The sequence below is a fragment of the Tauraco erythrolophus genome, chromosome W (assembly GCF_009769465.1).
Source record: "Tauraco erythrolophus isolate bTauEry1 chromosome W, bTauEry1.pri, whole genome shotgun sequence".
Classification (NCBI taxonomy): domain Eukaryota; kingdom Metazoa; phylum Chordata; class Aves; order Musophagiformes; family Musophagidae; genus Tauraco; species Tauraco erythrolophus.
Window position 1 is genome coordinate 18369646 of NC_141497.1, and position 71321 is coordinate 18440966.

Here is a 71321-nt window from a genome sequence, read left to right on the forward strand (position 1 = left end):
TATTGAAGGTCCTGAATTATTGTCCTGGTTTTGCTAGGATGGAATCATAGAATCAGTTTTCTGCTCAGAAAAGCTACATTTCTAAAATAAGCTGCATTTTTAAGAAGAGTGCAGCACCCGATTAGGTGAGAACAAAGTTGATAAGACACTTTGGTTTAGTCTGTAGCCAGCCATGGTATGCAGGTATCCATAGTGATCAAGGACTTTGCAACTCGCTTTTGCTAACGACCCAGATGCCCAAGAACCTGGGGGGAGTGTGGCCAGGGCGACTGACACCTGAATTGGCAAATGGATATTCCGTTCCATGTAACGTCATGCTCACTATAAATTGGAAAGTGTGTTGGTGACGGCCTCTCTTCCTCAATGGTTGCCATCCCTGGAGTCTTGCCTGTCAGTCTGCTCCTGAGGCCTATGCTCTCTCTTTCAGGATTGCGGTTTCAGGATTTTCCTGCTCCGGGATTGGACTGGACATTGGTCAAGGGGTGGTGAGCAATTGCACCGTACATCACTTGTCTGTATATATTATTATCATTATTATTTTATATTTTATTTCAGTTATTAAATAGTTCTTATCTCAACCCATGGGCCTTCCTTCCTTTTCCTGATTCCCCTTCTTGAGTAGGGAGGGGACACTGAGTAACAGAACAGCTGGCTAGTGTTTAGCCCTGGATACGGGCTAAATGTAGACAATTATCAATCCCTAAAGTTTGTGGAAGCAACACAAAACCATAAGCTTATACAATTAAAAAGGAGGAGGATGAGTAAAGTGATGCCTTCTGTGGCATTATAGCACTTTTGCCACCAGCACCAGCCAAACCAGCTCTGGCTGCCAGTGTGATTGAATTAGATGAAGTGTTCTGCTGAATTGGTCCAGAAACTTGACTCCTATTCTGTTAGAGATTTTTGTCTCTAGGATAAGTACTGGGCACTGCAAAACACCATGTAAACAATGGAGATGGAGATGGATCTCTTCCATGTGTTTTTGATGATTTTTCATCATTAAGATTTTTCTATCCATCAACATAAACTATACAGTAAGTCTCTCAGCTGATCAGTATATTCTCTATACTGATCAGTATACTCTTAAAGTATTCTGAAAATTGAAGTTCGATTCATTAAAAAGAAACTAACATTTATTCATTCACATATACCTGAGATTTCCTTGGTTTTCCCTTGAAGTTTCAGATACCTTTGTTTCAGCTTACCCTTGACTTATGCAGAGTGTCTGATCTTAGTAGAAGCAACTTCTTCCGTGACTCCTTTGTTCCACAGTGCACTCACAGGGAAAAAAAAATAGTATCGAACTTGCAGGACAGATCCAACTAGTGATACAAGAAACGTGCAATCACTTTCAGTTTTGTTTCTGAGACTAAAGCCACAAGCTTGCAAAAGCTAAGTTTAAAAACTACATGTTTTCTCTCGCCCTATCCTTAGAATTAAGGTTTTGCCTAAAAGGTTTAAAGTCACCCAATTGCAATGGTGATCTAAAGTATCACTGCCACTTTTGAATCACATTGTACAGAAAACTGAAGTCATTAAGTAGCAATACTACCGTGGTACTGCAACCTAACACCATCCTGCACATGGCCTTGAATAAATCGGTCCAACTCTGCTATGCTGCTACCACATGTACCATGTCAGCCCCATTCCCTTCCCCATGGCTAGCACAGTGCTACACACATAGCTCTGTTCTGCATGGAAAAAAGGGGAGGAGGCCAAAACAGTTTTTCCCCTTTTCCCTGAAAAATGCTGTTGCAGAGCAGAGATGCCAGGTATGCAGGGTCGGCCCTAGGAAGCCAGCAGTTGCAGAAGTGCCTGCACAGGGGCAGAAAGGCCCATGTTCTGAGGATGATAAGGTAAGGAAGGTGAAGAGGAGGTGTCCTGGTTTTAGCTGTGACAGAGTCAGCTCTTCTTTTTAACAGCTAGAAGAGCTCCGTGTTTTGGTTTCACTCAGAGGCTCGCTCTGAGAAGAATGCTGATAGCAAGTTGATGTTTGTGGTTGGACGTGAGACTCCAAGGACTTTTCAGTGTGCCGGAGTGCAGAAGCACGGTGGGATAAGGGGGGAGCATAGCTGGGACAAGGGGGCCATGATTCCCCTTGTGATTTGTGGTGGAACTTAAGACTGAGGCCAAACTGGCCAATTAGTATTCCATATCATGCAGCGTCATGCCCAGTATAAAAGTGAGGGTCAGCCAGACAGAAGGGCTTTTGCGCTTTGGCTCTTTCGCGCTTCTGCGCTTTTGCTCTATTGCCTTTTTTTCTCTCTCTCCCAGTACTCCCACTCTCGGAGTACTCTCTCTCTTTCTCTGCCCCTCTCTATTTCGGGGCCTCACGTTCATCCGGGATTGCAGCTTCGGGACGAGACGGGCTTCGCATACGAGGGGGTGGTGAGCATCTACACTGTGTATTAAATCATCTGTATTAAATTGTTCTTATCTCAACCCACGTGTTTCCCGTTTCTCCTTTAATTCTCTCCCTCATCCCTGGGGCTGGGGGAGGGTGAGTGAGCGACTGTGTAGGGTTTGGTTGCTGGAGCAGCCTAACTCACGACAGGAGGTCTGGCTAATTGCAGTACCGCCTCTTCCTCTTTTTCCTTAACACCCTAGATCACAGTTGGAGTAAGATTCCTCCTACCAAGCTCCCACAAAATCCTCTTAACCCCATAACAGGCTGTGAGATGCAGTACGCCTTCTATCAGTAGCACAACCACTAAAGTTACATCACCAGTCACAACTCAGTTCCTTAATTTGGCAATGCTCACTTGTCTTTTAGGACTATCCACCTTAAAATGCTTAAATTCGACATGAATACATTTTTACTGAGTCCAGGATGGCAGCTATATTAGTTGCACAGCCAAGTTCCAGAGTCCACCTGCTTATCTCTATTCTAATGAGACAGTATCAAGATCATAAGATTTCTGTAAGACTACTTTTTTTTTTTGCTTGTTTGGAATTTTTCAGTGATGCGGGGAATAAAAACACTTGATAAGGTGATTACTCTTTTTCATCTATTGTAATTTCTTTTACTAACTAAAAAAACAAAGCTGTCCTGGTTTCAGCTGGGACAGAATTAGCTCTTCTTTCTAACAGCCAGAAGAGCTCCGTGTTTTGGTTTTAGTCTGAGACTTGCTCTGAGAAGAACGCTGACTGTGCACTGATGTTTGTAGTTGGCACTGAGGCCTCAAGGGCTTTTCAGCTGCCGTGTTCTTGCCAGTGTGCAGGAGCACAACAGGATAGGGGGGAGCATGGCCGGGACAGAGGGTCCACGACTCTCCTTATGATTTGTACTTAGACTTAGGATTGAGGGCTAAATTGGCCAATTAGTATTCCATATCATGCAGCATCATGCCCAGCATATAGATGAGGGTTGACCGGAAAGAAGGGCCTTTGCTCATCCAGGGGCTCTCACTCTTGAAGTGCTCTCTCTCTCACTCTCTTTTCGCACGCCTCGCTCATCTGGGATTGCGGTGTTGGGATTTATCTGTTTTGGGATTGTTAGTCCAGGACAAGCCTTAGTCGCCAGGTGGTGAGCAATTACACTGTACATTGCTTGTTTGTATGTATTATCATTATACATATATATATTCATATATTATTATTAAACTGTTTTTATCTCAACCCACAGGTCTCTCCCTTTTCTCCTTTAATTCTCTTCCCCATCCCCTGGGAGTGGGGGAGGGTGAGTAAGCGCTGTGTGGCATTTAGTTGCCAGCTGGGCTAAACCATGACAAAAGCAATGCTAACTTTCCCTTTAAAATCATAGATTTTGAGCTATCAAAACTCAGGAAGACAGTTCTTGAATTATACTAAAGAGCTTCATAAAAGTGTTAAATGTTTTACTTTCAGTAAGCACTGAGCTAAACAGAACACAAGGCATTATCAGGAAGTTAGAAACTACAAAACTGAAGTATTCTTACACCAGTGTATACATCCATGGTATGTCTGCATTTCAAATACAGAGAAAGATATGATCCTCTTAGCCGTTCTGCTTTTGAATGGGGAACTGGAAAAGATCCAGATATAGGCAATAGTAATAAGCATAAACAGAGATGTGGATGGCTACAATCCATGAAGTAAACAAGATTTGGGCTCTTCAGTCTAGAAGATGCAACCAAAGAGCGAATATAGTAGAAAACTAAAGTCACAAGTGGCATAGGGAAGATGAATACTATGGTTTTCACAACACAAGAGCCAAAAATTAACAAATTACCTGAAGGCAGGCTTGACAAAAACCACACACACCCCCCCTAAACGAAAGCAGATGTTTCAGTTCTTCACAGAAGATTTAATTACCATGGGGAGGAACTTACTTCCAGATATTGTGGACACTAACTGTTTACTCAGGTTTCAACAGCAATCAGCTCTTAGAAGGCAAATTCATCAAGGGTTATTAAGCAGAAAGATATTCCCTTAACTCAGGCAGTCCCCGGAATTGCCAGAAAGCAGAAGACTGTAGGGAAAGAAGTGTCACCCTTCTTGCCTGACCTCCCTCTGTTCCCCAGGTCCAGCCCAAGACAGAGTGCCAGGACTTCGTCCCTCTGAGCTGACCGTACAGGTTCTCAGTTCAATTAAACGGTACCTTCAAAAACAGTATCGAGACGCCATGAAGGCAGAGCAAGGTTACACGCTAACGCAGCACTCGCAGGCTCGCTCCCCTCCACGGCCAGGAAAGCGGCCTTCCAACCCGCGAGCTCCATCCAGGAGGCCAGTGGCCCCGCAGCCGCCCCACCGGCACTTCTCATCTGCTGAATCACGACAGGGGCGCGGAGAGTCCCTCGCCCCGGACGAGAAGTGGCAGCGAAGTGTGGCCCGGCAGCGGGGCAGAGAGCCCGGGGAGCGGCCGGCTGCGCCCCTCTACCCAGGCCCTACTACGAGGGAGACCAGCACCCCCATCCCCTACCTCTCCCGGCCCACTCGTTACCTGCGCGACGCCTGACGGCTCCAGCTGTCCCCACGGTCACTGCCCACTGCTCGCCCCTATGAAACCCGCGCCGCGTCACCACCTCCAGTCCCACAATCAGACGACGCCATCTTGTCTACCTGCCCCCCACCTCACCTCCCCAGCGACACGCTAGCGTCACACCGCAGTCACCCCCGCCGGCCCAATTGGGAGGTACTCACGGCGACGTCACCTCAGCGGGGTGAGGGGTGGGGCGAGGGGCGGAGCGGAGGTGGTAGGTGGTGGCGCCCGGGTCTGTCCCTGGCTCCGGCCCTGCCCAGGGGCTCCTCCAGCACCTGCTGCCCCTCTCCCACCTGGGTACAGCGACAGGCTCCCCCGGGGGCTAGATGAAGGTGGTGAGCCGGGCCCAGAGGGGGCATTTCGCCCCATACACCTCAGCCCCTTCCCTCAGTGGCCATGGCTGCCTCGATGCCTGCCCTTGTCCCCTCACAAGGGGCTGTGCACTCGCCCAGCACGGCTGAGGGGGCACTCCCACCGGGATGCACCAGAGCACGGCTCTTACCCCCAAGAGCAGCTTTGGCAACGAGTTTTCAGCCTTTTGAGAGGGCCTTGATCTAAAATGGAGGGGTTTTGTCCAAAACGCAGGTGGCAGCTGTGCATGTGTGAGGGAGGATATGGAGAGGGGGATTCTAGCCAAACTAGAATTATCCCTTTGGCTTTTTATCCTCAGGGGAAGCTGGAAAGCCTGTGAGGTCCTTTTATTTATTTTTTTTTTAATTTGACTTTTCACAACACCCTTTGAGGTTTGTTAGATGAAAACACACAAAAAATGGCATAAAAGAAATGCTACCTTTATCAGGAAAACAGTATGTGTACTGATTTCATGTGACTTGAGGCATTGGAGTATTTCAAGTGGTCAGCTGGCTTTTTTGCAGTCTGCCTGCACATCACATGTTTCTCTCTTCCTCTACTTTTTCTTTTCTCTGCAATGTTGCTTTCAAAACAGTGATCATTGGGTTTGGGTTACTCTAATTTTTACCTCTATAAGCATAGGAAAAAGTGCATATGAGCTATGTTGGCACAAGGAAAAGCACACATCCATTCACATCGGTTTTAAAGTAGCATAATTAAATACAAACATTCTATATGCTCTTTAATTTCTCTGCAATAAGGGAGTTTCCTGATGGAACAGAGCACCTCAGAGTGACTAAGTGCCTTATTGTGCACCCAAGCAACGTGCACCGGACCCTTATATTCACTTGGAGAAGCCAAGTGATAAAGCCAAGTTGTTTGCTAGTTAAAAGAGTCTCTCTAAGGGAAACTTGGGATGAAGTTTTGCAAAGCAAAGCAGGTGTCAGGTGTTAGCCCCTCTGGGATGGTGGTGGAAGGGGAGGAGGAGGTGTTTTACACTTGTGGTCAGATTTTCCCACAGGAGAGATGGAGAACTTAAGTATAAACTGTGCATATTACAATCAACAGGAATACTCTCATGGGCTGGCTCTCAGTGGATACATTCTGCTGCTTCGAGCTGCCAGAGTACCCTTCCCATGTTTCCCCAGTGCTGTGGCATCAGCCCACTCCTCCTCACTCTCAGAACTGTGATATAGCTGCTTTTTGTCTCACAGGAGCAGTACAGGCACCGGGCTGCCAAAATAACACCCGTCCCTGCCCTCCAGGCATTGCCCAGCAAGTTTCGGTTGCTCAAAAATAAATGAATAAAGAAAACAGCTAGCTTACGCCTCTTCTATGCTTAAATTGACGGGGCCCGGGGAGGCCGCCAGCCAGCCCCACCGACCCGTGCAGGGCAGTGGGGAACAGACGCAGGGCGAGGCCGAGAAGCTTCACCCCAAGCCCCGCCGGCCTGCCGCCGCCAGGGGGCGCGGTCCCGCCTCTGACGGGCCCACGATGCCTGGCAACTGCAAAGGGGGCGGGCTAGCTCACTCCCCTGCCTCCTCTGGTTGCTGGGAAGCGAGGCTCTCGGAGGGGAGGTGGAGGAGCCGCCGCAAAAGGTGCGACGCGACTGTCGTAAAAAAATCCCGGAGAAAATGTCGTGAAGTGCGGTCAGTGGGGCCTGTGGTGGAGATAGCGACTGGGTCCGGCTCCCCGCACTTATATGTTCTGTCCCCTGGCAGCTGCCTCTCCCTCCTACTCCATGCGGGACCTGGGCTGGGCTCTTAGCTCCTGTTGCTCCTGCTGCTGCTCCTCCTCCTATTATGGCCTGGAAAACAGTTAGCAGGAAGCGGAAAGCGGCGGCGGCTGCCGCTGGGGGGCTCCAGGGGGAGCAGGTAGGCTGGGGGGACGGGAACGGGTGTATGGTAGGGGGGGAGCACGTGCGGTGCCCGAGGGGAGGGGTGACCCTGCCCGGGAGTTGCCGTGTCCCAGTGCTCGGTTGGGGCGGGGAAGGAGGGAGGGGGGGTTCCGGTGCTTGGAGAAGGTGTCCTAAGGAGGTGGGGAGGAGTAGCCTCGGCTGTGGTGGCTGAGGGTGTCTCAGTGCGATATAGTAGGCAGCCCCCATTCCCTGCCCTAGTGGCGCCGGAGGCTCCCCCAGATTCCTGCCCCTCCCCCTGCCTCGCTCGGCGCTGCCTCTGTTGGGTTCAGCCATTCGGCCCGTAACTGACAGATGCCCGTTGCCCCCGGGCCGAGCGATGCTGCGGGGCGACTCCAGGCCGGGTCGGAGGAGGCCGGTGAACGGCGCGGTCGGTATCGGGTGGCCCCCGCAGTGTCACCTCCAAACCTGCCGAGCTCATGACGGGAGGCTGCCCTACTCTATTTGAAGTGCTTCTTGGTTTCCTCTTGTTTCTATAAGCATCTGGCATCTCAACGGTGCCAAACTGGTGTGGACTGTTTTTAATGTCATCGCAGTGTTACTTCTTTAGCAAATATTTATGTTTAATTTTATGTTGCTGAAGGCTGTATCAGCATTTCCGAATTAATCTTCGTGTATGGCATTCCATGGGTAGTTTGGAAGACTTCAGTATTTTGCTGAGAATATCTTTGAATTTAGAAGGGTTGTGTCTTAAGTTTGTTCTAGTTGCTTTATCTAATTTCTATGCTGCTTTTCCACAGTATGGGTGGGATCACTCAGTTCACAAAAGGAAAAGACTCCCCCTGGTGAAAAGGTCTCTGGTGTACTACCTGAAAGGTAGAGAGGTCAGGATGCAGAACGAGTCCAGCTATCACCACTTGTTGCACGAATATGCAGCCCAGCAGCTTCCCAGCCTCCTGAAGGAGAGAGAATTTCACCTTGGAACCCTTAATAAAGTGTTTGCCTCCCAGTGGTTGAGCCACCGACAAGTGGTATGTGGGACAAAATGCAACACAGTAAGTACTACCTCTCTTTTTCTTCCCTCTGTTAATTATTCCACCTCCAAATGATGCTTACCACAATTGAAGTATGTAGACTGCCAAGGAAAATATTAGGAAGTAAGTAGGAGCAGAGTCAAAATTAGGCACAATTAATTTTCAATTAGGGTAATGCTTAACGATTGCCCGTTCTCATCTGAAACTATAGCACTGTGCAGATGGCCAGAAACCTGAACGCAAGGCCTGTACCTCCATGTAGCATGTATCTAATCAGCACAGAGCGATTTACATCTGTTTGTGGTATGGAGAGCAACAATGGGGTTGAATCTTCTTGTTCTGCAAATGCAGTTGATGAATGGCACTAGCTTTGCTAAATGGCAGCTAACCATTCTGCCTGGCAGAAGTTGCTAGTAAGACTCTTTTTGTTATTCTTGGTCATGTACGATTTGGTTTTATGTATGGTTCTGTGCTGCTGACTTTGAAAAGTTGCTACAAAACTAAAAACTACAGTTAAGCTCCAGATATTCTTCAGAGTAGCTAGAAATGTTCCAAACTTAAACAATGAATTTCAGGATTAACTTTTGCTTTTTCACTTTGATTTATTTTTTTTTTCTCCACTCTAAATCTGTTATCAGTGTTCAAATAACTTCCCTTGCTTATATATCTCTTTATGCTTTAGTAAAAATCAAAACCTCTTCAGACTCAACGTTTCAGATCAAAAGCATTGCTTCATTGGGGAATATTAAAATAATGTCCTATGTGATTAATTACCTAAGGAGTATTATTGTGAAGGAATCTTTTGGCTGCTGCAGCATCCTGTGAAAGTTCTTTCCCTATGCAGGCTAACTAAGAAACACCTGTAGCTCGTTACACTGGGAAAGTTACCTTGAAACAGGTGCTGTAGCATTCAGCCAATCACTCTGGGAGATGGATGGTCAAGTGACCAATAGCCTTGACCCATCTAGCAAACCATGTGACTCCTGACTATTTAAGGCAGGGCATTTATGCCTATGGTGGAGACATTTTCTCCTGAGCCTTGGAGGAGTGTGGGCTTGTCTTAGAGTAGAGCCTGAAGCCTTTGTATTAGAACATTGGTCTGCTTGGAGCCGCCTGAAGCCTTCCTGTTGTGACATATTATCTCCTCCATTTATGTTCTCTCTGATGGAGTTAATAGCCTAACTTCATTGGCTCAGGCTGCAATTTCATGTATGAAGTTCTGATTGAATTAGTGTAAAATTTCAAATTTCTTCTTTGCAAGTTGGTTAGTGCCACAGAAATGAATCGAGTGTTGTAAGGAATGTATCGATCAAGCAGCTCTTAAAACTCAAATTATATCAGTGGGTGTGATTGCCCACTGTAGGAGAAGATCAGGTTCAAGACCATGTAAAGAACCTGAAGGTGCACAAGTCCACGGGACCTGATGAGGTGCATCCGCAGGTCCTGAGGGAACTGGCAGATGAAGTTGCTAAGCCACTATCCATCATATTTCAGAAGTCGTGGCAATGTGGTGAAGTTCCCAATGACTGGAAAAGGGGAAACATAGCCCCCATCTTTAAAAAGGGAAAAAAAAAAAAAAGACCCAGGAAACTACAGGCCAGTCTCACCTCTGTGCCCAGCAAGATCATGGAGCAGATCCTCCTGGTGACTATGCTAAGGCACATGGGAAATAAGGAGGTGATTGGTGACAGCCAACATGGCTTCACTAAGGGCAAATCCTGCCTGACTAATTTCGTGGCCTTCTGTGATGAGATCACAGCATTGATGGATAAGGGAAGAGCAACTGATATCATCTACCTGGACTTATCCAAAGCATTTGATACTGTCCCACACGACATCCTTGTCTCTAAACTGGAAAGACGTGGTTTTGATGGATGGACCACTCCGTGGATAAGGAATTGGCTGGATGGTGGCACTCAAAGAGTTGTGGTCAACGGTTTAATGTTCAGTGACGAATGGTGTTCCTCAGGGGTCAGTACTGGGGCCAGTGCTATTTAACATCTTTGTTGGTGACATGGACAGTGGGATCGAGTGCACCCTCAGCAAGTATGCAGATGACACCAAGCTGTGTGGTGTTGTGGACACGCTGGAGGGAAGGGATGCCATCCAGAGGGACCTTGACAGGCTGGAGAGGTGGGCCTGTGAGAACCTCATGAAGTTCAACAAGGCCAAGTGCAAGGTCCTGCACGTGGGTCAGGGCAATCCCATGCACAAGTACAGGCTGGGTGGAGAATGGATTGAGAGCAGCCCTGAGTAGAAGGACTTGGGAGTGCTGGTGGATGAGAAGCTCACCAGGAGCCGGCAATGTGCGCTGGCAGCCCAGAAAGCCAACCGTGTCCTGGGCTGCATCCAAAGCAGCGTGGCCAGCAGGTTGAGGGAGGTGATTCTGCCCTTCTGCTCTGCTCTCCTAAGACCCCACCTGGAATACCGTGTTCAGCTCTGAAGTCCCCAGCACAAGAAGGACATGGAGCTGCTGGAACGAGTCCAGAGGAGGCCACGAAGATGATCCGAGGGCTGGAGCACCTCTCCTATGAAGACAGGCTGAGAGAGTTGGGGCTGTTCAGCCTGGAGAAGAGAAGGCTCCGGGGTGATCTTATAGCAGCTTTCCAGTACCTAAAGGGGGCCTACAGGAAAGCTGGGGAGGGACTTTTTCCAAGGGCATGTAGTGATAGGACAAGGGGCAATGGCTTTAAACTGAAAGAGGGCAGATTTAGATTAGATCTAAGGAAGAAATTTTTCACTCAGAGGGTGGTGAGGCACTGGAACAGGTTGCCCAGTGAAGTTCTGGCTGCCCCATCCCTGGAGGTGTTCAAGGCCAGGTTGGATGATGCTTTGGGCAACCTGGTGTAGTGGAGGGTTTCCCTGCCCATGGCAGGGGGGTTGGAACTGGATGATCTTTAAGGTCCCTTCCAACCCTAACCATTCTATGATTCTATGATTGTTTCTTTGCCTTAAGATTTTATTTTGTGCAGAAGCTACGCTAAGTGATCTGACATGCATGGGACAGTGGTACTTTTTTTTCATTTCAGATGTGCTGTTATTATTCATAGTTACACAGTAGGAGGCTTTCATGCAGTAGCTCTTAAGAAACAAGGCCAACCTGTATAAACAAAACAGTCTTTTAACAGGAATAATCCTGAAATAGAGTCTCTCTGCCTTCTTTCTCCTTGTGTATTCATCACCTCAGCCAGTCAGCAGCAAGCACTGTTTGTGGAAAAGCTTACAGGAGACAAACTCCTGCTGAAACACAAGCTCTTGAAAATCTTGCTTATTTATAGAATCATAGGATGGTTTGGGTTGGAAGGGACCTTCAAGATCATCTAGTTCCAACCCCCCTGCCATGGGCAGGGACACCCTCCACTACACCAGCTTGCTCAAAGCCTCATCTAACCTGGCTTTGAACACCTCGTACAGGCCCACCTCTCCAACCTGTCAAGGTCCCTCTTGATGGCATCCCTTCCCTCCAGCATGTCGACCACACCACGCAGCTTGGTCATAGAGGAGCAAGTTTGGTTTTAGTCACTTCACAATACCAGTCACTATAAACACTGAAAATATGGAGCTCTGTCAATTGCTTGGTTTTAATGAGATTTATAACTTGTGTAATTATTTGGGGCAACTTTTTATCTTTAAAAATATTTCTGGGTATGATTGTGTATATGAAATAACTTTATTGTTCTCCAGTGGATCCTGATGCTCACAGTTGGCCAGCTGCAAATCTAATATTTGGGGTTTTTAAAGGTGCATGCTTTTTCTGATAGATTTAGAATTATGGAACCCATACAAGCATTCAGGTGTCTAAAAATTCAAACACAATCACCTGGGCTTTTCTGAGGCAAGATTCATGTTTGCAAGAATCTCTTTGATCTTGTATGCAATGGGCTTCTTAATGTTTTTCAAATTCAAATGACTTTTAGGGTGTGTCACCATGGCATCTAAATTACTAGTGGCTGATCCAATCAAGTCTCAGAAGAAGAGACTGTCTGTAATCAGTGTCTTCTGTTCAAGCTTCCTAGAGAAACAGATTTATGTAGGAGACAAGCTTATGGCAAACAAAACCACTGAATACAAGATTGCTGAAGTTTGTGGGGTTTTTTTGGTGTTATTGTGTTTTTTTGTTTTTTTTTTTACTATTTCAGGAAACAGTGAAGAATAAAGCAGCTTCTAACAAGATGTTCCAATAATCATTTTGTAGCTTCTTTTGTTCCCTTACTTCTGTGTATGTGTTCAGGACATAATTATTTTGCTAATTGTGAAGTTAAGGATGAAAAAATACAGAAGCTGTAAATCATTTCCTAAATACAAGAAGCTTATTAGATTTTAGTTGCTTGAGCATATAATTGCCTGGAATCTAATATTTTTGTTTGCTTTTTTTTTTTTCCAGGCAGGCCTGATAGATATATTTGTGTTTAAAAACTTCCTTACCAAATGCTCTCTTCTGATTTCTCAGGTGGCTTTTCCAAAGCATGAATGGGTTGCTTTCTGAATGCTAGCTGATACCTCTTCTATCTTTGGTAGATTATATGTTGCCTTGGATGTCCTGCTGTACATCACCAGCTCTTGTTTCTTCTTTAAGACTTTTAATTTGTTCAGGAGATCCCATGTCTGTTCTGTGCATCTCATACAGTTATAACCTAGTCTTGTAGTCCTAGGATTGTAGTGGTGAGAATACAATGTACAGTTACTCTTCCATCTGTGAATATGTACTCTATGGGGAAAATGATTTCCTCTTGGTTTGCAAGTTAACAAATCTTCTGGCTTTGAACATCTTGATATGGAAAATAACAGTCAGGCATTGCAACACAGCAAATAGTTTAGCAAAATACTGATATAGATAAGAGGCCCCTGAATGATGACATTAGGGCAGCTTGACCTGAGAAGGAGCAGACAAGTATCCATCTAGAGCCAGAAAGGTAAGGAGAACTGTTAACCAGAACCCTATTGTTCGTGAAGAATGACCTGAGAAAGAGCGGGAACTGTTAACGACCATCTGGTCATCATAAATAGGCGCTTGTTTTGCGACAAGGTGTGCAAGTTTGTGGAGGAGAGATCCCCCTTGTACCCAATGCTGCAATAAACATACCTGCTTTATAACTCCGGGAGTTGTGGAGTTTGCTTCCGCGCGTCAACGTAATGAAGAATCGAGAAGACTGCTTGTTTCTGATCCCAGGGAGGGAATGAGAAGTTACGCTCCTGCAGTTTGTAACTCTACTCAAAGTCCACTGAAGAGTGACCAAAACTCAGTGTGAATAAACCTCTGATGCCTGTAATTGACACCTCCATTCACCTTTCTTTCAGTGGCTTGTGAGTAAATAACTGGGTGTTGTTTTTTTGTTTCAAGAGTATTTGGTTTTCTGTCAACTGCATGTGATACCCGTGCCTGTCTTCAGAGTCTGGTAGTTTCTATGCCAGGTATGATGTGGGTGGTAGAGGTGCCCTTTAGCAGCTGAAGTCTCTCACTTCTCCATCCTTTGCCATCTGTTGACATGTGTTAACTGTCTGCCAGCCTCATGAAATTAAACATGGAGGGCAAGACACAAATAAAAACTGACAAATGTAATTTTGGTAGTGAACAAATTCAGTCATATCAAAGTGTGTACCCATTAGCTAGTAGTGCTTCAGAGTTTCACAGCAAGGTGGAGTGCCTGATTGCATGGTCTTGTCTCTGGAAATGTGAGTTCACAGTCAACTCACTGGTGTCTTTTACCACTGCTCACTTCTAAGATGTTTCTTTATATCCTGTATTGTTTCTCTTTGGACCCTTTCAAGGAGGACATGTGAGGCTGTTACCCATTTGTGTTGCCTGTACTGCACAACCTGTGAGTAGGTTTTATGCTAAGATTAATGCATGTTCTGATCTCCACTGGAAAGGAGACATACCAGTTTGATAGCTTAGTCTTTAAAGAGTCTATGTTTCTTTGAGGCTTGGCATATATTAGTAAGTCTTCATTGCTGTAGAACGGAAGAACCTTATGACAAGTGTTCTATGAACATAGAGAAGCAAAAAAAATGTTTACAATCTGAATAAAAGGCAAGACTGAGAACTGGAAAAAATAAACCAGTGTGACCAGCAACAGTATTGGTGTAATGATGTTGTAAGCATTGTCTGTCTTTTGTTGTTAGCAAAAAACAAATTTGAAGGAGAACAATGATGTCACTTTTCAGCTTGGCTGAAGGTGAAATTTTTGTGACCAGCTTCAGCTGGTCTGGAGTTGTGCTGTTGCAGAATGAGATGTTCCCACCTGCTCATTCTTGCTGGCACTGATATGTGTGTGACTGGGGAGTCAGCTGGATCAGCTTGCTGCTTTGTATTCAGATGAGTTTTCTTGTAGGGTTGGTTTTCACCAAAGGCAGATATATGATCCAGCTGACCTTGCAGCCTAGCTGAGCACTAGTTGCTGTCACAAGGGTGGTAAGATTGAGTGGGTGAGGAAGAAGCATGTGGATTCTCAAAGATTGGCTTAAGCCAATTGTGAAACTTAATTGCAATTAATTATCTTAGTGACTGTTTTTAGCAAGGCAGTGTGTCTTGGGTTTCTTTCAAATGTTAGTATGAATTACAAGATGTGCTTGTGATTTCTGAGAGCAGCATGTGAAGAGCTGGGGCACAGAGTGTATTATGAACACTTTTTGCATGAAGAATAAGTAGTCTCTTTCATCCATGTTCTTTGTGCCTTGTAAATCTATGTCCATCCTGCTTATGTAATAAAAATATGCTGTAGCTCAGGGTGGCACCCTTTGTTCTGATTTGTACAATCAACTAAAAGATAGGGCTGCCTGTTCATCTGCTGTTCTTTGTTCAGGGGCAGCAGTGGAGGAGGAGATCTACATGCTGCTTTGAAATGGCATTTCATAGGCCTGTTTTTAATCTCACTGTATAAAGTCAATGCTTTCAGTTAAAGATGTGTGGGAAGGGTGCTTATATTTAATGAATTAGTAACTTTGTTGTGGGTTTTGCTTTTTTTTTTTTTCCCTAAACTGTTATCTCTGAAAGGCAGGTCAAAAAAATGGAAGTAGACTTGATGGAAGAGCCTGGCAAGCCATTCTGCTCTCAGTATTGTATATAAGAGAAGGATGGATTTTGCAGTTCAGACTCTGGTCCTCAGATACTCAATTCCCTACCACAGTCTTTACTTTTGGCAAGTAGATTAATGAAGTTCCTTAGTTAATGAAGTGGGGCAGTTTTTTGGTTAACTTGATGGTAAGCAGTTTGAAAAGGAGACAGCCACATAATAATTGTATGGGAGTGTCTAAGTTTAGCCTGTATCCAGGGCTAAACACTAGCCAGCTGTTCTGTTACCCAATGACCCCTCCCCACTCAAGAAGGGGAATCAGGAAAAGGAAGAAAGACCCATGGGTTGAGATAAGAACTATTTAATAACTGAAATAAAATTAAATGACTAATAATAATGATAAAAATAATACATACAGACAAGTGATGTACGGTGCAATTGCTCACCACCCCATGAACACTGGCTAGTGATCCTGGACCAGGAAAATACTGAAACCGCAATCCCAGAAGAGAGAGAGTAGGCCTCGGGAGCAGAACAATGAGCAAGACCCTCCAGGGACAGCAACCATCAAGGAAGAGAGAGGCTGTCTCCAGCAAACTTTCCAATTTATAGTGAGCATGACGTTACATGGAACGGAATATCCATTTGCCAATTCAGGTGTCAGTCGCCCTGGCCACACTCCCCCCAGGTTCTTGGGCATCTGGGTCGTTAGCAAAAGCGAGTTGCAAAGTCCTTGATCACTATGGATACCTGCATACCATGGCTGGCTACAGACTAAACCAAAGTGTCTTATCAACTTTGTTCTCACCTAATCGGGTGCTGCACTCTTCTTAAAAATGCAGCTTATTTTAGAAATGTAGCTTTTCTGAACAGAAAACTGATTCTATGATTCTATCCAAGGAAAACCAGGACAGGGAGCCATTTGCCAAAATGACTTCTCACTGCTTCTGCAAACCAAAAGAAAAATACGCATACAGCTAGTAATCTCATGGGGTGTGAAAAGTAGGGTCAGTGCACTCGATCCCACTGTCCATGTCACCAACAAAGATGTTAAATAGCACTGGCCCCAGTACTGACCCCTGAGGAACACCACTCGTCACTGGCCTCCACTTGGACATTGAACCATTGACCACAACTCTTTGAGAGCGACCATCCAGCCAATTCCTTCTCCACCGAGTGGTCCATCCATCAAAACCATGTCTTTCCAGTTTAGAGACAAGGATGTCGTGGGACAGTATCAAATGCTTTGGACAAGTCCAGGTAGATGATGTCAGTTGCTCTTCCCTTATCCATCAATGCTGTAACCTCATCATAGAAGGTCACCAAATTAGTCAGGCAGGATTTGCCTTTAGTGAAACCATGTTGGCTGTCACCAATCACCTCCTTATTTTCCATGTGCCTTAGCATAGTCGCCAGGAGGATCTGCTTCATGATCTTGCCGGGCACAGAGGTGAGACTGGCCTGTAGTTCCCTGGGTCTTCTTTTTTCCCCTTTTTAAAGATGGGGGCTATGTTTCTCCTTTTCCAGTCAGTGGGAACTTCACCAGATTGCCACGACTTCTGAAATATGATGGATAGTGGCTTAGCAACTTCATCTGCCAGTTCCCTCAGGACCCACGGATGCACCTCATCAGGTCCCATGGACTTGTGCACCTTCAGGTTCTTTAGATGGTCTGGAACCTGGTCTTCTCCTACAGTGGGTGGTTCTTCATTCTCCCAGTCCCTGCCTTTGCCTTCTGTGGCTTGGGCTGTGCAGCTGGAGCTCTTGCCAGTGAAGACTGAGGCAAAGAAATCATTGAGAACCTCAGCCTTCTCCATATCCCAGGTAGCCAGGTCCCCCGTTTCCTTCTGGAGAGGGCCTACGTTTTCCCTAGACCTCTTTTTATCACTGACATATCTATAGAAGTTTTTCTTGTTGCCCTTGATGTCCCTGGCCAGATTTAACTCTATCAGGGCTTTAGCTTTCCTAACCTGAACTCTGGTTGCTTGGACAATTTCTCTGTATTCTTCCCAGGCTACCTGTCCTTGCTTCCACCCTCTATAGGCCTTCTTTTTGTGTCCGAGTTGGTCCAGGAGCTCCTTGTTCATCCATGCAGGCCTCCTGGTGTTTCTACCTGACTTCCTCTTTGTTGAGATGAACTGCTCCTGAGCTTGGAGGAGGTGATCCTTGAATATTATCCAGCTTTCTTGGGCCCCTCTTCCCTTCAGGTCTTCATTCCATTGTACTCTACCGAGGAGATCCCTGAAGAGGCCAAAGTCTGCTCTCCTGAAATCCAGGGTAGTGAGCTTGCTGAGCACTCTCCTTGCTTCCCTAAGAATCTTGAACTCCACTGTTTCATGGTCACTGCAGCCAAGGCTGTCCTTGAGCGTCACGTTTCCCACCAGCCCCTGTTTGTTGGTGAGAACAAGGTCCAGCAAAGCACCTCTCCTCATTGGTTCTTCTACCACTTGGAGAAGGAAGTTATCATCCATGCATTCCAGGAACCTCCTGGATTGCCTATGGCCTGCTGTGTTGTCCCTCCTACAGATATCAGGGTGGTTGAAGGCCCCCATGAGGACCAGGTCTCATGAACGTGAGGCTGCTCCTATCTGTCTGTACAGGGCCTCATCCACTCTGTCCTCCTGGTCAGGTGACCTGTAGCAGAACCCCACTACTGTGTCCCCTGTCCCTGCCCTCCCTTTAATCCTGACCCATAAGCTCTCAGTTGGCTCCTCATCCATCCCCAGGTGCAGCTCCATGCACTCTAGCTGGTCTTTGACATGGAGAGCAACCCCTCCTCCTCTTCTCCCCTGCCTGTCCTTCCTAAAGAGCCTGTACCCTTCTATTCTGACTCTCCAGTCATAGGATTCATCCCACCACGTCTCCGTGATGCCAATAAGATCATATCCCAACAGGTGCGCATACACTTCTAACTCCTCTTGCTTCTTCCCCATGCTGCGCGCATTAGCGTAGAGGCATTTAAGTTGGGCCCCAGATGAATCTGACTTCCTGGCTGGAGTGGCTGGAATTCCTTTCTGCTGTTCTTCAGGTGCTTCCAGCATATCTTGATCAAGCTTGGTATTACCCCCCTCCCCCTTCGAATCTAGTTTAAAGCCCTGTCAATGAGCCCCACTAGCTGTTGTGCAAAGACCCTCATTCCCCTCTGAGAAAGGCAAGTCCCGTCTGGTGCCGTGTGGCCCATCCCATTGTCCAAAAAGCCAAAATTGTGGTGATGACACCAGCCACAGAGCCACATATTAAGCGATTGGATGCATTTGCTTCTTCCAGTGTGTCATGTTAAGAGGTTAAAAGACCAGTCTACCAGCATCCCAAGTCAGACAGGATCCTTAATGTGGGACTCAACACCAGTAGACGAGGAGATAACTTTGGCTAGTATATCGGTTTCCCTAAATGCAACGAGACCCTTGGGTCCGCCTCCCCCTGCCCTCCCTTAGCAGCCACAGTTAGTCATAGGTCAACAGCAGTAGTACTATGGCCCAAACTCCTTACAATAATTCAAAAGTTTCCAGAAACTTGTATATATAATTTTATTCATGACAGGATATAGATTCGTAGATAGCTGGTGATAGTGACTGACTACAAAACCAACTTTGATTTATAAAGTGAGAACTGATCAGTGATAACACTAAATAGCTGCAAGATGTTAGTAAGTAAATGCACAGAACACAGAGCTCTTACCCAATAGGCGTCCCTATGGGGGGGAGAAGAGAGGTCCAGCCCGTCGACTGATCCCGGACATTTCGATGGAGGGGCTTCTCCCTAACATCCCCTTTGTCTTTTGCCATTTTATACCTTTTCTTTACTTTCAGGTGGAGCTTGAGTGACTCTGGTCATACATACCTTTATCAGGATTGGTGTAAACTTTTCTCGCTTCGATTTAAAGGTACAGCTAAAAAGAAATTCAGAGCACCTGCTCAGTGAGGGGTGGTCGCAGCCCGGAGGCTCCGCAGTGGGTCGGGCTGGCTCCGGAGCAGCTCCTTCAGCTACTGACCAAAGCAGTATTTCAGTTTTACTTTTGAGAATTTGCTGTGCAGCCTATGGGAAGGAAAGTCTTGTTCCTGCCAGCGAGCAGCAACCTGCTCATTGCTTTTTTTTAAAAAAAAGAGGGAAGATGGATTTCTCTCTGTCGTGCCATCCAGCCTGTTTCCTTGTTAGAACAAGGTTGTCCTGCAGAGAACATAATAGCTGAGTCTGCTGCATTTCTCACAGATGAAGTGTGGTCCTTGGACTTCTGACAGATGGCCAAAGCAATCCTGGCTTGGTAAATCCTGGATGTCAAGTTATTTGGCACACTGACGACTGACATGCATAGGTTTTACTAGCAGGAAGAACTGAATTATGTGCAAAGCTTAAAATCAAGGGGAAAATGTGCACAGTTCACTGTTTGGAGGTTGGTAGGAGTTTACTGCATCTAGGAAAAGTTTTTGTGGCTGGTTTTTAGTTTCTATATAAAGGCAAAGGTACCAGTTTGCTTGGAAGTAGGCCAGTTTCTGTTTTTTCTTCAGATTTAAGTCATTGTATGCTGAGGTTTTGGCTGCATTGTTTAAAAGCAATCAGATATTTTGTACTTAATTTACTTTAGTGTCTTTAAAAAAACTCTGTTGTGGTTTAGGCCGATCCGGCAACTAAACCCCACACAGTCGCTCGTTCCCCCTCCCCCCAGTGAAGTGGAGAGGAGAAAAATGTAACAAAAGGACTGAGAGTTGAGACAAGAACAGAGGGAGCACCCACCAACCATGGTCCCGGGCAAAACAGACTCGGCTTGGGAATAAAGCAAAACAATTTATTAACAGTTACTTGAGAGGATAAAGAGAAAACAAAAGCCAGATCTTAAAAACAACACCTCCCCCCTCCGTTCCCTTCTCTTCCCAGCTCTACCTTCTCCCCCAGCAGCGCAGGGGGCAGGGAATGGGGGAGTGCAGGTCAGTTCATCCCATGTTGTTCCTGCTGTTCCTCTCTTAAAGGAGGAGGAGTCCTTACACCCTTTTCCCTTGCTCCAGTGGATCCCCTACTCACAAGGAAAAATCCACAAACTTCTCCAGTGTGAGTCCCATCCGCAGGACGCAATCCTCCCCCATTGGATTGCTCCAGTGTGGGCTTTACCACAGTCTCGGATTCTTAGGGAGCTGCTGCCACTCGCTGCGGCGTGGGTCGTCATACGGACTCTAGATGCGTCTCTGCCTTGTTGTGCGTCCCATGCTCCACCACCTCTCTCAGGCTCAGGCATCTCTTCTCCAACGTGGGCTTCTCCATGGGCTGCGAGTGGGTCTCTGCTCCACTGAGTCCGTCCTGGCTGCAGGGGGGCTGCCTGCTGTCTCGCCACCGGTTGCAGGGGAAACTCAGCTCCGGCACCTCATCTCGTTCCATCTTCACTGACCTGGTGTCTGTGTGGCCGTTTCTCTCAGATCTCAGTCCTCTCTGGGTGAACTCGGCCCAGCAGCACTCTGGGAGCGGGGTGCTCCCCGAGTTCCCCCGGCAGTTCCGCCATCGCCATCCTCAGCGGGTGGCGCTGGTCTGGTGCAGGCAGCCCCTGGCTGGGAGCCGGGGAGCGGGGGCAGTGCCCTCCTCCTGTCTCTCCTCACTGCCGGGCAAAGCACCTTTTCTGGTTCCTTTGTCCCGACTTAAATAGGGCAATTCGCAGAGGTGCCGATTGGCTCAACCCCGAGGGGGATGGGAGTCCGATCTGGTGGCCAGAACCAAGTCTGACCCAGTTCCAAAACCAGGGAAGTCACAGGGAGCAAAGCCCCTCTCCTGCCACCAGAACCCCTTTGCACAAACCCAACACAAACTCTTAAAACGATTTTCAAATTTTCTGTGTTCTTAGCTGGGTGCCTATTTTGTTTCTTAACATTTCTCCCTTTTTGGCTTTAGAAGTGTCTAACAGCTGTTAGGCTTCTGTTTTCTGGATTTACAGGGACGACTTCTTGACAATCAGTGGTGCAGCTTGCAAGTATGAGCTTCTGGCTTCCTGTCCTACTTCAGGTGATGCAAGAGTCCTAGCATATGCAGACAGTGCTTGCTTATTTTATTCTACGGAGGTGGTAGTTGTTTTTAAACTACCCACAGTGTGCCACGTTCCTTACCAAGCAAGAGGAGAAGTTACTGCTTAAAACTTTACAGCTGAAATGACAAAGTCAGTCCCTTAACTGTGTGAAATTTCTTGCCCTAAGAGCAGTTGCTGTTCTGGTTATAGTAACACTGTGCAACTGGAGGAGAAAAGTGAGGAAATGACAAAGCAATTCAAGGGCTGACGATGGATTAGAGTAGGGTACGAGCAGATGAAAGCACTGCAAGAAATATGTCCTGTTGCTGCTTCTGAGAATATCTTAGTTTGGAAACTTGTTATAGGAAAATGATGTTGAGGTTGAAGATCCAGGACAGAAGTGTGAGGGTCTGATGCTTCAGCATTTTATGTTTACAAGTTCTTTACCTTTTCAGCCTAATTAGTTTAATTATAATCCTGGGCTGTGTTTCTACATCACTTTCCTTAGTGCCAAGTCAGCTTCAGATCCTCCATTTCCTTGCTTCACTCATGTTCCCTCACAGGGCTTTGTCCTCTCTGTTATACTTATTTGACTTGTGGTGCAACTGTGCTCTGAACAACATCTGTGAAATGAGCCAGCACAACAGCCTTTCAAATGAAAGTGCGCTTTGGCAAGCGATGTAAATCTTTGTTCTGGTTTAGATTGTAACTGTATGGTTGTATATGTTTGAACTGACATAACTCTGGGTATAATGATGTCTGTTTGAAGAATTGTAAGGCTTTATAACTGAGTTTTCTGCCAAGGGGGCAGTGACACAGAGCTCCAACTTGTCTTTTTGCAGGATGAGATATGTAGCTAGATATCTCTTCTAGATATTTGCACTGGCAGTACTGTATTTAGTTACTATTCTCTGTGTATCACCAGAAAATAAATTCCAATTATATAAATTTATAAAGTGTCAGTTTGTCAAAGCCAAAACTTCATGGTAAGTATCTTATCTGGGAGGCAGGATTTGTGCTAAGCCTCCTGGGGCTTACTGGCTGTTTTGAGGTGAGTCTCTTTCTCTGTCGTACAGGGAAACTGGAAAATAATACTGTTTTGTCATGGTATTGAACAGGGAAAAGAGTTTTAGATTGAAAGGTTTTGTTAAATGGGAAACCTCCCATGACAAATTTCTCTCTTCTCTCTTCCATTGCTGTGAAAACCAAATGCGATGATTAAAGTAAAACCTACTGTAATTTAGTTTAGTTATTTTAAGAAGGAATTTATGCGTTTTTCAGCCATACTTGCAGTATTTGTGGATTTCAACTTTAAAAGAATGTCACTTCAAAATAGGGAGGATATTTGACCATCTTGTTTTTCTTATCTGTTTAATAATGACTTACATCTGCTTTTTTTCCCCCAGTTATTTATAGTGGATGTTCAGACTGGTCAAATTACCAAGATTCCTATTTTGAAAGATCGTGAACCTGGCATGGTGAACCAGCAAGGATGTGGTATTCATGCCATTGAGCTGAACCCCTCGAGGACCCTTCTAGCCACAGGTGGAGACAACCCCAACAGTCTTGCAATTTACCATCTGCCTACCCTTGATCCTGTCTGTGTGGGAGATGTAAGTGGGAGTATTAAGGGAAAGATTATTCTGTCACTTACAAGAATTATTACTTTGAAGTGCATAGGGTCAGAGCAAGGTTAAGATTTGGGAGTCTTGTAGTGGAAAGCGACATTCTGAAAGATTGAAAACATTCCTGATTAAGTTGTCTTTTTTGACAAGATAAATATCAGTGAGTACACAAAGCGTGAGATGATTCTCAGGGTTCTGAGTCATATTTCTTCTTCTTCACCCTCATTCAGGTCTAATTCAGATTGCTTTTAAGCATTAAAAATGTAACACTCTTAACTGTTAAAATCTAATTGTGGTCATGAGGAATACAGAGAAATTCTCCAAGCAGTCAGGGATCAGGTTAGGAAAGCTAAAGCCCAGACAGAATTAAATCTGTCCAGGGACATCAAGGGCAACAAGAAAAACTTCTACAGCTATATCAGTGATAAAAGGAGGACTAGGGAAAATGTAGACCCTCTCCGTAAGGAAACGGGAGACCTGGCTACCCAGGATATGGAGAAGGCTGAGATAATGAATTGGCCGGATGGTCCCACTCACAAGAGTTGCAGTCAACGGTTCAATGTCCAAGTGGAGACCAGTGACGAGTGGTGTTCCTCAGGGATCGGTATTTGAGCCAGTGCTGTTTAACATCTTTGTCAGTGACATGGACAGTGGGATCGAGTGCAACCTCAGCAAGTTTGAAGATGACGCCAAGCTGTGTGGTGTTGTGGACACGCTGGAGGGAAGGGATGCCATCCAGAGGGACCTTGACAGGCTGGAGAGGTGGGCCTGTGAGAACCTCATGAAGTTCAACAAGGCCAAGTGCAAGGTCCTGCACATGGGTCGGGGCAATCCCGAGCACAAGTACAGGCTGGGCAGAGAATGGATTGAGAGCAGCCCTGAGGAGAAGGACTTGGGGGTGTTGGTTGAGGAGAAGCTCACCATGAGCCAGCAGTGTGTGCTGGCAGCCCAGAAAGCCAACCGTGTCCTGGGCTACATCCAAAGCAGTGTGGGCAGCAGGTTGAGGGAGGGGATTCTGCCCCTCTGCTCTGCTCTCCTGAGACCTCCCCCGCAGCACTGCCTTCAGCTCTGGGGCCCCCAGCACAAGAAGGACATGGAGCTGCTGGAGCAGGTCCAGAGGAGGCCACAAAGATGATCCAAGGGCTGGAGCACCTCTCCTATGAAGACAGGCTGAGAGAGTTGGGGCTGTTCAGCCTGGAGGAGAGAAGGCTCCGGAGTGATCTTATTGCAGCCTTCCAGTACCTAAAGGGGGCCTACAGGAAAGCTGGAGAGGGACTTTTTCTAAGGGCATATAGTGATAGGACAAGGAGCAATGGCTTTAAACTGAAAGAGGGGAGATTTAGACAAGAACTAAGGAAGGATTTCTTCCCTCTAAGGGTGGTGAGGCAGTGGAACAGGTTGCCCAGAGAAGTTGTGGCTGCCCCATCCCTGGAAGTGTTCAAGGCCAGGTTGGATGAGGCTTTGGGCAACCTGGTGTAGTGGAGGGTGTCCCTGCCCATGGCAGGGGGGTTGGAACTGGATGATCTTTGAGGTCCCTTCCAACCCAAACCATTCTGTAATTCTGTGATGACCTTTGAAACTAGTTATGGTGAAAAAGCTCTTTAGAGAAATTGAGAAGATGATACAAGTTGTTCAGATTTTCCCCTTCTCCAGTGCAGCTTATGTATGTATTATTACTGAGGTGGAACTTGGCTTTGAGTATTATTTCTAACCCAGTGGTTTATGGCAGTTTGATAGACTCTGGTACTGCATGTATTTTTGGAACATCATGATGCCTTTTTAAAATAGCCTGTCTTAAAAAGAAAAAGACTGAAATTAGTGTAGTGATGTCCTGTAAGCATGGTTCTCTAATTTCTTTTTTTTTTTTTTGATTCAGGACTTCATGTAGATGTTAACTACAACAGAAGAGGTCAGGTCAGAGTTTCTGCAGTAGTAGATAACCAACTGCTGAAATGCTTGATTCTGAAGATTTGTATGACTTGTTATTCATTTGTGTGCTGCTGTGACTCTGCAGCTTTTCAAACAGAACTAGAGCCTTATGGTCTTTTTTCCCCCCTCACAAGTTTCTCACCTGCTAAAGAAAAGATTCTTGAAGTAATAGTCTTGAAAAATTAATCTGTAGGTCATACATTGTAAACATAATGCTTTGGTTACTTTTTTATATTAGAGATGTGCATTTGAGGAAATAAAAGTATGTAGCTACTTTACAGAAGTTAAGAACACTACTTTCAAAATGGGAAATCCAAGACCTTAGAGTTGAGATCAGTTTGTCCTTGGTCAGAGACCTGTTTTTCCATCACCTAATTGTTCTCATAATTATACACTTCAAAAACAAAAAAAGAAGTCAAAATTACTGTTAGATACTTAAACTGCTCCATCTTGATACTGGAATCTTATCTGTATGTTTTTAATATAGGTCTGTCCTGAGTTTGTACTAAAAAAAAAAAAAAAAGAAAAGTCAAAGTGAAGAATACTTCTCTGCTTTGAGACCACTCTAGAATATAATGGCACAGAAAATCTGTCTTTTTTTTTTTTTTCTTTTAGGATGGACATAAGGACTGGATATTTTCAATTGCATGGATCAGTGATACTATGGCTGTTTCTGGTAAAGTCAAATTTTATTTTATTCTCCCCCAGAATTTTATACTGATGTACAGCACTTAATAGGTCTTAGGGAAGCACCTTTATCAAGGCATTTGAAACCACTTGGAACTACTTTGCCTATTTAAACCATTCTTGGTCTTAGTACAGTGCTTTGCTTTGTTTTATTTGTAGGGTCCTGGTCTAGATTTTTTTTTCTAGTGTTAGAGGGAATACTACTGTCTTTACAGTAGGTATTGCCATGAGAGAGTGTCTAAACACAGTGAGTTAAAGGGAAGGATTCCACACAAGAAGAAGAAAACCTTTCATCATCTAGTGTTGAGCTTTTTGTATACAATCTGGGTTTAGATATAATGGTGACTCTTCAGAAAGCAAAAGAGAATATTCAAAGAAAACATTTTTTCTGAAGTTGGAAGAAACAGCCTGGCTATTGTTTATCTTCTGACCACACAAATACCTTGTGGCAATTAAGTCTTTTAAAACTGTAGTTCTATCTGCTTCTTACATCTGAACAGCTCTGTAATAACAAACAACAGAAACTCACAACAGAATGTTAGCTTTCATTTGGAGTTGAGAGGAATTATAACATTGAGAAATAAAGTGAGTGACAAAATCAGTGAAATGGGAACTCTCCTGTTGTGTGTGTCAGTGCAAGCTGCTTGCACCACAGCCCTGTATGTCTGGTAAGGACCTTTCACAGCACTGCAGCAAATGCTCCGTAGCACGTCCCTGCCCATGGCAGGGGGATTGGACTAGATGATCTTGAAGATCCCATCCAACCTAAACCAGTCTATGACTAATTTCAAGAAAGGTGTTGGTTATTAGTTAATAACTTTGGAATACAGCACAGCAGTATTGATTTCTTGAAATCCTATGAAAGACTGATTAATGAAAACTCAGTTTGTCTTATCAAGTTATCAGTGAAGTTGTATGTGTGTGTATATATGCACACATATTATGGCAGTTAATACAGAAGACTGTAATAAAGAAGATCAGTTACTGACTTTTTAGTAACTAGTTGGATAATCAGTGTAACTTCATAAAGTATTACTTAATTTGGGTAAAGGCATCAATACTAATGCTGTTGCATTAATGTAGTAGTTTTTCTGTCTTTCTGTGTTAACAGGATGTAGTATTCTGTACCAGGAGGGGTCAAACTGCAGGTGACAAAATCGTAACAGTCTCATATAAAAATCAAATATTTGAATTGTTAGTTCAGTAATATTTTTTTTTCAAAAAACAAAAATTAATCTTGGAGCTTGATTTTGAATTTAATATAAAAGTTGATCCTTGCAACTTTCCAACCCAAATATCTGCATTAAAAAAACTCGAAACATTAAGTCGCATTGTGTAGGGAAGAAATTGAGGTACGTGTCAAATCTGTCAGAGCTGACTTAGATGGAAGTGAGTTGCCTAAGCACCAGAAGGAATGGGTATAGGACCTTGGATTAAGCCTGTGTTCATCTATGAACCAAAGACATTCAGCTTTCTTCATCTGGTGTTGTTATTGATTCATATTTTGGATTAATATCTTCAAATTCAGTAGAAAAATAAAATGAGTTCTTGCTTGTTCAGCCTCAGTTCCTGTGTTACATTCTTTAAACAAGAGGTTGCATGGGTTTAAAAAAAAATCATTTTAAAAATAAATTTGATACAAATTGGTACAAATTGTGGTTTGAAATAGTTGTTTCTGTTCAGTTCTCAAATGTGTGTATACATATCCATAAGCATACTGGCAGAAATCAAATGATCCAAAATTGATGTAAACTCAACTGAGTTTTCTTGGAGGTTTTTATATTGACTTAACAGACTGTCAATCTCAGCCTTGGTAAGCCAGGCTGAACATGTAGGCTATTCGGTCGCATCTGAGTTTATTCTATGTGTGAATCTCTAATGGTGATTGTTGTACAGGATTGTGATTTTTTTTTTTTTTTAATGCATCCTAATAAGTTTGAAAACAGATGAGGTGATCTAGCTGCTTGGAAACCATGTAGACTAACCAATTGACAGTGAGTTCACAATGTTATGAACTTTACAGCTCAGTAAAATCATGGTTTTGTTAATAATAACTAATATATAGGCACTAACAGTGCCTTCAGATAGATTAAATTAATAGTAATAGTATCCTTTCTTTCAGACCCTATTGTTTATTGCAGTTCCTTTTTTAAAAAGGGGAATTATGTATATATGAAATGCTGTTATGGACTATTTATTCAGGTTCCCGGGATGGTTCAATGGGTCTCTGGGAGGTCACAGAGGATGTGTTGTCCAAAAGCGATGCCAGGCATAATCTCTCTCAAGTTCCTGTCTATGCCCACATAACACACAGGGCTCTAAAGGATATTCCCAAGGAGAACACCAATCCTGACAACTGCAAAGTCCGAGCATTGGCTTTCAACAATAAGAACAAGGTCAGTAAGATAAGCAAGACAGTTGAGAAGTCCTAAAACTGTCCATATGTATTAGAAAAAGAAAAGAGTAATCTAAATCTAATATACTGGAGATGCAACCTAATTATCTTTTTTCCTCTGATCCTTTTGCATCTTTCTCATGAGATGGTCTTTATCTGCTATGTCTGCTTCTGCCCCAAGTGCTTGGAGAAGTCTAGTAGAAGAAAAAAAATCATATGTTTTCAGAAGGAACAGTCTTCCTGTGGGTTTGACTTTAGACTTGCACCCCAAAGGAGGCAGATAAAGCACCAAAACACCTCTTGCAGCTTGAATCCCACTCTCGAGTGCTCTTGCTGCTTTCCTTCACCTTTCATGAAGACCAGCTAACATTCAGTCAGTTGTTGTTTTGATGACTGAATTGTTACTGGATTGCTCAGCAAGTGGAGTGTCTGACACATAGGGCAGGCACCAGTGCTTGCTTTGGTGTTATTTTGTTGGCGTTTGACAAACAGTAAATGTTAACCTCCTGGGCTAAATCATGATTCTCCCTCATGCTGATCTCTTGTTATTACTAGAGATGAATTGTACTGAGGCAAGTGGGAGTAGCAATTCATCCCCCACTACTTTTCTTTCTGCCCTCAAAGAACAGAGAAGGTCTGAAGCAAAGGTGGGTTTGCTATCAGAAGCACGGTGCTCCTGCAGGCTTTATTTTTCTCTATAGCTGTTAATTACTCCTCTATGATGGAGATTTTGTATAGCTTTTTCAGTAGAGTAGTGCCTGGAAAGAAATGTTTACTTAAGGGTCAGAATCGGTGTGGGAACTACTGTAGAGAATTGCCAACCCCAGCTTGTGCTGTCTAATAACTCATTATTTGATTGTCTAACAAGATCTATACTTTTGAAAGTTATTTTTGGTTATTTACTGTTTTATTAATTCTTATTCTGACACCTTTGTACTATATTGCGTTCTATCAAGATTGATATAAAATGAAAATTTTATCTTGATAAGCACATACAGGATTATGGATGAGTTCAATCTGGAGTATGTGCATGTCTAGTAGAGAGTGTGAATTTGTAAGGACATTGTCGTGGTTTTAGGCTGATCCAGCAACTAAAACTCACACAGTCTCTCCTTCTCCAGTAAAGTAGAGAGGAGAGAAAAAAAAACAAAGGGACTGAGGGTTGAGACAAGAACAGAGGGAGCACCCACCAACCATGGTCCTGGGCAAAACAGACAGGGCTTTCTCAAAGCAAAACAGTTTATTAATGATTACTTAGAAGGACAAAGGGAAACAAAACCGGTTACTCGAGAGGACAGAAAGAAACAAAACCAGATCTTAAAACCGACACCTTCCCCCCCCCACTTCCTTTTCCTCCCGGCTCTACCTCCTCCCCCCAGCAGCACAGGGGGCAGGGACTGGGGGAGTGCAGGTCAGTTCATTCCGTGCTGTTACTGCTGCTTCTTTCTTAAAGGAGGAGGAGTCCTTACACCCTTTTCCCCTGCTCCAGTGGATCCCCTACCCACGAGGAAAAATCCACAAACTTCTCCAGCGTGAGTCCAGCCCACTGGAAACCCCACAGATTGCTCCGGTGTGGGCTTTACCACAGTCTCGGGTACTTAGGGAGCTGTAGCCACTCGCTCCGGCGTGGGTCGTCACGCAGACTCCAGATGCCTCTCTGCCTTGTCGTGCACCCCAACACGACCATCCTCAGGCTCAGGCATCTTCTCCCCACGGGCTGCGAGTGGGTCTCTGCTCCACCGAGGCCGTCCTGGTTGCAGGGGGGCCGCCTGCTATCTCACCATCAGCCGCAGGGGAAACTCGGCTCCGGCACCTCCTCCTGCTCCATCCTCACTGACCTGGTGTCGATGCAGCTGTTTCTCTCAGATCTCAGTCCTCTCCAGGTGAACTCAGCCCAGTGGGCACCCCGGGAGTGGGGTGCCCCCGAGTTCCCCAGCTGGCTCCGCCGCCGCCATTCTCCGTGGGCGGCGCCGGCCCGACGCAGGCAGCTGCCCGGCCGGGAGCCAGGGAGCGGGGGCAGTGCCCTCCTCCCTTCTCTCCTCGCTCCTGGGCAAAGCACCTTTTCCGGTTCCCTTGTCCTGACTTAAATAGGGCAATTCACAGAGGCGCTGATTGGCTCAACCCCGAGGGGGATGGCAGTTTGATCTGGTGGCCAGAACTAAGCCTAATCCCGTTCCAAAACCAGGGAGGTCGCAAAACCCCTCTCCTGCCACCAGAACCCCCACCCCCTCCACATCAAACCATGACAGACATCTATAATACAGAAACTAACTCTTACCTTTTTTTTTTAATAGGAACTGGGAGCTGTGTCCCTAGATGGGTATTTTCATCTTTGGAAAGCAGAGCACACACTATCAAAGGTGCTTTTTTGTTTGTTAGTGTAAAATTTCAAAAATTGCCTAGCGATTAAGGCTGTTCACTATTCTTCATCTCCTTTAAATGCTTGGAGAAAGAGCAGCAGTGTTTGTAAAACACTTAAAAGCTTTATATAAAATGAAATGTCCTAAAAATTAGAACTTGGGGAGAGAAACTCCCCACTCTCCCCTTATTTTGGAGAGTGGGAGATGTTCTTAACTTTCTGCTAGTTCTGGGTGAGCTGAAGTGAGCCATTCCATAGAGTATGATGGATACTTGATTAGCAGTGTTCATAAAGGAAGTTGCGCTTATTTAAGTGTAATTGCAGATCAAACCTGGAAATATCTATGCTAGTGTATGAGATAAGCTTTTTCAGCTGAAAGCTGATGTCTGTGTACACCTGCTGAAGAAATAACAGCAGCTTAGAAAGATGTAAAACAATTTACCAAAATGTCCGTTGTTCTTTGCATAATACTTGACTTCAGCCTTCACCATCTCGGTTTGGTTCAGATAAGGCATCCAATTTCCTTCAGGTTTGTTTTGGTTTGGTTTGTTTTTTTTTTTTTTCCTCTGTGTCAGGTTGTTGCTTTTCTCATTAAGTTATATTGTTGTGCCAAACTTATTATTTAGCTGTGTTTTGTTTGGGTTTTTTTTCACTGCAACTTCCTTGAACATAGCTTACAGAATTGTTCTATTAACGTTTTGCTCTTTTTCTCATAATGTGTTGATTTGTCTTTCCTCTGTTTCCAGTTACTTTCCACAAAGTTGCCATACTGCAGGGAGAACGTGTGTTTGGCTTATGGTCAGGAGTGGTCAGTGTATGCAGTAGGATCACAGGCACATGTCTCCTTCCTGGATCCCAGGCAGCCTTCTTACAATGTTAAATCCGTCTGTTCCAAAGAACGAGGCAGTGGTAAGAAACTTGTCAAAGGCTGCTTCAAATGGTTTGCTTGCAGAAGTAGCTATTAAGACTGCAGTAAGATAAGCTTTTAATAAACAGGAAGGGTTTTTCATGTGATGTGCACTATTAATGATTTAGTCTATATAGATTTTGTCTTTATGACAGTATTCCTTGAGCAACCAATAAACCAAACTTAAAAGCAACTCTGAAATCTAATGATAGAAAACATTAATGCTTTTATGATTAACTAAATTTTACGCTGTCCAGATATTACTGAACTTTTAAAAGTGTGCATTTTACTGTCTTATTCTGTTTTACTTCATCTCAAAGCAAATCCAGTCTTCGTACCACTAATACTGTCTATTCTTGCATTTTTCTCTGGGAATGTTAAAAAAGCATGTTGTCTGCTCTGTGCTTTCATATTGGAAGTCTGTGCTGTGAGTGAATGCTTGCTTTGTAATTTAAAGCCATGAGTGAGACTCTTAATTTTCAATGTGTATTTATTTGCTTTAAATATGCAAAAGCTCACTCTTAAAAAAAAAAAAAAAAAAAAAAATTTTGCAGATTTGAGTGCTGTTTTCCTTTTGATATGGATGCAGTATGTCCAATTGAACCTTACACCAGGGCCAAGCGTAAAGGCTTGCAGGGTGCATGGTCCCATAAGCTTCTTCACGTACCCTTTATTTTCAAGCATAAGAAAGCACTGTGCTGTGATGCCTGTTTTAAACCATATTAATTCCAGACTAATAAGTTGCAGTCCTTATTTAGCTTGACTCTAGGTATTCATCTTTTCATTGGGCAAGTTATCAAAAGAGAGAATGCATGTAGGCAAGGATTAGGAAAGCTTTATTTATATGGTTACTGGAGTTTGAGCGGTGCTGTCTAGATAAATGTCAGGGTCTGCTTCTTTCAGATATGGGAGAAGTTTCTATAATATGAGAAAAGGTCACCAGCTTGTGTTGTTGCCTGAACATCTTACCAGCAACAGCCCTTGTCCTGACCCACTGTTAGTGAGGGCTCTGTGGAGGTCCTGACGCTGTCACCCTTCATTATCATAGGGAAGAAATACCGAGATGCTGGGGTGTGGTGCCCAGTGGTGGCTGGTGGTTGAAAGCTTCTGCCTTGAGTATGTGATCATACCTGCTGAGAGGATGATCTATGTGTAGGTAGTATCTCTGGGGCACTAGTTCATGTCTGGAAAAAGCCTTTGTTCAATGCTGTTTTCTGTTCTGCATAGTAGGCAGATCTTTTTCTTTTGCATGGTGGTGGAAGCACTTAAGTAATATTAATTGCCAAGATACCAAGTGTTTCAACTTTCTATTGATCTCACTGGGACTTGGAGCAGTGCAGCACCTCTAGAAAGTAGGCTGTTTATTGACTTGTGGATTAAAATCTGAATTGACTTTTAAGTGCTTTGAAGTGTTACCTGAATGTGCTTTCAGCTTCCAAATGCACCTACTGAATGTGGTAAGTCCATATTAACTTCAGATCATTAGTGTTGTATACAAAAGCAGGTCAAAGAAAGGTTGTCGCTTAGTAAGACTGGAACTGGGGTTAGTTTTTACCCAGTGTAACCCTATTTGCTCTGCATAAGGCAGCTAATACTTTTTAGTGCATCTTGTAAGTGTTGCTTTTCTTAGCAGCTGTACAGGGAAGTGCAGGCCCTGGACTCCAGTTCTTGATCTGCGAGAGCAACTGCTTTCTGCTTGGCTGGCATGCAGTGCAATGTCATGTGCCCTTGACTTTATATCCTGAAGACAGCAATGTTAATGTAGTGGACAGAGCTTGCACAGCACAGACTGCGTATTCTTTGTGTAGGACATTCCTATAACAGAAAAGCTGCAGTAGACTTCATTCCCTTTTTACTTCACTTAATCACAGACTGTCTGAGGTTGGCAGGGACCTCTGGAGATCATCTTGTCTCCCTCTACTCAAGCAGGGCCGCCTACAGCAGGTAGCCCAGACTGTCAGTTGCCGAAGGGAGCTGCTCCAGAGCCGGCCCGACCCGCTGCGGAGCGGCAGATCTCGGCACACACGGGCTTTTCTCGAAAAAGCCAGGAAATGCCAGGGGAGTGAAGAGACCCCCCAGGAGCCGGCAGCTCTCGCGGGAGACGCTGACATGGCCTGGGCGTTGCCAGAGCAACGGCGGTCCCGCCCACCCTTACTAAAAACATCCCAGGGAGAGCGAGCGACCAGGAGCGGGCAAAGAGGGTGTGGTGTGGCGCGGCAGTTGGTGAGGAAGGGCGCAGTCAGGCTGCCTGCTCGAGAGGTGAGTTTAGTTGGTGGCTGTCACCAGCTCAGAAGCAGCTCAGCCATGGTAGCCACTCGGCGGAAGGTGCAGTCCTCTGCACCCAGCAGAAGGGATGTGGCAGTGCAGACAGAGCTCCCACGAAACCATGCAGCTGTCCAGGTCTCAGGCTGCAGGGAGTGCCAGAGCCTTTCCCTGGTAAGGGAAGGCAGTGGTGAGAACAGCTGTGTGAGGTGCGACCAGGTGGGTGATCTGCTCAGCATGGTTGCAGAGCTGAGAGAGGAAGTAGAAAGGTTAAGGAGAATCAAGGAGTCTGAGAGAGAGGTAGATGGGTGGTGTCAGGTGCTGCCCATCCTGAGACAGCAACAAGAAGAACCACAGAAAGAACCCCAAGACGAAGGGGACTCTGTATCCTCCCCCCACACGGCAGAAGCTTAAAAGAAAACAATGAATGGGAGCAAGTCTGTGCTCAGGGTGACAGGCGACCCCCTTCCTTGCCCACCTCGCCTTTCCAGGTGCCTCTGCGCAAGAGGTATGAGGCTCTGGAGGTGGAAGGCCCATCGACGGATGATGTGGCTGAGGGACCATCTGCAGTGGAGGCGTTGCCAGGGTCAGAGAGGACTACTCATTGTATCAAGACCGCCTCCACAGGGAAGAAAAGAAGGGTACTAGTTATAGGCGACTCCCATCTGAAGGGGACAGAAGGTCCAATATGCCAGACTGACCCTGCTTGGAGGCAAGTTTGCTGCCTCCCTGGAGCCCGTGTTAAGGACATTGCTAGGAAACTCCCTAGCCTGGTACAGCCCACGGACTACTACCCGTTATTGCTCTTCCACATGGGTGGAGATGAAGCTGCAACACGAAGTCCAAGGGTGATCAAGAGAGGCTTCAAGGCCATGGGACGGTTGGTGAGGGAACCTGGAGCACAGGTTATTTTTTTCTTCTCTCCTTCCAGTCTTCCAGTAAATTGGAGAGACATGGATTTGATGGATGGATAAGGAATTGGCTGGATGGTCGCACTCATAGAGTTGTCATCAACAGCTCTATGTCTAAGTGGAGACCAGTGCTGAGTGGTGTTCCTCAGAGGGGTTGAAACTTGATGATCTTTAAGGTCTTTTCCAGCCCAAACCATTCTGTGTTACAAGTTTTGTGATGTTCATTCCCACTTGATATGGTGACAGCAGTTGGCAAGTGGATGTAGCTTGCATAGCTCATTCTTTTCCCCTCCTGTTTGAATGCTTGTTTAGGTTGTAATTTAGTGGTACTTTAAAGAGTTTATAACCTGGCATCATGTTGTGCAGGAAGGAAAAGCATAGAGGTGGTGAGGTTTAATCTGCATAGAAGAGTTGTTTAGGGTACAGCGCTTACACAGAACAAACCTTTTGCACAATAGAGATGAGATGACAGGATGTTTTGTAGGAATTTAAAATTTGCATACAGAATTTCCCCAAGGCTACTTCCAAGGGATCCTTGTTTAACTGAGGCTTCAGATTTAGTGAAAACAAAATGTACTCTTTTACTCAATCTAAATGGCATAACTGAATTGTGCTAGAATGTTTTGCTCGGAGTGGAAACTTGTAGCTTCCCATGTGCTGGTGTAATATGGTGGTGCTTGGGTTGTAGGATTCTTTGTCTGTTTTCGTTGCTGGGTGAAATGCTAAAAGTGCCAGCTACAAAGAATAAGGTGTGCTTCTGTGAGAATATTGGAGCAGAGATAGCTTCAAAATTATTGAAGAGCCTGATCTCAGCATCAAAGGGACTAGTGATTATTATGATTATACTTGCCTGTAATTAGCCTCTTGATCAGCAAAATAGGCTTGGTGGCAGCTGGGACAGTAATTTTTCTCATGTAGTCACTTATTGCAGCATGGCAGGTAGTTAGAGTGTGAGCTCATGGAGGAAACCAATGTGACATTCTTTCCTCTGTCTACTGCCATGTGCTTGCTGATGGTGTATTCACTTAGAGGCTCGTGGCAGAGAGCACAAAGGTGCAATTGATCCTAAATGGCTTATAATCTTTGCTTATCTAGCAGAGCTGGGGCCTGCTGAGAAGGAAGCTTCTTACTGTGCACCATCAGTGTAGCTGATAGCCTCAAAGAAGGGAAGTAGTATACAGAATCAGAATGGTTTGGGTTGGAAGGGACGTCAAAGATCATCTAGTTCCAACCCTCCTGCCATGGGCAGGGACACCCTCCACTACACCAGGTTGCCCAAAGCCTCATCCAACTTGGCCTTGAACACTTCAAGGGATGGGGCAGCCACAGCTTCTCTGAAGAACCTGGTCCAGTGCCTCACCACCCTCATTATCAAAAATTTCTTCCTTATATCTAATCTAAGTACTGGAAGACTGCAGTAAGATCACCCTGGAGCCTTCTCTTCTCCAGGCTGAACAGCCCCAACTCTCACAGCCTGTCTCTATAGCAGAGGTGTTCCAGCCCTCAGATCATCTTTGTGGCCTCCTCTGGACCTGCTCCAGCAGCTCCATGTCCTTCTGGTGTTGGGGGCCCCAGAGCTGAATGCGGCACTGCAGGGGAGGTCTCACGAGAGCAGAGGGGCAGAATCCCCTCCCTTGACCTGCTGCCCACGCTGCTTTGGATGCAGCCCAGGACACGGTTGACTTTCTGGGCTGCCAGCACACACTGCCAGCTCATGGTGAGCTTCTCCTCAACCAACACCCCCAAGTCCTTCTCCTCAGGGCTGCTCTCAATCCATTCTCTGCCCAGCCTGTACTTGTGCTTAGGATTGCCCCGACCCACGTGCAGGACCTTACACTTGGCCTTGTTGAACTTCATGAGGTTCTCACAGGCCCACCTCTCCAGCCTGTCAAGATCCCTCTGGGTGGCATCCCTTCCCTCCATCCATTGACCATCCATCCAATTCCTTATCCACCGAGTAGTCCATCCGTCAAATCCGTGTTGTTCCTGTTTAGAGACAAGGATGTCGTGTGGGACAGTATCAAATGCTTTGCACACGTTCAGGTAGACGATGTCAGTTGCTCTTCCCTTATCCACCAACGCTGTAACCCCATCATAGAAGGCCACCACATTTGTCAGGCAGGATTTGCCCTTAGTGAAGCCTGGCATAGTCGCCAGGAGGATCTCCTCCATGATCTTGCTGGGCACAGAGGTGAGACTGACTGGCCTGTAGTTCCCCGGGTCTTCTTTTTTCCCCTTTTTAAAGATGGGGGCTATGTTTCCCCTTTTCCAGTCAGTGGGAACTTCACCAGACTGTCATGACTTATGAAATATGATGGATAGTGGCTTAGCAACTTCATCTGCCAGTTCCCTCAGGACCCATGGATGCACCTTGTCAGGTCCCATGGACTTGTGCACCTTCAGGTTCTTTAGATGGTCTCGGACCTGATCTCCCACAGTGAGCGGTTCTTCATTCTCCCAGTCCCTGCCTTTGCCTTCTGTGACTTGGGCTGTGCAGCTGGAGCTCTTGCCAGTGAAGACTGAGGCAAAGAAATCATTGAGAACCTCAGCCTTCTCCATATCCCGGGTAGCCAGGTCCCCTGTTTCCTTCTGGAGAGGGCCTACGTTTTCCCTAGACCTCTTTTTATCACTGACATATCTATAGAAGTTTTTCTTGTTGCCCTTGATGTCCCTGGCCAGATTTAACTCTATCCAGGCTTTAGCTTTCCTGACCTGATCTCTGGTTGCTCGGACAATCGCTCTGTATTCTTCCCAGGCTACCTGTCCTTGCTTCCACCCTCTGTAGGCCTTCTTTTTGTGTCCGAGTTGGTCCAGGAGCTCCTTGTTCATCCATGCAGGCCTCCTGGTGTTCCTGCCTGACTTTTTCTTTTTGGGATGCACCACTCCTGAGCTTGGAGGAGGTGATCCTTGAATATTAACCAGCTTTCTTGTGCCCCTCTTCCCTCCAGGGCCTCATCCCATTGTACTCTACCAAGGAGATCCCTGAAGAGGCCAAAGTCTGCTCTCCTGAAATCCAGGGTAGTGAGCCTGCTGTGCACCCTCCTTGCTTCCCTAAGAATCTTGAACTCCACCGTTTCATGGTCACTGCAGCCAAGGCTGTCCTTGAGCATCACATTCCCCACCAGCCCCTCTTTGTTGGTGAGAACAAGGTCCAGCAAAGCGCATCTCCTCGTTGGTTCCTCTGTCACTTGGAGAAGGAAGTTACCATCCATGCATTCCAGGAATCTCCTGGATTGCCTATGCCCTGCTGTGTTGTCCCCCTAACAGATATCGGAGTGGTTGAAGTCCGCCATGAGGACCAGGGCTTGTGAATTTGTAATTGAAGCTGCTGTTTCAATAGTATCAATGGGATTTATCTGCACTGCTCCATAGCAGTAGGGAAACTTATCCATTGTGGAGAATACTAGTAGCTAGTTCCTTTTAAATAAAACATTAAACATAAAGTAGCAGCACTGCAGAACCAAAGCTTCTGTCTTCCTTATTGTGTTTTATGTCCCTTCTGTGTTTGACAGGTATTCGATCGGTGAGCTTTTATGAGCACATCATCACAGTGGGAACGGGACAAGGTTCCTTGTTGTTTTATGATATCAGAGCCCAGAGGTTCCTGGATGAAAAGCCTTCATATGCCTGCTATGGACAGAAGCAGAAATTAGGAGGAAGTGAGATTTTCAAGTTGACTACTGGGAAAGGCTGGCTGGTAAGTAGCCTGTAGCTGTAAGAGACTCTACACAGGAGTGCTGTAGGGCTCAAACTGGTTCTTTTTTTAGTAATGGGAGCTGTTATATGAAATACATCCCAGTAAAACAGTGATCATATAATTGATAACTGTAATTATGAAAAGCAAGAAATGCTGCAGAATTGCTTTCTACAAAAGCTTTTTGAAAGGGTATTGAATGGTTGATTGCTTGAGTGTAGGGCATACTGACTACTTTTCTTATGTGCTGATTCGTATATTAACTAGACTTTATATCTTTATGTTTTCAAAGGTTATCTAACTTCTAGTTTTCAGGTCCTCAAACACAAAATACATTTTCTTTAAAAACATGTTGCTATTACATGGTACTCAAAGTAAGAGAGACTTAATTTAGTTGTGTGCAATTTTAGAAACTCTGGTTTCCTGAGGTAATGCCATGGCAGGTGCTCAAGTTCAGTTTTCTGTATTTTATCATAAAGCAGTTAATGGCTTTGTCTGACTTCTCTTTATCTTTTGTATCATTGTGATGTAACTTTAAAAACTAATGAAACTTGATATCTTCCATACCCTTCACATTCCCTCCACTAATATTTGGCCCAAATGATCTCAGAAAAAGCTTCAGGACAACTCTGGTATCTTCAAATTGATCTGCCTGAAGCTTCAGGGAGTATTAACAGAAAATATTCCTTTTTTACACTCTGGAAGCTACCTTCTACTATCATGCAACAAGGTTTTGGGGTTGTTTGGCAACAATAACAATCTAAACTTTCCTTTAACAGAATCATGATGAAACTTGGAGGAATTATTTTTCTGACATAAATTTCTTCCCAAATGCTGTTTACACCCACTGCTATGACTCATCTGGAACGAAACTCTTTGTGGCAGGAGGCCCCCTTCCATCAGGACTTCATGGGAATTACGCTGGTCTCTGGAGCTAATGATAACTCTTTCTAAATGCTGATCTTCACACAGATTTCCACTTTTCCCTATTTTTAACAACAAAATTGTGTGATACCATTGATTTCTGATTTAAATGCAAGTTATGTTTTGGCAGAGTTTTCTGTTGGTCTTCAACAATCTTGTACATCTTTCTGAACCATTTTTTTTAACCTTCATCCTTTATATGAAGGTTTTTTTTAAATCCTTTTTTTTTTTTTAAATTGTATTTACTCCAGTTGACTCTTCCCTTGCATTTAGGCCATCTTGGCCATTGTGCTCCCTCCCCTACTTTGCTGTGAGGTAGGATTCCTTTCTTATAGAGTGGTTGCTCCTGGGCTTTCTGTGAAAGTCTAGGGGCTGTGTGTGTAGAGATATTTTGTGTCAGTTACGTTACCTGGAGTGAGGACTGCTTGTAATTAAAAAATATTAAAATATTTATAGGAGATAAGCTACTACTTTATCTGCAGAGCCTGGCCTGGGTTGATTTTATTTTTTAAAAGTACAAGTCTAATGACACCGTTTATACATAGAAGAATATGGTAATTTTAAACTATACTCATTGGAGCCCAGGGACAGATTCCCCAGGATTATTGCCCATCATGCCCAAACTGCAGAAGTGCAGGAGTTCTCAAAAGTGCACTTATTTGAATTGTAGTTCCTTATCTGCCTGTCCCAGGTATCAGCTTGCACAACTGGACTTTGTGTAGGCTGTTTTGCAGTGTGGCTATTGCAAGGTGACATTACATTGAGGTCCTGCAGAGGTGCTGAGAGGAAATGGGGGCTAGTGACATGAGTGTTCTTGTCATTCAAAATTAACTAAATCTATCCATTTTCCAAATAATCCAAGGTTCCTTGCAATGCTGCTGCAGTAGCTCATGGGTTCTTCATAAACTGCCTAAAACCCAGGACCTTTTTTGTCCCAAGTTGTGGAAGTTTTTCCCATTTTAGCTGTTCTGGTTGGCCATCTCCTCTAATAAGCCAGTGGAATAAACAAACTGTTGTGTTTTTTTTTCTCCATAGTTAAAGAGTGCATCTTGGACTTTTCTAATGCAAGCTAGAAGCTTTCCATGCAGCAACGTTAACTTACTGTTAGCTCATGTTGTGCTAGCATCTGCTGTCATCGTGCTTGCTATAGGAGATGCTCAGTCTTGCCTGAAATCCCCTGCTGCCTTCTGCATTCAAACTCTCAAACTTGGTGTGAGACTGGGTGGGGAGAACAGGTCTGATGCCCTTCAGGTCCAGCTGTGAAGCATGTGCATTCCAGGGTGATGTTCTTATCTAATACTCAGCTAAAATGCAGGACTCCAGGGTGCTCCTCCTAGTCTTTTGGCAGGCACCAAACTCAGCTTGTTACTGATGCCTCTTTCATCTGCTGGGATGAATGCCTGTCACTGGTGGAGCAGAATGTGCCTGTACCTCACTGCTTTGGTGCCAAATGGACACTTGGCTGAAGCTGAGAAGAAAGACAGGGCTGGGACATGCTCTGTTCTCCTGTCTCTGCTGGAGAGCACAGCCATCACTGTAGAATAGCTCTAGTCTCTTACACAGTTCCTGCCAGACTGCCTAGAGCTAGTCCGCATGTGTCCTTGTGGTCCCTCTCATCGTTGTACTCATCTTCATTGGTAATGCCAAGCAGTGACACTCAGGCTTAATTTTCAGTTGGTAGTGGAGACTTGGATAGAAATCCTGCAAGGAATGCAGTTCACTCCCATCCTGGCAAGAGAAGAGCTCTCCCAGATGTGCACCTGTCCCAGAAGTATAATTTACTCACACAGCACCGACATGGATGCTTCACAAACAGATTTTGCGGTGTTTCATAATTCTATTTCCCTTATGGGTTGGTTGTTTAAATTGAATCAGTTCACAGTGCTGTGTGCTTGGCTCTGCCTGACCTGAAGTAACAACAGGAAGAGCCAAAAAAAGAACCCCAAGACGAAGGGGACTCTGTATCCTCCCCCCACACGGCAGAAGCTTAAAGGAAAACAATGAATGGGAGCAAGTCTGTGCTCAGGGTGACAGGCGACCCCCTTCCTTGCCCACCTCGCCTTTCCAGGTGCCTCTGCGCAAGAGGTATGAGGCTCTGGAGGTGGAAGGCCCATCGACGGATGATGTGGCTGAGGGACCATCTGCAGTGGAGGTGTCACCAGGGTCAGAGAGGACTACTCATTGTATCAAGACCACCTCCCCAGGGAAGAAGAGAAGGGTACTAGTTATAGGCGACTCCCATCTGAGGGGAGCAGAAGGTCCAATATGACCCTGCTCAGAGGGAAGTTTACTGCCTCCCTGGAGCCCGTGTTAAGGACATTGCTAGGAAACTGAAAAGGAAGTTGTAGGGAGATGGGGGTCGGTCTCTTCTCCCATGTTATGAATGACAGGACGAGAGGGAATGGCCTCAAGTTGCGCCAGGGGAAATTTAGGTTGGATATCAGGAAGAATTTCTTTCCAAAGAGGGTTGTGAAGTATTGGAACAGGCTGCCCGGGGAGGTGGTGGAGTCCCCATCCCTGGAGGTGTTTAAAAACCGTGTAGATTTGGTGTTGAGCAACATGGTTTAGGGACCCTGACAGTGCAGGGTGAATGGCTGGACTCGATGATCTTGAAGGTCTCTTCCAACCAGACGATTCTATGATTCTAGGAAACTCCCTAGCCTGGTACGGCCCATGAACTACTACCCATTATTGCTCTTCCACGTGGGTGGTGACGAAGCTCAAACACGGAGTCCGCAGTTGATCAAGAGACTTCAGGGCCCTGGGACAGCTGGTAAGAGGATCTGGGGCACAAGTTGTCTTTTCTTCCTTCCTTCCAGTTGCAAACAGTGACACTGGAAGAAGCAAATGCATCCAGTCGATTAATATGCGGCTCCGTGGCTGGTGTCATCGCCACAATTTTGGCTTTTATGACAATGGGATGGGCCACACGGCACCAGACATACTGACACCAGATGGGACTTGCCTTTCTCAGAGGGGAACGAGGGTCTTTGCACAACAGCTAGTGGGGCTCATTGACAGGGCTTTAAACTAGATTCGAAGGGGGAGGGGGGTAATACCAAGCTTGATCAAGATATGCTGGAAGCACCTGAAGAACAGCAGAAAGGAATTCCAGCCACTCCAGCCAGGAAGTCAGATTCATCTGGGGCCCAACTTAAATGCCTCTACGCTAATGCGCGCAGCATGGGGAAGAAGCAAGAGGAGTTAGAAGTGTGTGCGTGCCTGTTGGGATATGATCTTATTGGCATCACGGAGACGTGGTGGGATGAATCCTATGACTGGAGTGTCAGAATAGAAGGGTACAGGCTCTTTAGGAAGGATAGGACAGGCAGGGGAGAAGAGGAGGAGGAGTTGCTCTCCATGTCAAAGACCAGCTAGAGTGCATGGAGCTGCACCTGGGGATGGATGAGGAGCCAACTGAGAGCTTATGGGTCAGGATTAAAGGGAGAGCAGGGACAGGGGACACAGTAGTGGGGTTCTGCTACAGGACACCTGACCAGGAGGACCGAGTGGATGAGGCCCTCTATAGATGGATAGGCGCAGCCTCACGTTCACGAGCCCTGGGAGGTCAGGTTAGGAAAGCTAAAGCCCTGATAGAGTTAAATCTGGCCAGGGACATCAAGGGCAACAAGAAAAACTTCTATAGATATGTCAGTGATAAAAAGAGATCTAGGGAAAATGTAGGCCCTCTCCAGAAGGAAACGGGGGACCTGGCTACCCGGGATATGGAGAAGGCTGAGGTACTCAGTGACTTCTTTGCCTCAGTCTTCACTGGCACAAGCTCCAGCTGCACAGCCCAAGCCACAGAAGGCAAAGGCAGGGACTGGGAGAATGAAGAACTGCCCACTGTAGGAGAAGATCAGGTCCAAGACCATCTAAAGAACCTGAAGGTGCACAAGTCCATGGGACCTGATGAGGTGCATCCGTGGGTCCTGAGGGAAAGCATTTGATACTGTCCTGCATGACATCCTTGTCTCTAAACTGGAGAGACATGGATTTGATGGATGGACCACTTGGACCAGGAATTGGCTGGATGGTCGCGCTCATAAGAGTTGCAATCAACGATTCAATGTCCAAGTGGAGACCAGTGATGAGTGGTGTTCCTCAGGGGTCAGTACTGGGACCAGTGCTGTTTAACATCTTTGTCAGTGACATGGACAGTGGGATCGAGTGCACCCTCAGCAAGTTTGAAGATGGCACCAAGCTGTGTGGTGTGGTGGACATGCTGGAGGGAAGGGATGCCACCCAGAGGGACCTTGACAGGCTGGAGAGGTGGGCCTGTGAGAACCTCATGAAGTTCAACAAGGCCAAGCGCAAGGTCCTACATGTGGGTCGGGGCAATCCCAAGCACAAGTACAGGCTGGGCGGAGAATAGATTGAGAGCAGCCCTGAGGAAAAGGACTTGGGAGTGTTGGTTGAGGAGAAGCTCACCATGAGCCGGCAACGTGCGCTGGCAGCCCAGAAAGCCAACCGTGTCCTGGGCTGCATCCAAAGCAGCGTGGGCAGCAGGTTGAGGGAGGTGATTCTGCCCCTCTACTCTGCTCTCCTGAGACCCCCCCTGCAGCACTGCCTTCAGCTCTGGAGTCCCCAGCACAAGAAGGACATGGAGCTGCTGGAGTGAGTCCAGAGGAGGGCCACAAAGATGATCTGAGGGCTGGAGCACCTCTCCTATGGAGACAGGCTGAAAGAGTTGGGGCTGTTCAGCCTGGAGAAGAGAAGGCTCCGAGGTGATCTTCTAGCAGCCTTCCAGGACCTGAAGGGGCTACAGGAAAGCTGGAGAGGGACTTTTGACAAGGGTGTGTAGTGACGGGACACGGGGCAATGGCTTTAAACTGAAAGAGGGCAGATTTAGATTAGATCTAAGGAAGAAATTTTTCGCTCTGAGGGTGGTGAGTCAGTGGAACAGGTTGCCCAGAGAAGCTGTGGCTGCCCCATCCCTGGAGGTGTTCAAGGCCAGGTTGGATGAGGCTTTGGGCAACCTGGTGTAGTGGAGGGTGTCCCTGCCCATGGCAGGGGGGTTGGAACTGGATGATCTTGAAGGTCCCTTCCAACCCAAACCATTCTTTGGTTCTATGATTCTATTTAGGCTTTTCTCTGAAATGGAGCAGACTATATAGCATGGGATAGCAAAGGAGCTCTCAATTTTTATTTAGAGTTGTTCATTATTTTTTAAAGATGTTGTAATGGTGCTTGCGTTGTTCTGTGATGGCAACATACTGCTTTGGTTGTTTTAGGGATTTTGAAAAGTGGAAGTATACAGAGAAAAACAAATCTTGGTTACGTATGGTAGGATATGTATTTCTAGGATTACTCTTCCAGCTACTGTGTAAGGTTACTCTATCACAGGGAATGTGTTCTAGTCGGGTTTTTTATTTGGGTTTGGTTTGAGTTTTTTTTGTTTTTTTTTTTTTTTCTTCTTCCCTTCTCTTAAGATAGACACTTGAGCCCGTCCTCCAGTTCTGCTGAAACAACAGTTACTAGTTAGGCACTTAGTGTCACCAGTGCTGAAGGAAAGCTACTGGTCTGGAAGTCCTAGCTCTGATGTTGATCTATTAATTGAAGCCCCCCTGGGTGAGGGGGCAAAAAAGGGTGTTTGTATGGACTGAGCTCCAGCTTCTAAACATGGAGGCTGATCTTTCTGCAGAGTCAGCAGAGTCTCTAGGTTACTGAAGAGGTCACCTTGGCAACCCTGGAAAGTGTCCCTCTGCTGACTCTGATTTCCCCAAGTACCTCAATGTGTGGTCCTAAAGCCTGGTAGTGCAAGTGCCCTTTTTCTCCCTATTTTCTGCATAGGAAGCTTTGGACAATTCTCAGAAGAATCTGGGCAATGATGTAAAACTCCTCGAGTCTCACATGCTTCTGTGTATTCTGCTTTTAGGGTGCTTTCTTGCCAAATATAACCTCTCATGGGGAGGGAGACATCTTTGTTGCTGTATGAAAAGCCCCCCCCCAAATTGGAAACAAACTAGATAGTGCAGCAATCGCACAAACAAATTAGGCCAGAATTTAATTTCTAGCCTGTTTCAGTGGTTTTTAAATGCTTGTAGCAATGCAGACATTAAGTTTCAGAATATTTTCTGGTTAGTCATATGTCACTTTTGGTCCAGTTACTGTTAGAAATTGAGGCAGAGAAAGGTGATGATATGCCAACTGTCCAAATATAAGTGATAGGAGAAATAGGAGAAAAAGCCAGGTTTTCTTACTTGATTTTGTTGCCTTCTACTGGTTTATGTATCAGAATTGAAATCCAGGATCATGGTGAGTGTCGCGGACCGCTGGTATCTCGTTCTTCAGGAATCACAACCCAGAAGGTTGTTGTGATTCCCCTCGTATATCGGAAGGTCTTGTTTCGCTCCAAAGGTCTATACCGCAATCAAAGGCTTCTAACAGAGAGCTTCAAGACACTGCTCTCCAGGGGCTCCTACCACTCCAGTCTCCAGGAGGGAACTGCCCCCCTCCCTCTTGGGAGTGCCCCGCCTTTAACCATCCATGAGTCACGTGGTCTCCGGCTGACCAACGTGACTCACAGCACCTGTCCTGACGAGGCACAGGTGCTTTCTATTGTAGTAGCCCATGTAGCAGCCAGAAAACTTCTGCAACAATTCCCCCTCTTTTTTTGAAAAAACATCTAATGACCTTTAGGGGTTCTTAACATTCCAATCCCATGTACAGCCACCGTGTCGGATACCTTTAAGACTAGGATCATGAGGAAGTGATTCTTATATTTTTTTATCATACCAAGTCGGCGGTGGATATATCCATTGTTCTGATGATGTCGGATACATCCACCCTGGCTGTTCTGGCTGCTTTTCCTGATGGTTAACCTGCGGTTGCCGTAACATTCCTTCAAAGGGTTGTCGTAACATTCCCTCAGGGCTCTTTTCTGGACTGGCCTGCGGCTCCCGTATTGCTCCCGCAAAGAGCTTGCTAGGGCTGTATGTCACGTATTTCTTAGTTCTTCTGTTGTCATTTTTTGACCGGCTGTTGGTGTAAACCCTTGATCTACAGTTTTTTGCAAAATGGCCCATCTTTCCACATTTATAACACTTCAGTTTCTTATTATATGAGGCCATCAAGGTGGTGGCTAGTACAGTCATTCCATGCTCTACAGACCCGACCTTAGCACACGCAATGACCATTTCCTCTAGAGAGGGGTCCCCTGGCAGTACTTCAATAACTCTTCGGCAATCAGTGTTGGCATTATCCCTTGCCAGTTGTTTTGTCAACAGGGCCCGTAGATTGCTGTCATATACTTGTTTTTCTATTGCCCCTTGTAATCTCTCTACAAATTGTAGGAAAGGCTCCTTGACCCCTTGTTTGATCGTGGAGTACCTTGCTTGGGGTTTCGCCATTTCTGTGGTGCGCATGAGGGCCTGCATCCCTATTTGTTTGACCTGCTCAAGAATTTGGGGATGCCATTGGGCTTGTACTGCCGGATTGCTAAATACTTGACCCGTTCCCATCAGGACATCTGTACCAACAGCATAACATGGGTCACCTTGAGGTAATTGTATATTGTGTAGTGCCTGACAATCGGCCAACTGCCTCCAAGTGCTCATAAAAATGGAGCGTTGTACTGGCTGGAACATAATCTGAGCCAGATGTTGAAAGTCATACGGCACCAATATCTCTAGGTTTAGCAATCGCAATAATTGTGTCACTGCTGGGGAATTTGGCCCATATTGTGCTACTGCCTTTTGTATATCCTGTATGACTTTCCATGACCAGCCCAAGTGTTGATTGGGCTGGTTAGAACCCAGGAGGGCCAGTTCCACAGGGAATACACTCGGCCTTCCCCCCATTTCCATCATGGATAATTTTTTATTACTGACTGGTAACCCCAAGACTTGAACCAAGTCCCAGTCCCCAGCCTCTATTGCTTTCATTTTTACCTCGTTCCAGAAACGGACTGGGTCACAAGGTTGAACTGTCGCTGTAGGGGTTCCCAAGGGGTCTGGTTCCAATAAACAGACAGATTCTAGCGACTTTTCCCTTGGTGGAGAAACCGGTGGTAACTCCCCAGCTGAGCTGTCACTTGCTTTGGAGGTTTCTCCTAAAGTCTCTTTTGCTGCAGGGGGGGTCATGGCCTGCTGCAATATCTCCACTACAGCTGCTAACTGCTGGGATACTCCTTGCAGCATTGTCACGGCCTGGCGCACTAGTGCTGGCTGCATGGCTCGTACCTGTGTCATATATGTTGCTGGATATGAAGTTGCCGGGGGTGGGACCATTAGATCAAGCGGCGGAGCCGTAGGCGTGACACATCCTGAGGAGGAAGGGGGGACTGCTGGGGCAAAGGGTGGGGGGCACTCCAATATCTCCTGCAGGGTGGGGCAGAGTCCCTGCATAGTCCCCGCAACTTTATTGATCTCCGTGAACAGCGAGGATACATCTAATTCGCTGTCCACACTGTCTGGGGCCAGTCCTCCTTCAGACAGTTCGTTGTTTCCTTCATACCCTTCACTTGCTGATACATAGTCTGTTAATTCATCTTCCTCCTTTTCTGCCACCCCCTTTTGAATTATATTATCCAAGGTCCTCCATGTACACAGCAGGTCAGTATCAGTTAAGTCCTTTTTTCCAAGGACTACTTCACAAAGTAGCTTATATCCCAACTTTTTCCAAAGTTCTAGGTTAAAGGTGAAAGTAAGGCTGACTAGGTCTTCGTGTCCCGCTGCCCAATTAAGTAAATTATATAAATCTTCATTACTTATATTGGCCCCCACAGCCATTCCCGCAGATTTAAGGAAAGTGAAGGTCTGATTCTCCTTGACAAAATTCTGGCCCATTTTAGCTCCCAAGAGCTCACCTTGTTCCGGGTGTCTAGTTTGAAACAGCAGTTCTCCCACTGGTCTTAAACTTTGCTGGTCTTTAACACCACCACAATTCACCTTGAGGTCCAGACGGTTCACGTTTCACCGAATCACATCAGGGTCACCAATTGTCGCAGACCGCTGGTATCTCGTTCTTCAGGAATCACAACCCAGAAGGTTGTTGTGATTCCCCTCGTATATCAGAAGGCTTTGTTTCGCTCCAAAGGTCTATACCGCAATCAAAGGCTTCTAACAGAGAGCTTCGAGACACTGCTCTCCAGGGGCTCCTACGTCTCCAGGAGGGAACCACCCCCCTCCCTCTTGGGAGTGCCCTGCCTTTAACCATCCATGGGTCACGTGGTCTCCGGCTGACCAACGTGACTCACAGCACCTGTCCTGACGAGGCACAGGTGCTTTCTATTCAGCCCATGTAGCAGCCAGAAAACTTCTGCAACAGGTGAGAAAAGCAAGGGTTTCTCATCAAAGTGCAGGAATGGCTGTACAGCAGGGAATCTCTTAGCTCCGTATGGAGGTGAGTTGAGCGCACCCTGTTGTTCAAATGACAGATGAATGGAATTCAGTCTGGTGACTGTACTTCAGTAGCTTCTTGAATGCTCACTATGCTCTACTGAGACCCAGTGGCATTTGCGTTTTCAGGCCATCTTATTTTTTCTAATGTTTCTTAATGATTTTCCTCCCTTGCTCTTTACTGCCCTCCTGAATGGTCTGTTTGGGGTTGCCTCTTCCACTCCAAATCATCCCAGTCTTTACTGTAGCAATATTGTACTTGCAGAAGTGACCTCTATTGAGCAGAAATGGGCTTGCTGGCATTTTGTCAAGCCATGCTGAAGACCTTCAATTTGCTTTATTTTAAACTGGGTAGACCTTTGAGGCTGGCTCAGATTGTAGAACTGGGCAGTTGCTCTGAGTACATGTTTCACTGATGGGAGGATTACAAAGTAACAGTCTGTTTCTAGGGGAGGGAACAAAGTCTGGTTTATCTCATGTTAGGCACTTGAAGGAGAGAAAAGAACTTTAATTCTAACAGACCTTCAGACTTTTCTTCCTGCTATTGACTGTTTGGTCATGTGAGATCTTTTGTGCTGCTGCTGAGTGTAGGAAGCAGTTAATTTTACTGCTCGGCTCTTTTCAGTAGACTACCATATTAATTTGGGTATCTTTGGGTATTACATTTTCAGTATTCATAATCGCATGTAATCAAACTAGTGACCTAACTATGGATTTGGTAAATACCTAGCTTGTAAGTACTGGGTAGCAACACCTCAGTAACAATTGAATGTTATGTGATGGACATTCCTAAGTAAGCAGAAGCTACTTCGCAGTGTTGGCTTGAGCATAGCAATGAGGGTGGTGCTCACCTTCTTCACCAAACACCTTATTTCGGGTGATTCTTCCAGTTTTCTCCCTTGTACAGTCAAGTCAGCCAGGGAGAATTGCTAGTGCTCTCCTCAGGTGCTTTCTGGGATTGCTGTAAAGAAGTGAGCGCATTTGTTTGGTTCCCTCATCAGTGCTGCTGGTGTTAGTCTAAGGTGAGTAAATGTCCTGGTTTTAGCTGGGACAGTCACCTCTTCTTTTTAGCAGCTAGAAGAGCTCCGTGTTTTGGTTTCACTCAGAGGCTCGCTCTGAGAAGAATGCTGATAGCAAGCTGATGTTTGTGGTTGGAAGTGAGACTCCAAGGACTTTTCAGTGTGCGGAGTACAGAAACACGGCGGGATAAGGGGGGAGCATAGCTGGGACAAGGGGGACACGATTCCCCTTGTGATTTGTGGTGGAACTTAAGATTGAGGCCAAACTGGCCAATTAGTATTCCATATCATGCAGCGTCATGCCCAGTATAAAAGTGAGGGGCAGCCGGACAGAAGGGCTTTTGCGCTTTGGCTCTTTCGCCGCTTTTGCTCTTTTGCACTTGCTGCGCTGTTGCTCTATTGCTTTTTTTTTCCTCTCTCTCCCAGCACTCCCACTCTTGGAGTACTCTCTCTCTCTCTCTCTCTCTGCCCCTCTCTATTTTGGGGCCTCATGTTCGTCCGGGATTTGCAGCTTCGGGACGAGACGGGCTTCGTATACGAGGGGGTGGTGAGCACCTACACTGTGTATTAAATCATCTGTATTAAATTGTTCTTATCTCAACCCACAGGTATCCCATTTCTCCTTTAATTCTCTCCCTCATTCTTGGGGCTGAGGGAGGGTGAGTCAATGACTGGGGGGGGGGGGGGGGGGGGGGGGGGGTGCGGTTTGTGTGCTGGAGCGGCCTAACCCACAACAGTCCTAATTAGCGCCCAACGTGGAGCCCGAAGGGGTTGAGATAACGATGTGGCTGGCTGGAATGCTGTTTGTTATGCTTGCGTACATGTTACCGGACATTTATAATTTATTGCCTTATTTACCCTGTATGATGTTAGGCGGAATGTTTATGCGGTTCTCTGGCTCTGGGTGTTGGACCGGCATGAAAAGTATGTTATCGGTAATTAAGGGTCTTGCTATACTGTACGGTGTAACTCTGATAAGATCATCGGTGCTGGGACCGGCTCAGTCTTTGTATTCGGCGGTGCAGAGGGGGATGGTGATGTGGAGCTCGTTTATTAATTTTGAGCGTCACCTGGCGGATATCATCGCCAATTATACCGGTGACTTTTCATTCACAAAAGCTTACGTTGATTTTGATAATGCTGAACATCATTGGAATAATTTAACGGGTTTGATTGTCCTGCAAGGTCTCCTGAATATATGTTTTTCTTTCTTTTTCTGTCTCTCTCCCAGTACTCCCACTCTCGGAGTACTCTCTCTCTCTCTCTCTCTGCCCCTCTCTATTTCGGGGCCTCGCGTTCATCCGGGATTGCAGCTTCGGGACGGGACAGGCTTCGCATACGAGGGGGTGGTGAGCATCTACCCTGTGTATTAAATCACCTGTATTAAATTGTTCTTATCTCAACCCACGTGTTTCCCGTTTCTCCTTTAATTCTCTCCCTCATCCCTGGGGCTGGGGGAGGGTGAGTCAAGGACTGGTAGGGGAGGGGGGTGCGGTTTGTGTGCTGGAGCGGCCTAACCCACAACAGTAAATTACCAAAAAATAGTTAATAGGTGTTTGTTCCTAGTCTCAGTTGTTCATTTTCCACATAGATCCATTTTTAAGATTCATTGCAAGAGTGCCCAGTGATCTTACTGGACTTAGTCTGTCCACAAAGATTACATTCACATTGTGGTCCTGCTCTGGCAGGGGGATTGGACTAGATGATCCTTTGAGGTCCCTTCCAGTCCCTGACATTCTGCGATATTTGCTGCCTCTATTTCAAGTCTTTGGCAGCTTTTTGTATCTTAATCCTTAAGATACTTATGTATCAGTTATTCTTCTCCAGAATTTCATCCTCTTCCTTTACCTGAACACTTTGCATATAGCTTGCAGCTGCAGAGTTAACAGATTAAATTTATGATCTGGCTATGTCAAGCGGTGGTTTGGTGTCTTAATTTCTGACCCTCAGATGAGAGGCACTTACTAACCTTGTGAACTAATGTCCCTCACCTGGTGCAGATGTGAAATAAAGCAGGCTTGCCTCAACCTTTCATGGAGATCACCTGTTTTGTTTGTTTGCAAGAAACCAAGAACAGATGGGCTGTCAGTTGCTGTATCTTGGCAAAGCAGCAGTGTCTTGCAGCAGTCAGGTGGGATATATTTGTGGTGGTCTGATACCCTTATTTTCCATAAACCCACTTTTCCAGGGTGTCTGAGAGGTTCTTAATTAGCTTCTGTTGCAATTGCTGCTATGACTAAATTACTGAACTCCATACAGCTTGTTCTTAGGAACACTGTTGCAGAGCTGCGTGGGATGCAGGCAGAGCTGATCCTCTGGTCAGCCCATGCTGAGCCCTGGACTCCTATGCTAGTCAAGCACATCCTCTCTAGCTTAAAGCCAAGTGAAAATCCCCGTGTGCACTACTGGCCACCCCACAGCCAGAGCCCATGGTGTGACCTCAACTTAAAATGCATTTCATGCTGCAGTGCCTTCAGTAACTTATTTTAAAGTCTCTGAAGCTCAGACACCATGTTGTGGGTTAGGCTACTCTGACAACCAAACCCTACACAGTCGCTCACTCCCCCTCCCCCAGCCCCAGGAATGAGGGAGAGAATTAAAGGAGAAACGGGAAACACGTGAGTTGAGATAAGAACAATTTAATACAGATGATTTAATACACAGTGTAGCTGCTCACCACCCCCTCGTATGCGAAGCCCGTCCCGTCCCGAAGCTGCAAATGCCGGACGAACGCGAGGCCCCGAAATAGAGAGGGGCAGAGAGAGAGAGATAGTACTCTGAGAGTGGGAGTACTGGGAGAGAGAGAGAAAAAAAGGCAATAGAGCAAAAGCGCAGAAGTGCAAAAGAGCAAAAGCGGCGAAAGAGCCAAAGCGCAAAAGCCCTTCTGTCCGGCTGCCCCTCACTTTTATACTGGGCATGACGCTGCATGATATGGAATACTAATTGGCCAGTTTGGCCCTCAATCTTAAGTTCCACCACAAATCACAAGGGGAATCATGGCCCCCTTGTCCCAGCTATGCTCCCCCCTTATCCTGCCGTGCTTCTGCCCTCCGGCACACTGAAAAGTCCTTGGAGTCTCACGTCCAACCACAAACATCAGCTTGCTATCAGCATTCTTCTCAGAGCGAGCCTCTGAGTAAAACCAAAACACAGGCAGTGGGATCGAGTGCACCCTCAGCAAGTTTGCAGATGACACCAAGCTGTGTGGTGTTGTGGACACGCTGGAGGGAAGGGATGCCATCCAGAGGGACCTTGACAGGCTGGAGAGGTGGGCCTGTGAGAACCTCATGAAGTTCAAGAAGGCCAAGTGCAAGGTCCTGCATGTGGGTCGGGGCAATCCCATGCACAAGTACAGGCTGGGCGGAGAATAGATTGAGAGCAGCCCTGAGGAGAAGGACTTGGGGGTGTTGGTTGAAGAGAAGCTCACCATGAGCCAGCAATGTGCACTGGCAGCCCAGAAAGCCAACCGTGTCCTGGGCTGTATCAAAAGAAGTGTGGCCAGCAGGTTGAGGGAGGGGATTCTGCCCCTCTGCTCTGCTCTCCTGAGACCTCCCCCGCAGCACTGCCTTCAGCTCTGGGGCCCCCAGCACAAGGAGGACATGGAGCTGCTGGAGCAGGTCCAGAGGAGGCCACAAAGATGATCTGAGGGCTGGAGCACCTCTCCTATGGAGACAGGCTGAGAGAGTTGGGGCTGTTCAGCCTGGAGAAGAGAAGGCTCCGGAGTGATCTTATTGCAGCCTTCCAGTACCTAAAGGGGGCCTACAGGAAAGCTGGAGAGAGACTTTTTACAAGGGTGTGTAGTGATCGGACAAGGGGCAACGGATTTAAACTGAAAGAGGGGAGATTTAGACAAGAGCTAAGGAAGGATTTCTTCCTCTAAGGGTGGTGAGGCACTGGAACAGGTTGCCCAGCGAAGTTGTGGCTGCCCCATCCCTGGAAGTGTTCCAGGCCAGGTTGGATGAGGCTTTGGGCAACCTGGTGTAGTGGAGGGTTTCTCTGCCCATAGCAGGGGGGTTGGAACTAGATGATCTTTAAGGTCCCTTCCAACCCTAATCATTCTATGATTCTAGCTGCTTAAAAGAAGAGCTAACTCTGTCCCAGCTAAAACCAGGTCACACCAGGAATTTGTCCATGTTGCAGAGAAGGGGAAGTGGAAAGGAGAATACAGCCATATCTTATCTGAAGGGATCTCCTACATATGTTCTCCCTTGCAAGTGGACACTTTGGTGTGTGGTGAGGATGGACAAGGAGGCACAAGAGAAAAGGTGAAAGCCCACCAGTGTTTGGTATTGCTCTCGGGACTCCTGAGGAATTGAAGAATTTAAAAACATAGAGGGGATACTTATTCATTGCTCAGGAGGTACTTGTGAAAGTGCTTAATCAGAAACATTTTTGGAGAGATCAAGTAGATATCCCTGTTATTCTTGTTTCTCTGTTAATTTTCAAGGATTTAAATTAGGAAGTATCTTTTTACTTGTGATGCTGGGTTTCTTTATCAAAACCATGTGGTATTTGGCTAATTAAAAGAATGCTTTTGACAGAAAGAAATCTTCCCAATTAATAATCGAGTGCTATTTTCTAACAGCCTTTCTCTCTAGTATCCTACTGGGAGAGGTATGGTCTAAGAAAGTGCACACAGATCTAAAAAAGGGTGCCAAAGTTAGCAGAGTTGAGAAAATGTGGGCTGTCTGATCATTTCTGTACCCCAAAAAACACCAAGTAAAACATTTGATTGTATGCAAATTCTGGTCATTAGACTGAAACTTGAGAGGATGTGTAAAAACCCTTGCAACATAGCGTAATGTCTCTGTAGTCCTAGATGTTGATTCTTTGACCTCAGAACAAAAATCTAGGAGTCAATATATTGTTTTCTTAGGAACTACTTTTCTAGATTCCTTTATTAAAAGGGAAAATTCAAGTGCTGAATCTTAAAATATCATTAAACCTGTACTTTTTATTTGCCCGTTCACCTGGTCTCCTTTCCTTTTCAAGGCCTCCCACAGTCTCAGGGTATATAAATCACTATGACTCATTGTCATGGTTTGATGGGGGGGGGGGGAGGTTTCTGGTGGCAGGAGCTGGCCACCAGATCGGACTCCCATGCCCTCGGGTTTGAGCCACTCGGCACCTCTGTGAATTGCCCTATTTACTTTGGGACAAAGGAACCGGAAAGGTGTGTGCCTGTGCCCAGGAGCGAGGAGAGGGGAGGGGGGCGCTGCCCTCGCTCCCCAGCGCCTGGTCAGGTAGCGGCCCGCGCCGGGCCGATGCCACCCGCTGAGGATGGCGGCGGCGGAGCCGCTTGGGGAGCTCAGGGAGAGCCCCATTCCCGGGGTGCCCACTGGGCTGAGTTCACCCAGAGAGGACTGAGATCTGAGAGAAACGGCCACACCGACACCAGGTCAGTGAAGATGGAACGGGATGAGGTGCCGGAGCTGAGTTTCCCCTGCAACCGGTGGTGAGACAGCAGCGGCCCCCTTGCAGCCAGGACAGACTCGGGGGAGCAGAGACCCACTCGCAGCCCATGGAGAACCCACGTCGGAGAAGAGATGCCAGAGCCTGAGGACAGTACGCATCTAGAGTCCGTGGGACGACCCATGTCGGTGGGGAGGTGTTTTGTTTAGAGGAGATGCCTGAGCCTGAGAACAGTCGTGAAGCATGGGCACAGGTAGAGACGCATCTAGAGTCTGTAGGATGACCCACGCCGCAGCGAGTGGCAGCAGCTCCTTAAGAATCCGAGACTGTGGTAAAGCCCACACTGGAGCAATCTGTTGGGGAAGGATTGCACCCTGCAGGTAGGACTCACGCTGGAGAAGCTTGTGGATTTTCCTTGTGAGTAGAGGATCCACTGGAGCAAGGGACAATGGTGTAAGGACTCCTCCTCCTTTAAGAAAGGAGCGTCAGGAACAACATGGGATGAACTGACCTGCACTCCCCCAGTCCCTGTCCCCTGTGCTGCTGGGGGAGGAGGTAGAGCCGGGAAGAAAAGGAAAGGGGGGTGGAGAGGTGTTGTTTTTAAGATCTGGCCTTGTTTTCTTTTTATCCTTTTAAGTAACTGGTTTTGCTTGTCTTTATTCTTTTAAGTAACTGTTAATAAATTGTTTTGCTTTCAGAAAGCCGAGTCTGTTTTGCCCGGGACCATGGTTGGTGGGTGCTCCCTCTGTTCTTGTCTCAACCCTCAGTCCTTTTATTATATTTTTCTCCTCTCTCACTTTACTAGTGAGAGAGCGGCTGCGTGGGGTTTAGTTGCCGGATCGGCCTAAAACCACGACAGTCATCCAAATAATACTGAAACAGACCAACCAGAGGTTAATGTGCCTTCCTCTTCTGGTACCTTGATCTTTGTAAAGTTATCTCACAAGCTTGTCACAATCTTAGGGCTGGATGCATGCATTGTCTTTTTCTAAGATGTACGTGTTGAAGTTGCAATAGGTTTGTACTGTTACTCATGAGTTATTCCATTTGTTTTGGGATGTGGTGTAGGCACAAACCAATGCACTGGTTTGTCTTGGGATCAATCTTACCTGTGACATCTCTCAGTGCTTGCTTGTATGTTAATGTGTATGCAAATGCTGGATCTTCCCAATTGTCTATGATGTATATGATGCACAAACTACACAAGGTGTTTTAAAATGTGCAATGATCACAACTTGGCCTGAGGATAGGGTGTCTTACAGTGAACTGTTTTAATGTTTTTTTCCAAATATATTTAATAAGATCTAAAGCTGGGGAGGGAATGAATGGAACAGAACACCAAAAAAAAAAAAATCAGGGCTTGCTGGTACTTGCTGGCTTTTGTTCTGAATCCAGGGTCTGATGTTTGTTAACAACTCTTGCAATTCCACCCGTTTAACAGAGCCTTTCTCAGCTTCCTGTTTCTGTCGTGAGCTATGTCAGAAACAGCACTCGATCCAGTGCTATCACAGAAGCTGTCAAATGAAGTAGTAACAGCTCTCTTCAAATGTTACAGTGCACATTTTTAACTGTAAGGTAAAACAAAAATTATTAATGCAACTTGCAAATGGAACAGTGGGAAATTGCAGATAGTATGTGAAACCAGTCTGTCTGCACATGGGGCTCAGTGTTCAGAGTTACCTTGTAAATTGTTTCTCCTCTCTGAAAAGCATTTTTTTTTTTCCAAATACAAAGACATTACACATTTGGCTTTGTTTTCTGAATTGGCAAAGGATATATTCTTAAACTGACATCTGGAATTTGGGCTGAGTTTCTGTCTCTTATGCAGATAACAGAGGATGATGGGATTGATACAAGATGTCCCTTCCTCATTGTAAGGTTAATTTGATCATAAGAGCATGGAAACAGGAACACTTCTTCACTTACTGTGGCCTTCAATGAGCATGCATATCCATAATTACTGAAGTACAGTACTGCATTTTGTTGATCCAGGAGGCTACCTTTGTTTTTAGAATCAGCACGATTAGTCATCAGTGTATTAACACTAATACATGGTCAAGGAGCTGTAATGTATGTGTATTTCCTGTGCTAACTGTATCTGTTCTTTCTGTACCCCAGTGCAGACTTAATCTGGAGTTCTCTTTTTAGTTCTTGCTAACTTCAGAGTTTCTTCAAATTCAGTAAGGTCCTGTTTTTATCACAGTCACTTTTCAGAGTAGAACAGATTGGTTTCTTTGTTTTCTGTAATATTTAGCATGTTCTTCTCCCATTTCTTCCTAGTTCACCTTTAATGATCGATTCAGAGCTGCTTGCCTAGTCTGAAAAATATAGAGTCATAATAAAAAGAAAACCTGTAGCCCGCTGTAGAAAGATCACTTTGTACTTTTACCATAAATTTCAGTGGCTGGCTGGTTGCCTTGGAAGTGGAGACTCCACTCCTGCGCAGTCTACAGAAGCTGAAAATCTCTTGTATCCATATTGTACAGTGAATGTCAGCGGATCAGGAAGTGGATATGCCCTGTGTCTGCACCCAGTGTATTTGTTAAACTGATCAGTGGTGGTTTAGTCAACCAGTTTAGAACTGGCATCTTTGGCTGCTACTCAATGTTATAACTAAAGATTACATTGAAGGGAAAAAACAGGAAAGTGCATCAGTGACTTTCTGCTGACTTGATCCTGTTTAAAGGCTTTCTCCACAGACTTTTTTGTTTTTTGCATATTTGGCGGATTATGAAAAAACTGTGCTATAGTAGGGCTATGAGCTAAACTCTAACTCTGTGCTCAAAAGGCAAAAGTTGTTATGAGCTTTGGCCAGTAGTAGTGCCAAAGGCTGGTTATGCTCAGAGATGAGCTGGTAATGGAGTGTTTGAGCAATGGAAGCCTCGAAGGTTTGCTCTTGCTCCATCATGTCTTATGCTTATGTGACTGCAGATTAGTTGCTCTCGGAGCTTGTGAAACTGCTGGTCATCCCTCTTCAGATGAGATGTGAAGATGGCATGGGGAAGAACCAGTTTCCTCAGTGGTCACTCACTCTCCCCTTCATCACTCAAGGTTACCAATGCACTTGTCTCTTTGTTTTTGTAATTGACTAGGACTAGTGTGCTTTACAGCTGCCACCAGCTGCCTTCATGTGCTTCCTGCTGGGATGATGGAGTGAAAGGGCCTTGTCTGCAGCTTCCTCCACCTGATTGGTTGTTGAATCAGCATGAGCAGAGGTGTAACAGGCCATCTGGGATTTACAGCTTCAGTTGGCTGCCCTGGGCTTCTCTCACAGTGCAGGTGTGATTGTGGGACTGTTATGAAAAGGTCCAGATAAGTAACTTCTATGGGCTCTGTAGCTCTTGTTCAAAATGTTTTGTCTCCACTCTCAGCCTCTTGTCCTGGCCTCGCTCCTGTCTTGCCACCCTCTACCCCTCAGGACTCGAGCAAGTTCCCTGTCCTCTTACAGCTTACTAGTTCAGGTACCAGTTCTGCAAAGCCCAGGGGCACCTGTTTAAGCCCTACTGCAGTTTACTCCCTTAGGCAGTAGCTTGCTGAATTGGGGCCTTGCTCACAGTCTCCCTATTCATTTGACTCAGCCCTGGATATCCCTGGACTGGTATACCCCTTTTTTCAGTCTGAAAAGCTTTGCTCCAAAGTCATTCCTGCTTCATAAAGGAGTTGATTCCTGTACTGCTGGCTATTTCAATTTGATGGCTTTTATTTTTCTTGTTATTTATTCTGGGGTTCACTACATATGTACAAAATCCTACTGACTTTCTCAGTTCTCCTGAACGTGGTACAGGGGCCCACCCTGTGAGGCATCAGAATTATTTGTCTACTTCCAAGGTGCACAGAAACAAGGATCGCTTACACAAGTTTTAGGGAGGAAAAGCAGCTGCATACACAAGTGGAAAGGTATCTCTGGGTAGAATAGGTGAGGGAGCAGTTTAAGAATTTTAATTAGAAGAACAGTAACTGAGGGTTTTTTTTGTTGTTTGATTGTTTTAATTGCTTCAACAGGAGGTTTGTTTGTGTTCTAATCCACAGAAAGTTGCAATGTAAACTAGAGTTTTCTGTTCATCAATGCAAAATGTGCCTCAACTATAATGCAAAAGTCAGTCTTTGTGTCTCTCTGCAATGGAAGAAGTTTAGCTGAAGACTGATTTAACTTGTTTCTTGCTCTTAAGTGTAATCATCCACACAACAGTCCTTGCTGGTCTTTCCCAAGCACCATACAGCACTATCCCTATTTAAAAGCACCTATTAAAAAGCAAAACGGGGATTACATTGAGCAGTGGAACCTGCTGAACTTCCTTAGTTAGAGAGACACTGGAGAGAAGAGTCCAGGCTCCATGTGTTTTAAATACAACTTTAATCCAATGCAGCTACTCTCTCAGATCAGCACTGCTTCCTACCTTTCCCTCCATTTAGATGGGAATTTAAAAGTAAACCCAGCAATTTGTGATCCAGTTGACGTGCTTGCAGGTAGAACATGGGGTTCTTGAAATTTGAGGATTGAGATTTCTCTTGTGGAAGAACTCAGTGTGGGTGCAAGAGTTTGGATTTCAGATTACAGCTCTTCTGCCAGCTTGCTGAATGCAATCAAGTACTCTGGACTCTTCTGAAGACTGGTAGAATTGCTGTGAAGGTGTAGGCTGGAACTGATAATTTTAGGTCATCTGTGTGTTGCTTGACTATAGGGACAATGTAACAGTGATTTTTACAGATTTCTTTCCATGTGTCAGTCACAAATAACTCTTAATTTGCTGTTTGGAGGAAAACTGTTAATAGATACATTTCCAGATCAAATTAAGAGCCTAATTTTCCATCTTGCATTAACTAGGTTACTGTGTTCACATGGCAGAAAGATGTTGCTTTTTGCCACATACACTAACATGCTTTTTCAATGACCCATGCACTTTTAAAATACCTAGATCTGTACGTTCTCACCTGAGCAGTTAACCATGCTGTGGTTTGACAAATGGATCTTTTACTATTGCCCTGTTATATAGATAGTTGTAATTAACTGCAGTTTGTTTCTTCCACTACTTGAAGTTGTGCGATCTGAAAATTGGTGAACAAAAAGTATTTGTGCATCTTACTATGGGTATCTCTAAATAAAATGTATTTGTACAGTGTGTTAGCTTGGCTGATGGTTTCCTTTCTTTGCTAATCATCCCACTGCAAGTAAATCCAGGGCAGTTTAAAAGCAAGTGGGCTTGGGTTTCTCCCCGTAACAGTCCAGCTTCTATGGTGACATCACTGATTCAAAGGAAATAATGAACTGTTGTTTTTCCTTCACTAGTGAGTGGATTGATATCCCAAGGGCAGGTTCTCAATTTATTCCTGTTTTTCATAGCTTAAACATCAGTCTTGTTTTCTGTACAGCTGCAGTAACACTCCTTGCTTCCATAGGAAATGTATTTAATGGCAGAGTCGAGACTGTTACACTCTTCAAAGCATCTCCTTCCTGTTTTCTTCTGGTACTTCATTTGTTCTAGGGCAAGAATTTCCTTTCAACCACTTTATTTTTCTAAGAAGGAAATACCTCTTAAAAGTATTGGACAGCACAGATACCTATAGGTAGACAGTTAGGTATAGGACTAAGGGTTTCAGGAAGACCTTATGTACCAAAACTGCATCTGTAGTACTAGATCTTCCACCATATTTTCATTGCACAGGAGAGTGAGGCCTCTGTCCAGCTGTCCTATTTCCTTGCCTCTTCCCTGCCTAGAAGTGGGAAGGTTATTTTTTGGAGAGGAGGAATGTCCTTAAGAGATCTAAGCTTTATGTTGGAGGTTAAAATCATGTGTCTAAAAGCAGCTCCTGCATTCCCATCTTCTTTGTGTTTGGCCTCACTCTGAGGTGCTAGTTTCCATGGTCATGGACAAACTGCAGCTTTGTCTCCAGCTGTATCATCTCTGCTCCCTGTAGCGTAGGCATTACTGAGGCTTGTGGATGCCAAAAGAGGAGAGTCTAAAAGGCATATGAATGCTATACCATCATCCTACTGACCCTTATACTAAAACTGTTTGATGTGGAGGAGTTCCTTTCCGAGACTGGCCATAATATTCTCTCGGGTATGGACAATCCCTGTTTGGGCCCCAGAGCACAAGGTTACCAACTAGATTACTTTTGTCCTTCAAGTTATCTCAATGGCCTTAAAAGGAAATGTAGATTGATAGCCTGCCAAGATGCACGCCTCCTGGATGCCTCTCCGATGACCGCAATGAGGAGACTGAAGGGATGAGCTTATTACCTGTGTTCTGCTAGCGCTGCCCTATCACTATAGCCCACGAGAGTGTGTTTACGCTAAGCAAGCCAATTGTAGTATGTAGTCGTGTCACGCCACATTCCGCTATATAACCTGTGTGTTGTTTGTAATAAACGAGCATGATTTCTAACCATATTGGTGTATGGTCATGACTCTGGGCCGTCCACAGAAGGGCTCTGCAACAAGTGGCGCATGAGCAGGGACCCTGAAATTGCTTAAATGCGGAAAAAGTCGCTTAAATGTGGAAAAAGTGCTTAAATGTGGATAAACTCGCTTAAATGCGGAAGCCTCCATAGCATCGTGAATACGGTATTGGGAGCCTGTGGACGTGCAGCAGGGAAGGGCACGGGACGAAGAGAATCGCCGGAGCCTGGAAGTTTCGCAGTGGCCGAGCGAACCCCTGCAAGGTAAGACCGCGATGGAAACGGATACGGATGTGGCAATCAAGTCGTTAACCATTATACTCTCTAAGAGAGGAGAAACGGTTAACCCTAAGGAAATAGAAAGCCTCATTAAGTGGGCGAGAGCAAATGGACATTGTAAAACCTGTCCGCTACTCTTTAATGTTGACGAATGGCGTGAAGTGGGGGAACATCTCTGGGAGACCACCTTAGCGGGAGGAAAAGAGGGAAAAACAGCAAAAGAAGTGGGACGGACGTGGCGTGTCGTAATTAACACCTTGCGGGAGATGAAAGCTGAGCGAAAAGTTGCTGCTGCGGCCATAGAAGCCCTGCAGCCGGATAACACCTCTGGCGAGCTGCACGAGCCGCCGCCGCCACCCTCCCGTATTGCGCAGTTCTTTGGGGTCGGACATCTATGCCCGATGAAGGGCATGCGAGCTCCCACCTGCTCTACTATCGTTGAAGTGCGGAAACAAGCCGAGGGGCTGGGAGAAACAGCGTTAGAACAAAAAACTGAGTCTAAAGAGCCTACGGGGCCCCCAGCCTGCTCAGGGACAGCAGAGGAAGTGCCCGCCGCCCCTCCAGCACCAACTGGGCACGAAGCGGAAGTGCCAGCCCAAGGGAACTCGGGGGGTGGTGACTGTACGGCTTCGTCATCGCTGTCGTCGGGCCAAGGAGGAGCCTCCTGCCACCCAAAACTTAACCCTGCTCTGCCCTCCTCTGGCGTGCCGGTTCTTTTGCAGCTGATGGTCCTCGGCGGGAGGGGTCGGCAACAGTTACGGAGCGCGAGCGGCCGGAGCCGCGACAACAACAACAACAGCAACAGCAACAACAAGGGGAGCGGCCGGCACAGGGTGGCTGGGTCGTCGTCCCCACCCCGCCCCCCCCGCCCGGCTGAGGCGAGGCAGGCCTGGCCCCCCGCCGCCGCCGCTGCCCCCGCGCCACGCCCCCCCCCCCCCCCGCACGCCGCGCCTGGAGAGCGGCCGCCTCGCCGCTGCCCGTGGCCTGGGTTTTACCACGAGCCAGCACATCTTAACTTAGATCGTCTCGATCGGCATTGCGGGAAATAACTAATCCTCTTCTGTTCCAGCAATTTCAACAGTTAATATCAGTGTTGCAAAACTGTAAACACGCATATTCCATTGTACATCTGCGAGCGCACACCGCGCTGCCAGGGCCTGTAGCAGAAGGGAACAGGCGAGCTGAGCCTCTCACGAGTGCAGCTCTGGTACCAAACTCGCTCATGCAGGCAAAATCTTGCATGACTGCTACCATCAGAATGCTGACGCTATTAGGTGACAATTTGGTTTAACACGACAACAAGCCCGCTCAATCGTACAATTGTGTACTAGCTGTTAAAATATGATCATGCCACCAATGAATGGTGTTAATCCTCGTGGTTTACGTTTGCAGGAACTTTGGCATACACTTCTTATCAGACATATGTATTTTTGTCATCATGAGGTATTGACCATGTTACTGGTATTCCTTACAATCCTGCTGGGCAACCGATCATAGGATACTCACATGGCACTTTGGAGAATATGCTTTTAAAACAAAAAGGGGGAATGACAGGGAAATCTCCCAATGAAACAATAGCTAAAGTGTTATAGGTGTTAAATTTCTTAAATCGAGAGCTAAACATTTTGGGATGAATAAAATGTCACACATCAAAATCAGGCGCAGACAGGATTACAGCAAGTGGCTTTCCAACAACTGACTGAATTGGCTACGAGAGCATTAAGACGTGTCCCTGATTTTTGGGACAGGGGAGGCTTCCTCTGCTTCCATTCGGCAGGGAGCACAGGAACCTTATGAGCATTTCCTTGGTCGGCTGCAAACAGCAGTTCAGAGACAAACAGAAAATCCAGCTGCTGCAGATGTCTTGCTATTCCAGTTAGCAATTGAAGATGCTAATGCAGACTACCGGTGTGATAAATGAGTGAGTCCCAAACAGAACCCCAATTAAAGTTTACAATTTATTAGGTGAATAAAAGCAAGCAAACAGTGCTAGGTGTGCCAGGAGTCTCTGCTCCACCAAGACGCACACCCGCCATAGCAATTTTTCTTGTATTTATACAGACATACTCATAACCCCCCTCAGAAGGTCAATCTCTCCCAGGAAATCATTTCCATGGTCCCCGCCTCAGAATCCACCCCAGCCTCCTCCTTGGGTAGTTAGTATTTCAAAACTTCCAACATTTCACAGATGTCTATTCCTATATTCCCTCCATCAGTCCCCCTTTTTTATTGAATCAAATAAATTCCTTTACTTGCATAAGTTTCCTGATTGATATAGCATTTTGTGCATTGAAGATATCCTCTTAAACATGTGCCAAACCCATATGTACAGCAGTGTTAGTAACAATATTAAAGCAGCTGTAGCTGTTTACAGTGTTAAAACAGGATGTTTTAAATGGCTGAAAAATCCTGAAGTGGAAGGTGACCATCTAAAGAGTGCTTCCCAGCATCTATGCTCTCCATCCTTTTCTACCTTTTGCAATTTCCTTTTATCTCATTTTGCATCATGATGAACTGTCACCAGAGTTCTCTGCTCTGTAGTATCAGAGCATTCTGTGTATCACTCTGGTGGTTCACAGCATCATGAGGCATTTCGCAAGTTTACGTTTTTGCATTTCACAGAGATCTTAACTAAGACAATCACTTATCTTGAATAGGCACACCCTACTCCTCACCACCTATTTGCACATCCATTGTCCCATATTGACATGAATCAAATGAATACTTTTTGCACAGGCGAGCTCTTGATCCTATCAGAAATCGGGCAAAAACAATTGCAGATTTAATAAAGGGTGTCAGAATGTGGGCTCAAAAATTAGGCGATGAACAGCTCAAATTAGGACATATAATTCCCTCCACTACCCTATGGATTACTCCAATATTTGTTAACCCAAAGAAATCAGGAAAATGGAGATTTACGTTAAAAGATTTAAGAGCTATTAATGCAATCATTTCACCGATGGGTGCGTTACAACCGGGTGTACCAAATCCTACTATGATTCCAGAATGTTAGCATTTGATGGTGATTGATTTAAAAGACTGGGGTTTTTTTACTTTTTTACTTTTTTATTTATTTACACCCTAACGATTGTCCTAGATTTGCCTTTTCAGTTCCAGTGCTTAACAATGAACGACCCACGCAACAATATCATTGGATTGTACTGCTTCAAGGAATGATGATTAGTCCTACAGTTTGTCAATTGCTGGTTGATGATACTTCCCATCAGGTCCGACAGCAGATCAAGCTCAGCAGATTGTACACGTCTGCCCTGACTGTCAGCGTATTGTGCCTTCAAATACTCCAGCAGGAGTAAATCCAAAAGGTTTATGTGTCAATGAATTATGACAAACTGATATTACTTATATTCAATTGTTTAATCGATCTAAATATGTGCATGTAACTGTTGAGATGTTTTCTGCCTTTGTTGTTGCTACTGCTCACACTGGAGAAAACCATGGGAGTACCAAAGAAAATCGGGACAGACAGTGATCCAGTATGGTGCCTTTTTACAGGATCAGGGAGTGACTCACACTACCAGTATCCCTCATTCGCCTATGGGACAAGCTGTTATTGAACGAACTCATTTAATGTTAAAACAAATGCTTGATAAACAAAAAAGGGGGAGTCTTCCGTATATTTCCCCGCAAGAATCCTTGGACAAAGCCACATATGGTTTAAATTTTCTTAATTTGTCTGCTTCTAGGCAACGTACTACGGCTGTGGATCACAATTTTAAACCCAGTGCCATTTTTGCAGAAAAATCAACAGCATGTTCTAAGAAACTGGACTCAACTCATGGGATGGCCCTGTGTCTCTGCTTGCATGGGGAAGAGGGTATGCTCGTGTTCTCTTTCCCACAGGTCCGTACTGGTTACCAGCAAGAAACGTAAAGCCAGCCAGGACTTTTGAAAATACAAATAGAGAAAGGGAGATCCAAGAATTAGCAGAGCAAGCAGAGATCACAGAAACACCGAATGAGGAGAATGGTTCAAATGGACAGACTCATAATAGAAGATTTCATGTTAATATATCAACTGTTCCTATGTTTCTCATTGTGTGGTATATTACGTGTGTGAAAGTTGCTTGTATATATGCTTTGTGTGTTTTCTCCGATCGGAAGGTGTATGGATTCCACCCGTAGCTACTAGAAAGAAAAGAATTGACTGGTACCAAATTAATGACAAAGAATTACAAACTGGACTTAGTTGTGAGCACGTAACTTTGAAAAGAGAAGCTAGGAGGATTGTTATTGAACAACATGTTGCGATTCGCAAAAAAACACTGTTAACCAGCAGAGCACATACTGGGCAGCCTTGTTGCACGCACTGGCCACGCGTGCGGCAACGCCGTGTCAGTGCCTTTGTCATAGACTCTGCTGAGGGTGTAAAAGGGATGGCTCAGAGCGGAGCGGAAGGAGGCTGCAGAGCACACTGTGTGGATAAACAGGGGACGCCCTGAAGGTGCTGTGCCTGCCTCCCTTCTCCGCGATGACCCTGCTGTTTGTTACCCTCCTGCTCAGCGGAATCTTGGGCATAGTCGAAATAGTAAGGCTCCCAGAAAGGGAAACAATATGCCAGTAACTGCTTCTGCAGGGCTGTACCAAAACAAAATGCCAGTAACTGCTTCTGCAGAGCTATAGTAGAGCTTAGTAAGGTATTCCTTCGCATATAAGGGGAGATCTATGTACTATAGGGACTTTAGGAATGTATTTACCTGATACCACCATGATCCTAAGTCATAGACACACCCGGAATAGGCGCAGCACGCATGCTTATGATAGCTAGTGCAATTCCAGAGCAGAATTTTGGGATCCAGCTAAAATCATTGCAGCTTCAATATTTGCACCAGGAGTTGAAGTGGCACAGACGTTAACTACACTGAATAAGTTGGGTCACTTGGGCTAACAAAACCAACGTCTCGCAATTCTGTTTATCTATGCAAAGTGCCTCTGACCCATTTCGCACGTGCCTTATTGGTGTGCCAATACTTTGGCCAAATAATAGCACTAACATTACAGAGTTCAAAGATTCGTCAATACCTCTGCCCTCTCATACCAACAACCCAGTGGCATGAGACAGATCTGCAGTGGGTGGGATTGGCCTTTTGATGTAGGATCGGAAGTCCAAGCCGCCTTGATTAGATCACTCAATGTGACCATTCCCCGCAGGACTGCAAGAACTTGATCTCTTAGGTAGCCTGTTACCAGGAACATGGGAAAATGTTTCTGGTTTATGGAACCAGTTGATGAGTCATGACGCCATATGTGAAATCATTCGCCCTCCTATGCAACTTGTTAATGGCTCTGGAGTGGTTTGGTTCCAAACGCTGAAGCAAGCCTATCAGGCTAAATTAGGACGCAGTTTTTTCTTCCAAGACAAACCGCATTTGAATGTGTCCGGCACATCGATGTGGGGAGATGTAAAAACTGGAGCACTCATTGGGAAAGTATTTACACACGATACGCTCCTGCCCCCCGGAATTTTTCTGATCTGTGGAGATCGTGCCTGGACCGGAATTCCACAAGGAGCTATTGGTGGTCCTTGCTATTTGGGTCGCCTAACTCTCTTTGCCCCTAGCATTCATGATTTTCCAGCTGAACGAACAACCCGAACAAGTCGGGGTAAGAGGAGCCTGAGAGAATTTGACGGCACTTGTAATGACAACGTGCAGCTGCTGAGTCCAGCTGAAATAGCAGCACTATCTGTCTTCCTTCCAGGAGCCTCTGCCGGCAATGCTAATAGTCAGTTGGCTAAGCTTGCTTGTTGGGCATTGAAACAATTTAATCTTACCTCTAACATTCTCGCTTCTCTATTGCTTGATGTAGATGATATCCAGCATGCTGTATTGCAAAATTGCACTGCTATTGATTTTTTATTGTTAGCTCAAGGCCATGGTTGTACTGACTTTGAAGGCATGTGCTGTATGGACCTACCTGACCACTCTCAAAGCATTCATAAGCAACTTGCAAACCTCCAAAGTAACATGCATCATATCATGACACAAGATGACCGGTTCTCAAACTGGTTCGGTAGTTGGAACATACCAGGTTGGATAAAAGGATTAATCATACAAGGCATAACGATATTAGTTGCATTGCTGTTTATGACTCTCTTAGCAGGGTGTGTCAGGAAGTGTGCCTCTCGGGTCCTCCTTAAAGCAATGCCAGGACTATGGATTGTCCAAAAACAGAAAGGGGGAAGTGTGGAGGAGTTCCTTTCCGAGACTGGCCATAATATTCTCTCGGGTATGGACAATCCCTGTTTGGGCCCCAGAGCGCAAGGTTACCAACTAGATTACTTTTGTCCTTCAAGTTATCTCAATGGCCTTAAAAGGAAATGTAGATTGATAGCCTGCCAAGATGCACGCCTCCTGGATGCCTCTCCGATGACCGCAATGAGGAGACTAAAGGGATGAGCTTATTACCTGTGGTCTGCTAGCGCTGCCCTATCACTATAACCCACGAGAGTGTGTTTACGCTAAGCAAGCCAATTGTAGAATGTAGTCGTGTCACGCCACGTTCTGCTATATAACCTGTGTGTTGTTTGTAATAAACAAGCATGATTTCTAACCATATTGGTGTACGGTCATGACTCTGGGCCGTCCACAGAAGGGCTCCTGCAACAGTTTGAGACCTGAGTGATGAAAAAAAAAAAAATATCTGTGGCCCTGGAGACATGCAGGAGATGATGGGTTAGATGTGTAGTGGGATGAGGCTAGAAGGCATTGATGGCAGTACAACTTGTGGCTCTTGGCTTGCCTCCTGTCACAGCCATGGATTTAGATGAGCTTGTGCCAACCCCAGTGTGGAAGCTGGAGCTGAACTGTTGTGCTCTATTCCTAGATCGTTGTGGGAACTACGGCTGGTCCGCGGATCCCAGGACAGAAGATGAAGAAACTGGCCTTGAAGAAATTGCTGTGTACCCCTGCAGATCTGAAAACTCCCTGAACAGAAGTGGAAAACAACTTGCAGGTGCCTGGGAGAGCCAGGGAACCGTAAGATAAAGAGGAACTGTATGATAAGAGACTGGACTGTGTTTTTGCACTAATTGTGTGATGTAATGAATTTGGCTTAAGTTATGTAGAGTGCGTGATCGCCAATCATGTATTAGGCTAAGGCGCGTGAACAGCTGTAGTTAACCAACCACCTAATTGCTTATGTCGCGTGCACCGCTAGAATTAGTATAAAGGTGTGCTGGAACTTGCAAGGGGGGATTAATTAATTATATAATAAATCAATACTGCTTGAACCTGTGTATGTCGTGTCCGTCTCAACAGCGACATACAGCAACAGATCGTCACACTTGCTGCTGCTCCTCCTTAACACAGAACGGGTCCCCTGCCGGGCTGATGCTTTTGTTTCTGCCCCTAAGCCTCATAAGAAAGTGAGAGGAGGGTGAAGGGACAGTTACTTCAAGCTATAAAAAGGGCTCTGGCAATGAGGGTTACTAACTCCCCAGCTGCATTGGATGTTCCATCAAGTACAACATTCAGATGGTGTGGGATCTGTCAGCTGACTTGCAGGACCAAAAAGGATTGGGGATGGCTGAGGACCTCAGGAAGTACCAAGACAGTCAGTACTCATCGAGCTTCTCCTAGACTAGATGTGTGTCTAGCTTAAATCTCAGCAATAAGGAGTCCAAATCCTCCCCCAGCAGCTAATTCTAGCATTCACCTATCTTATCGTCTGTCTTGCAGGTCCCCTTGCTTTCCCATTCACTGTGCAGATAAAGCAGTTTTTCCCTTCTGTGGGGCAGCTCATGTCTTTTTGTTGAAAGGGATTTTTAACTGTTTCATGGCCATGGTCTTCATTCCTTATACTGAACAGTCCAGGCTCCCTCAGTGCTTTCTCACTGGCTGTGCTTGGCACGCGCATGTGTGGCCATCATCATTTCTGGCTGCGGAACCAAGATGAGATCCATTGCACTCCTTGGCCTGGAGCCTGCAGCAGGTCTATGCTGCTATCAACTGTGCTTTTACTGTACATTACAAACACAGTGGCAGTGCACATTATCTCTTTCAACACTCAATCTGCTGCCTGCCTCCAACTCCCAGCTCAGCTGCTGCAGGTTTGCTTGGCTGTCATCACTTCCCTTCTTGGGTGTATTTTGTTTCTGATCTTTGTGACTTGGGATCTCAGCTCTTGCCAGCTGGTGACACCACCGTTGCAGAACAAGGAAGCCAAACCAAGACAGCACTGTGGGAATAGTTCCATGCTGGTTCTGTTAGTTCTTCCTAGCTATAGCTGTACTCATCCTATCTGCTTCTGAATGGAGGATCAGGATAGTCTTTCTCAGTACAAGGTGCTTTCAAGGTCCAGTAAATGGATTAATAAATGAACAGATACCAGGAACATGGTGCTTGAACTGTTCTTTGGGCAAGGGCAGCTCATTCTGTCAGAGACTGAAAGTGAGCAAGTTCACGGTGTATTAGAAAACAAGTACTTCTGTGCTTTGTCTCCCAACTTCCTCAGTCCCCCTCAAGCCTCCTCATCTGGAAGAACAAATGTCAGGATGGCTTCAGCCCCCTACAAGGCTCAAGGGACCACATGGCCAACATGGCATTTGGGAGCTACTGATCAGCTGCCCCAAAGTACAGCTCTGCACAGAGGGTCTTACCTTTTCCTCATTATTAAGGTGTACCACAAGTTGGGAGAGGTAAGAGAGAAGCCACAGACCTTAAGTGCAGAACTGCAGTCAGAAGGTCTGCTTGACAGTTGCTTGGACTGTTTGTGCCAAAGACATAAACAGAGTGTGGATCATGTTCCAGGGATGCTGAAGTCTCAGCAGAAAGATTTGCAGCCCCTGTAATTTGTGCCTGTGTTTTTTTTCCTGTGTTGTCAAAAGTTTTCCTGTTAAGGGGTTTCCTCTCTCCACAGACCCATTGCAGTGCCTGGTGCACGTTGAACATTAAGCACATGGACTCATCTACAATAGAAATTTCAGAGATTCTAGACAACTGGAAAGAATGTGACTAGATTTAAGATTGCCTTTGGGGAGACACAGAGTGGCACTGTTGCCATAAAACTCCTCCCCATATAGCTGCTGTATTCTAGGTAAGTATTCACCTAAGGAGCAATGCTGGCTCATTTCTCCAGGTATATGAGCCCTAAAAGAGGTCTTGGAGCCAAGAGAGTGAGGAATGGTTGGTCAGTGCTAAGAAAAACACCTGGGAAAGTGTTGCTCACCAACCCAGGCTGCAGCTCCAAGGATGTGGTTGCATCTCCCACAGCCAGGAGGAAATAGCCCGCCTTTTGTAGGCAGGGCCTAAACCTTAATTAGGAAATCAATCAATTCAACCCAACTGGGCAATAGCCACAGTTGCAATAGCCATATTTCCCCCTTTTTGTTTTACAAGGAAGGTGAAGGCTTTACAGTGAGCAGAGACCCAGTCCATTCATTCCAACTCTAGCTCACTTCCCTCCTTTGGGCTTACAGCTTTACCTTCTTTACCAAAGGACTCTCACTCTAGCTCCTCTGGCTCCGGCAAGGGAGTCACAGTCCTCAGGATCTCTCAGACATATTCACATCAGGGTCACCAGTTGTTGCTCACCAGCCCAGGCTGCAGCTCCAAGGATGTCATTGTATCTCCCACAGCCAGGAGGAAATAGCCCACCTTTTGTAGGCAGGGCCTAAACCTTAATTAGGAAATCAATCAATTCAACCAGCTGGGCAATCTGGGCAATAGCCACAGTTGCAATAGCCATAGGAAAGCATGATCCATTTCCTCACTTGCTGTGGCAGCAGCCTGCTTCCTGCTGCTGGACACCATACAGCAACCAGGCCAGCAAGGATGCCAGTAGAGAGCTATTAAGCTATAATGACTTCTGATCTTGCTCTCTGATTAAACCACTTCATAAGAGACTTTTTTCTCTTCCAGAAAATAAATTCTAGGAGTAATGATGACTTGCCATGTGTATTTATAGGAGCATCTCTTTCCTGTTAATTGCAGAAAGCCAACTTTAGCTTTTTACCTGTAAAACCA

The 71321-nt window shown here is 45.8% G+C and overlaps 1 protein-coding gene across 3 annotated transcripts; it reads left to right on the top strand.

Moving 5' to 3' along the window:
* Positions 1–6966: 6966 nt before the first annotated feature.
* Positions 6967–39071, top strand: LOC147526250 (DDB1- and CUL4-associated factor 12-like). 3 transcript variants are annotated; one of them, XM_086630165.1, is made up of 9 exons: positions 6967–7185; positions 7967–8221; positions 22603–22809; positions 25366–25426; positions 27640–27833; positions 30127–30201; positions 30920–31100; positions 37784–37968; positions 38745–39071. In XM_086630165.1, the coding sequence occupies exons 1-9, from the start codon at positions 7114–7116 to the stop codon at positions 38901–38903; spliced, it is 1389 nt and encodes a 462-aa protein (XP_086486291.1). In that variant the 5' UTR covers positions 6967–7113; the 3' UTR covers positions 38904–39071. The 3 variants fall into 3 exon arrangements, with proteins under 3 accessions (XP_086486291.1, XP_086486292.1, XP_086486294.1); XM_086630166.1 differs by having other exon boundaries at positions 30127–30192; positions 30938–31100; XM_086630168.1 differs by lacking the exon at positions 22603–22809 and having other exon boundaries at positions 30127–30192; positions 30938–31100.
* The last annotated feature ends 32250 nt before the right edge of the window (positions 39072–71321 follow it).

Excerpts from the sequence above, each read along its gene's own strand:
- LOC147526250 (XM_086630165.1), top strand. The coding sequence starts at position 7,114 with ATGGCCTGGAAAACAGTTAGCAGGAAGCGGAAAGCGGCGGCGGCTGCC. Across the intron at positions 8,222-22,602 it reads GTGGGACAAAATGCAACACA|TTATTTATAGTGGATGTTCA; the intron begins GTAAGTACTACC and ends TTTTTCCCCCAG. Across the intron at positions 25,427-27,639 it reads TGATACTATGGCTGTTTCTG|GTTCCCGGGATGGTTCAATG; the intron begins GTAAAGTCAAAT and ends CTATTTATTCAG.